Source organism: Strongylocentrotus purpuratus, unplaced genomic scaffold (genome assembly GCF_000002235.5).
Source record: "Strongylocentrotus purpuratus isolate Spur 01 unplaced genomic scaffold, Spur_5.0 spur5_contig_861, whole genome shotgun sequence".
Lineage (NCBI taxonomy): Eukaryota > Metazoa > Echinodermata > Echinoidea > Camarodonta > Strongylocentrotidae > Strongylocentrotus > Strongylocentrotus purpuratus.
In genome coordinates, this window is record NW_022145570.1 from 3660467 (window position 1) to 3732555 (window position 72089).

At 40.4% G+C, this 72089-nt stretch overlaps 2 protein-coding genes and 1 long non-coding RNA gene across 3 annotated transcripts in view; 2 read left to right on the top strand and 1 right to left on the bottom strand.

The window, feature by feature from the left end:
- Positions 1 to 9135: 9135 nt before the first annotated feature.
- Positions 9136 to 11596, bottom strand: LOC115929964. Its single transcript, XR_004066767.1, has 2 exons — positions 11508 to 11596; positions 9136 to 9195 (listed from the first exon to the last, which is right to left on the bottom strand). It is a non-coding gene; the product is annotated as an uncharacterized LOC115929964 (long non-coding RNA).
- Positions 11597 to 25980: 14384 nt separating this feature from the next.
- LOC105438282 (BAI1-associated protein 3-like) lies at positions 25981 to 55709 on the top strand. The gene is made up of 12 exons (XM_031000115.1): positions 25981 to 26094; positions 33792 to 33878; positions 34729 to 34836; positions 38648 to 38707; positions 44354 to 44420; positions 47259 to 47448; positions 48424 to 48468; positions 49198 to 49278; positions 49882 to 49966; positions 50661 to 50762; positions 54838 to 55034; positions 55685 to 55709. The coding sequence occupies exons 1-12, from the start codon at positions 25981 to 25983 to the stop codon at positions 55707 to 55709; spliced, it is 1161 nt and encodes a 386-aa protein (XP_030855975.1).
- A 4810-nt stretch (positions 55710 to 60519) lies between these two features.
- The window catches only part of LOC115929950 (protein unc-13 homolog 4B-like), a 20999-nt gene continuing 9429 nt past the window's right edge, over positions 60520 to 72089 (top strand). Inside the window, exon 1 of the mRNA XM_031000124.1 lies at positions 60520 to 60606. Coding sequence (XP_030855984.1) covers positions 60520 to 60606 — 87 coding nt within the window. The remainder of the gene's footprint in view (positions 60607 to 72089) is intronic.

Sequence of the window (72089 nt, forward strand, 5' to 3'; positions counted from 1 at the left end):
TCAAACACACGCACCCGCCCATACTCACACACACGCACACACGCACACGCGGACACTGACACACACACGCGCTCTCTCTTTTCATCCTTTCTTCCTAGCCTGTATCCCTCTAGTACAGTGTGAATGCAATAAATAAATCAGCTCCCTCCTAGCCCTTACCATTCTCTTTTATTTCGATTCTGTATCACTTATTTTCCCGCTTCCCTCTCTGTCTATACAACTCATTTTGCTCTCTCGTTTACACGCGCACCCACACGCAACTACACAGTTCATATTTATCCACTCCACTTTACAGTTAAGCCCGTCACACACTACACATTGTCCTGCGATCCGATTTGTGTAGAAAGTGTGGTTAGATATGATGGAAATCTAAACAACCATGCACTATCCTCCTGATTTAGGGTCTAAATAAAAGAATAGTAACAGTCGGAATCTTGGTGCATTTCACTCTTCTAGTCACAATATAAGCCGAATCGGCTTCATAAATCGTTAATTTCAGAAAATTTGATTTTTTATCAAATGACTAAGTGAAGATTTCACATGTTTAAATGTTAATATAAAACGATATCATGATTCTTTTCAAAATCGAATCGTAGTCAGATCTTGTATTGTGCGCCGGGCTTTTATACTTAAATTATAACCATGATTCGAATTGACAACGATTGACACTTTGAGAGAGAAATTGGAAATAGACATAAATATCTCAACTTTGGATTCTTCTTCATTGAGGACCCGAAATGACATTTTAATAGTAATTTCAAATTTGCTGAAAAACCCAATTAGCTGCAAATCGCGAGTTACGTCACAACATTCGCAAGATAAGCAATATGATAATTTTTAACATTTACTTATTTATTCATACTTGCACAGCTGTCATAAAGTGCAGTCCTGTAACATAAAACTTATAAAAACTCATAAAAATTTATAAAGAAATATATTACACTTATGTGAACATCATCCCAAAAATAGATGCACTTTGATTTTGTAACTTAACTTGCTATAACGATATAAAAAACGTATGAATGTGAAAACTTTTACAGCATCGTTCTATTTTGTTCGTACTTCTACTATATCGTACTTACCCACAACTGCTTTATTGTACAACCAGGCGCGTACGCAGACGGGGGGGGGGGGGGAGGGGGGGGGGGGGGATTACTCCCCTCAATTAAAAAAAAATGTGTGGGTATCGCAGGATATAACCCATAACTCCTCACTTTTTCAAGTGTAAAAAAAGAAAAAAAAAGAAAAAAAAAATTGTGCTTAAGGATGAGAAAAAAAAACTGACCTCGACCCCCCGGCCCCCCCCCCCCCCCCACTGAACGAAATATCGATCGGCATAATTTTCCAATTTTCGGGACAAAAAAATATGTGCTCTTAAGACCCCTCCCGCTTATTCAACGGCCGGCAGAGTCGTTGCGAAATTTTTGGTCAAAAACTGGACTCCAAAAAAAAAAAAGTGCTCTTACCCCCCCCCCCCCCCGCTTATTCAGCGGCCGGCTGAGTCTTTGCGAAACTTTCGGCGCGATTTTCAAATTTTAACCCCCCCCCCCCTTTGAAAAAAAAATCCTGCGTACGCTACTGTGTACAACCCATGCTAGATATAAGCTGTAAAATAAGTAATTTTTAAAAGAGTCGTTTGAAAAATTGTAAGAAATAAATAGGAAATAGGTCTTCTTCTAGTTTCTAATATGTTTATACACTTCTGAAGTATACAATAATATTAAACTTAAATATGATGATATCAGTGATTAAATACGTACCGGAACATCTGATTTAAAACACGATTGCAGCTACTTTTGAAAAACTAACTCAGGGGCGATTTCAATGGCTTGTTGTATTAACGTCAGAAGTAAACAATTAAGAAATAAATATTTCAGAGGCAAACATTCAAAGGAAAATATGTTAGAAGAAAAATTGTCAGCGGAAAATTGTCAGAGGTAAAAATGTCAGATGTAAAAGTGTCAGAGTTAAAAACTTCAGAGGTTATAATGTCAGAGGTAAAAATATAAAAACAAAAGCATGTTACAGGTTAAATATTGGTAATGGTTGTATGTTAGGCTTATTGAGAAAGAATAACGGAGGATTCTCTACAGTAATTATTTCAGCGCTGCTTTAATTTTGTCTTTTTTTAACTTTTACATATAGCTCCGTTTAGTCTCATTTGACAACGCCCCCTATCGTCAGAGCCAGCAGCCTGATACGTTAGCCAATGGACTTTTACAACAAAAAATTCGTTAAAAATTCATTTTTTGTTTAAACGAAAAGCACATCCACCCCGACGTACGTTATCACTAGCTCTTTCATTGGAACCCTCATGTCTCATTGACTTTTGAAAGTTCACCGACCGTAATTTCGCAAGCTCGCCATTGCCTATATAACACATGTACAACAAGTCGAACTTTGGACTCAATTTACCACGCGATTGTAAGGTTATAAGTCAAGCACACGAAGGATAAGAAGCATGAATTACCATAGATCAGTTCTGATTTGTTCATTATGTCCATTTCATCCATCCCCCACCTTAATTTTTCCATTTAGTAGAGGCAAGCATTTTGCCGAGGTAAGCAAAAACATGAATATTCATGAACGGTCAGACAATACAGCCTTTTAGTACGTAACGTATAGTGGGCCGTATCGCTCTTGGAAGTGTAAAATGGCCGCCGCGCGTGCGAGCCCACTTCAAGCGTTATCACGGGCGGGAATAGGCGATGATCCGTAAAGGAGGTAGAGGTCAGTGGTTTGTGCTAGCAATGTTCCAGCGAGCGAAAATGAGACAACCGGAGCAATATGATTTACCTTTCGGCCCAAAATTAAGATTTTTTTGCCCGATTATTGCCGAGGGGAGACGGGGGCTACTTCCGTAAAGTCCGTATTAAAAGCCTCTTACACGCACAAACAAAAAAATAGTTATCGGCCCAAAACTCCTCCTCCGCATCACTTGGGGAGGAGGAGGGGCACGTTTCTCTGGTGCCCCCTGAATCCACCACTGGCATTTCTGATCGATTTGGATTACCAAATTTGAGTTTAAATAAACCTATTTTGTTGACAGATTTTACTCTTATTTAAGATATCACGACTTTGACAGATTGTCATTTCTTGAGCAATAAGCTAAATGTAATTAGTACCAACATTGTAAAACCCAACGGTGAGAGTTATGTATTAAACATTCATTCATGCACCTATGGCAACATAATTGTATGGAACACTGTTGGAATTATTCTTCACAAGACAGCAAACAAACGGTATACATGAATTAAATCTATTAATTTGGCGATGATTTTTCCAAAATGCACGAAGCGGGACTACTCCATTGGTATAAGATCTGTGGATATTTGGGGTCATTATTACCATTACGAACTGGTCTGTTTTGCGGAGTTGGTTAGAATTAAATACATCTTTTTCCCTCAAAGAAATACATAACACAGAAACCATGAAGTTCCCTGTTTAAGAATTAATTATACAATTATTCTGTAAAAGTCATCTGGTGGGCATCACAATCTGTCGGGTTTTCGATTTTTTTCCGACGACGCAAGTACACAACGGCCAGGACGATGATTACGACAACAACGAGAACGATCGTCGATATCACCAGCGGTATCCACACATCAGGCTTGACAGGAGATTCTATAGAAAGAGAGTAAAGAATTAACATATATTGTTAAAAGATATAGCACAAGTTTGAATAAATAGCTGCATTAAGTATTTAATTCAACGCCTGGGTGGAGAGTGACAAATATAGACCAATTTCTTGCCAAAGGACATTAGTGACGTGGCGGGACTCGAACCGCGGACCTTGTGATCGACAGTCCGGCGACGTATCCACTCATCCACAATCACAATCACACGGTGAACATTTATTCGATTTCCATTCTTCACCATGAGAGTAGACATTTCCAACATTATTACAAGGCAGCAGTGAGTTCGAATTAGAGGGACCCATGTACGAGATTGGTGGTCCAGATATGTATTTACAAAACAAATCATTTTACGCAGTGGCAGGTTATTTGTCTGTTTTTCTTTTGAAGAGGGAGAGTGGAGCACAAGCGCTCCGTGCCAAGTATTACAAACAGTCTGACATACGTTAAGTCTCACATCAAAAAGTGTGTCACCCCCTTGTAATGTTCTTGAGCACATTCATGTACCAGGTCTCAGAAGACACTTCAAAATGTGGTTATTAAGGGGGGGGGGGTGGGGTTGTCAGTTATATTCCTAATTGCGCCCTCAGGTGACCTGCCTGTGCTGATTTTACGTACCATCAGGTTTGTCTACGGTACTGCACTTCTCTTCAGAGATCGTGGTAGACGTGCAACCGATGAGTGATGAGTTATCAGGAAGTCCTGAGAGTTCAAAGCCACGATCATGCTCCGTTTGGTAGTCGCTGTCCATGTCGAATCTAACACAGATATAGAAGGCACTGCCACAAGCAACAGCAGGGTCTGCACTGCCGAAATCAACAGCGAACGCCGGTATCTCGCCTTTCACGTACTGCTGTGACCTCTGCGTATCATCTAGAATCTGTTCTTTATAGTCATATCTGAGGAGTATATATATTTTACTAAACCTGGGTGGAAAGAGGCAAATGTAGAGTAACAATGTCTTACCAACTAACATTTGTTCCGCGGCGTGATTTTAAACGCGAACAGTCTGGTGACGTATTAACTATATAATGTCTTGTATTCGCTTTTCACATTTCAAGGAACTAAGTTCTTGAGAACTTTTCGAATTTGTTGAGGTTCTATATTTTATAAAAAAACCTTTTCCGTCATTCTTGGTCGCTGCCGGGTAAGTTTGATGATTTTAGGCATACAGTTAACTCTCATTGGGCATTGCTATCTCATATGAGTTTAATTTTTCCAATAACAGACAAACTTTGAAGTATTAATGTTGTCGGCATATCTTACCTCTTGCCAGTGTTAGTCTCATCAAGGGCTACCCAGGCACTAAGTTTCCACAGATTTATCCCTGTAAATTTGTAGTGTGCTGGCTTTCATGGATGGTGATCAAGACTCGAAGGTGGAATTGGTCTCCACGTGCCATGACAAACGGTGACACTCTCCTCACCCTTACATCTTGGATAAATAGGATGGAAGATGAGAGAGAAAGAGAGAGAGAGAGAGAGAGAGGAATAATGACGAAGTGATTTAAGGAGGTTATGCGATACTTGGCTATCAAAAGAATAGGCAAGTAAAAAGTGCACTGCGTGCCGTTTTCCAAAAATAAACCATTCGGAATTGGAAATAAAATAGGCCTACATGTTAATATCATATAATTATGTATGTTAATTATACGTAAATATAAGCATGGTATATGTAGAAGGGGAATGCAAGAACCTCCAATTTCCCAAAGCCCCCTCCCCCCCCCCCCCAAAAAAAACTTCTGGAACCGCTCTTGATATTTTTGTTTAAAGGTACAAGTTTTATCGTGTCACATAACAAAATAGGAAAACCATTACGCCACCCGTCAATTCTTATTCGGGAGGCGATGTAGTATTTATTTTATATACCTTACTTAAGAAATCCAGCCATCTGCTTGGTCGAAATTGGAGTCGTGATTTTAGCCATTCCCGTAAAGATAAGAAAAATGCCAAAACCGATTAATAGTCCCAGAGTGAGATCCCTCAAACTTCCAGTTACAAAAAAAAAAAATTTTTTTGCTGCGATCCCCATTGATTTACGTGTTAAAATGTTTTATGAGCGAGCGCAGACACCATAAAGTGCTTTTTGTCTGCGATTCCCAACTGATCGAAAATTTCAGTCCTTTTTCCGGCAAAGATAAACAGACAGTGTCTCGGATTTTCCGAGATGTTTTAACCAATCTTTACTCAATAAAAGGATAAGGTAAGAATTCTTCGTAGATTTTTGTTTCAATTTGGCATATATAAGACATATCGACTGCTTTAATATTCGAGGTCTGGCTGATTTTATATGCTCTCGGGAACTCACGCAGACCCTGCCATGACCCATCGGCGTCGGCGCAACAAAAACTGGAAGTTCACATTCGGGCGATAAACTTACGCCCCCCCCCCACCCACTGTCAACATTAATATACATCTCTAGTTTAGAGTCAGGAGGCGAAATATTTCATTCCCTCATAATAATGTGTTACTTTGCCTAGATTACATTTGCCCCGGGCGCCGTTCGACAAATTGGTCTTTGAATTTTCGTGCGATATTTTGGGCATCGTAGGACCAGGGAGACATGCCCTGGTAGGACGCTACCGGCTACGATGTTTGTGTTTACATTATCTACGAGCATCGTGCCACTTTTCGTATTAGCCCTCGGAGGCAGGCCGGGGCAAACTCGTACAGAGGCTGCATGCTCGGAGAATGTAGGGAAGTCGTGAAAGTTCAGTGCAGTTACCGTGCAGTCTCCGCAGCCTCCGCACGGAAATCGTAAGGAGCCCGTGCAGAAGTTGCGGGGATAAGGCGCGGTGACCGCGCAGCCGCCCTGCCGTTTTGAACCCTTTTTTGCCCCCATGTTCACCGAAAATCGTGCGTTTGCTTAACGATCAGCGCCAGGCCTCCGCGCGATGCCCGTGCGGGATTATGCATTCCAGCTACGACATGTCTACGGGCTACGAAATAACGAATCAAAATTGTAGAGGTCGCGGAGCCGTGAATCCGTGAGAAAATCTCACGGTCGCCTCCTGCCTCCACACGGAGGCCGCAAGGGAAAAGGGTTACGGGCAGGATACTCAGTAGTCTAATCGCAGGCCAAATGTAAACTAGGCTTAAAAACTTCAGGATATATCTTACGATATGGGCAGGATAGACAGCATTCGCCTTCAAGTCTCACAGGCCTGTTGCAATCAGGATCGGGGCATTCCTTTGTAGTACACGCAGCTGTTCCGTTGTTACAAGTACATTGTGTGCACGGATCTCGTTGCCAGACATCTTCGTGCAAATGTTTTCCTCCCGTATCCACACAAGGATATATGTGTCGGCCTAAAACAGAGTATAATGACATCGTTAGCTATTTCCTACCGGGTCAATAAACTATAGTTTTTGAGAGAGAGAGAGAGAGAGAGAGGGGGGGGGGGGGATCCAGACCGGAAGTTAAGGACAGAACTCAGAAAGCAAGGACGAGGGTTGATCGGAGTACAGTCTAGACTGATTCCGATGCATATTTCAGGAGAGCCTTTTTTTAAATCGAATCTAATCTTCTGAAGGTGAAAACAAATCGACATATTTTATAAATGATAATGGTAAAACACAAACATGGAAGATTATATATAAAAACAATGGTATATTGGGATATCATACAAGCCAGATAAAAGGTCTCATTGCGAATGAACCCTTGTTGCGCTCATTAACAATGTATGGCGTAACTCCGGGGTGACATACCCACCAATCATATGGGGGGGGGGGGGGGGGAGAAAAAAACGGGGAGGGGATGTGGAAATATGAGAAGGGGATGTTAGAACACATTGAACTAGAAGCGGCTCTAGGGAGCGGGGTGAGCCTTTGGGGCTTAAGCCCCCTCCCCCAAAAGTGTAGAAAATAAGTGCAAGAATCTCATGCCTCCACCACAGTAGGCTATCCCCTCCCCCAAATTATGAGGTCGAACGGCTAATGCCCATACATAATCATTGATTGTATATAACTAATTAAATATCTAAAAACATTGGTGTTCTTTGTAAATTACGTATATTTCTGCCTGAAAAAGTATTGTTGATGTTGTATAATTGTTTAATTTTGCCTTACTTACATTACTGTAATATCACCTTGGTCGGTGTGGGAACAACTAAATTAGAACCTCTCTATAAACTTCAAAAGAAAGCTTTAAGAATATGTACAAATTCCTATTATCAAACTCATTCACGTCCCCTGTTTTTTCGCCTAAGAACACTCGATATTTATGATATACATACAATTAAAAGTACCATTATGATGTATGATGTTTATAATAATTATGTACCTAAAAGAGTTTGTCAAATGTTTATCCTTAATAAATCAGTTCATTCATATAATACTCGTTCCTGTATCAAATATCATTATAATAAAGGTCTCTACCCAGTTAATGCTTTACTCTTTTAGACATAATGGTCCCCGTATTTGGAACGATTTAACTGATAAGCCAACAGTATGCACAACTATATCATCCTTTAAAGTTCTATTGAAGAGACAGTAATGGTCTCTTCTTATTTCCCTTAACTCTTTCTTTTAACTCGTTCTACCTTGCAATGTACCATGCTTGTGTGTGTGTGTGTATGGTGTGTGTGTTCATCGGTGTGTATCTATAATGTGTAGTATCTTATTTATATATCGTTATTGTCGTAGTAACGTGTACAACCATGTAATCTCGTTATTTATTATTTATGTCAGGGGACTATTATACTTACAAGTTTTTCAAACTTCCTTTTTAGTGTCCAGTTTCTTAACTCAAAAATTGTCAGATTATGATTGTTTCATGTTACTTGTGTATATATATTATGTTAAGGTTTTATGATTGAAATAAATGAACTGAACTGAACTGAACTAATCAATGTTAACATTGTTAGGTCCGACCATTTTACCCATCCGATAAACCTTGTGTCCCCCACCCCTTCCCTGTAAGTCGCCCTTTACCCGGGCCCCCATAGTTTGGCCTACTTCCTACCATTACATAATGAAGTGCAGCCAATCATCGGTGCAGAGCTGGCTGGGTTACTGCTTATATAAAGATATAAAGATAGACGAGTAGGAATGAAGATGTTAGACAAGAGCGCCAGGGAAATAAGGATTTTGTTGTGCCAATCCCCTCCCGATAAACTTGGAAACCCCAAATTTGTTACAAAGTAATAGTTGAAGAGTCCCGGAATCAGGCAAAATATAGCAGATTTAAGTGAATTTAATACTGCTTCCGGGGCTATTCAGCCCACCAAATAATCTGTGTATCCCCCTCCCCGTCGTTCCCTGCCAGTCGCCCCTTCAACTTTAGCCCCCATAGCTAGGCCTACTTCTTACCAGTACATAGTGAAGTGCAGCCAATCAACGGTGTAGACCTTATGGGGAAACTTCTAAAATGGAAAGGAAGACCATCGTATGTTACTGCATTTCTTCCACGTTTCAGCTCAACACAGACGTTGGCCTCGCCGCAGTTTAAAGACGGAGCAACGAAGGTATACACGACGTCCAGGAAGATGAGTTTTTTATTTTTTTTTATGTACCTCTGCGATGCCTGATCAACATTGAGAACTTGCTCGGTGAAACCTATCCTGGTGTGACTGAGAATGACCAAAGTGAATGCAAAATGAACAATTCACATACTGACTAGTATTACTGGTATATGACCTGGTTGTATGCATCCACTGGCTTGATTTGAGCGGGGATCACAGTGATTAACTTTGAATTTCCCATCCCAGGCTCAGGTAACGCCGAACCATCCGACAATTAACAAATAATCAAATAAATAAACGAATAATAATTAATATGTAAATGAATAGATAGATAAATAGATGAATAAATAGATGAATTAACTAATGATTTAATCAATAATGAAAGTTATTAACGAATTCAATAAATAAACTAACTAAAAAATACACTTCTCTAGCAAATGCAATGATAATAACGCGACAAGAATGGCCTTCATTCCCGAGTTTCTGTACTGACAACGCGATTCAAATCGGGTTTTATTAATACAAATAAAACTAGACATATAATATTTGTTTGGAACAAGTATAGGTGGGCTGGTCAACTAAAATTCGAGACAAAATAGAGCATAAATTAGCGAGATACTGCTTTAAAATTCTTAAAAAACAATACTATGTAGATTCATGACGTGAACGAAATTCACCTTCTATAGGCATAACACGCAATTTAAAAACTTTCTTATATGTGCCCTTTAATCGAAATTTTCACTCTGATGACGTCATCAAAATGAAAAATGGTGATTGTTGAGCTTGTAGAAATTTATCTTAACTACAACATATCGAAATTTGGAAGAAAATTGATCAATATTTACAGAGGTACAATCAATTTCCCATAAATATGCTGATGTCATAATATGCAAATTCCTATTTTTAGGTCGAAGGCCATTATGATGATGTCTAAATATTTTTAATAGCCAAATAAGACATTAAATCATATTTCCGACTCATTCTCTATCAAAATATGAAAAAAGATTGGGGGTCCAGTTCCATCCCAAAGAGCTATAATAGAATTTCTATAGGCATGTTTTTGCCCATATATGCTATGTATTACAAGAGCTCGCGCGCACGGACATTTATCTTGAATGGACGCTCATCTTGTTATGAATGGTCATAAAGAGATAAACATTATATCAAATTGTTCGAAAGAATATGAGAAATATCATAATAGAAAAAAATTGCGATTCTTTGTTGTGTAATGGTGTTACGCGCGTAAACGCGCCCGCATGCGCGTGTGCGCGATTTTTTATAAAATGCTTAAAATGACCTGAAACGTATGCAAAATAAATTTGAGACGATTTTGAGCATTTACAAATTTTGCGCGCGCACTGACGCACGGACATACGCGCACGCGCGCGTTTTTTGACCTGAAATTGACCGGACTGATATTGACCTTGATCATGATAAATATGATTGAAAAATCACTTTTGGTTATGATATGATCAAGAGTTTATTTTCAGAAAACTTCACAAAATGGCGCCTAGATCACGTCATCAGTCAAGGTCAAGGTTGAAAACTTTGCTGTGCTTTGTTCATATGCCTATACATATTATGTGTGACAAATTTTAAGACATTTGATTTTGCCATTTTCAAATTATTTTGAACACAAAAAAGTGGGTCGAAATAAGAAAAATAAATAAATAATAATAAATAAAGGCGATTTTAACAAAAATATAAGGTGGTCTGTATTAGATACAGCCCACCTGAAAAGTATGATACATGATTGTAGTCCAAAGAGTAAAGATAACATGTTTACAATATAGAATGATGAATAACATATATAAATAAACGTAAATATTAAACATCTACAAAACAGATCGTAGAATAAAGGCCTACGTACAAAACTGGGAAATATCGAATACGAATATTAATAGAAATACAAATAATAATAATAATAATAATAATAATAATAATAATAATAATAATAATAATAATAATAATAATAATAATAATAATAATAATAATAATAATAATAACAATGATAATAATAATAATAATTAAAAATAAATAAAAATAATAATAATAATAATACTAGACATTTGTAATGCGCCTTGTCTGTCAAAATTAATACTCCTGGTGCAGTTGTGAGAAAATTGCATGATTGAAGGGCATACGTCTATTAATTAATTCAAGAAGGTAGGCAAGATACACATAAGTTTAAGTTTAACGTACTTCGGGACTAAATTTTGCAATAATATAATAAAAAATTGATTTGAATATGTAAGATAACATACGCTTAAGTTATGAATTGAAACACATGGGAGATACTGTTGTAAAAAGCAAAACAAAAAGTACATTACGGTAATAAAAGAAACGTTTTTTTTTAGCGCAGGTTATGACTCTTCATCTATGTTTTTTATAAGGAGATCGTATTCACATACCTGTGAGTAGTGTTTACAGGAGCAATCCAGGCAGACAACTCCCAGAGAGATTCACCTCTCAGTCCTGACGTGTCTTGGGCATTTATAAATTTGACTTCTACCGCAAGAACTATTGTTGCGTCAGCGTTATTCGTCACATTGCGTTGACTTTGAATGGTAGGGCTGACATTAAGCACTGCCAGGTCTGATATGAATCAAGATTTAAGAAATAGACTTGATGACTAGTCATAATATCATAATACAAAAAAAAGAGGGGGAAAGAAGGGGGGGGGGGGTGAATAAACGTTGGATGCTGAAACATTTGATTTCTCGTGTCTGATATAACATATACGCAGCACTTCGGGAAAAAAAGATGACGTAATCTTGAAAAAGAGAGGCCAACAAAGTTAAGAGAAGATAGCAGAAAATTAGGGGAGAAAGGGGGGTTAGAGAGTATCACAAAGGGAAATAGCGATAATTTCGTATCCCCCCCCCCCGGATCAACCTGGAAACCCCAAATTTGTAAGACAGTAAAAGTTGAATAGGCCGGTTTCAGGCAAACTAGCAAATTTAAATCAATTAAAAATCCTGCTGCCATTTTGGAGTTTGTTGTATGTATTGTAGTAGTGAATTTACGACACAGTCCTACAAAGGTGTGGTCATATGAGAGGGCGGGTGGGAGTGGGGGGGGGGGGACTCTCAGAAGACTTACTGTGCGGACAGGTAAAGCAGCATCTTCCTGGCAGTTTAAGGGGTTCAACGCAGAATGCCGGTTGACAAGGTTCAATTACGCATGTTGTAGTGCTGTTATCACACGAACAGGTTGTGCATTCGTCAACGTGCCACACTTCGGAGTGACGACACTCCACGATAAAAACAAGGTAAAGGGGGATCGCCGGATGAGAGGCTGACTGAAAATGCTGATGGAAAATAAAATATGAATTGAAATAGATCCATCGAAATGTATCAAAATCATGGGAAAAGTCTTATTATGGTAATCATGGGGAGGGTTATTTTTTAAGCTGACCAAGTTTTAACGGTCTAATCTATATAAATTGATCAAATTTTTCAATGATTGGAGTACTCTCCAAGTACTCTACCACAAAAATGTTCATTCATTGAAATGTAAGAAAATAACAAGAAAAACGAGAGGAAAGTTGTGTACACAGATGCTCTTTAGCAATACGAAGTTTCTAATGTCCGAAATAAAAAATGAAGGAATCAATAATAGAGCAAAGTATTGTTACCTTTTCTTTTTCCAAAACAGAATAATTCGGTAAAAGTGTTCAATTCAAATCAATTAAATACTGGTATTATGTTGACAATTACCCACCCCCCCCCGAAATTTACCGACACCCTTTTCATTAAAGGGGAAGTCTACGCTTAATTATCTTCGGGGTAATTGTCCTAGGGGGTAATTTTTCGGGGGTAATTGTTCTTGGGGGTGGGGGGGGGGGGGTCATTGTCCCGCTGGTAATTGTCAGGGGGTAATTATCCGAGAACCAATTGAACTTATTACAAAGGTTGGATTACCTATTAAGATTGGTGAAACCAAGTAATGGATAATTAAATGGACCGCCTACATTATACTCAATAGGGTCATCTTTGTGTCACTACACCCCCCCCCCCCTCATCATGATAAATCGATTAAACTGCATTTTGGCCATTGATTTGGGGGAGTTGTTGGCATTTTGGAAAGAAAAACAAATTGCTTGAGAGTTGAGTATTCATTTTCGTTCAAACGGAGTGAATAACGCAAAAGCTTTGATTTACCCGATTGATCGGTCATGCAGTCGAGGAATTGTTTGTCCAACTATTTCTAGAGTGTTAGCGTTACATAGCTACTACAGCAATGTAAAAATGTACGCTCTTTGTACTAAAATCTCACTATTATGATGGCTGCAAACGGTTTTCTTATAGTTTGTTAATATCCCATTGATTCAACAACCAAAAGTTGTGGTAATGATTTTTTTTTTTTTTTGTCTGTTTGTTTGTTATGGTGTGTGTTTACCTGACTGCTAAGAAAACATTTTTTTGCTTGTAAGTAAGTAATTGGGACCGACGGCGTCAAGTCCCATTAGGCCTCTCTACGTGACTTGCTAATGCTTTACCAAAGGGAACTTGCTCATTGACTTGGCTTCGGACCTCGGACCTCCCGGTTACGAGACCACTGCTCTACCACTTAGTCATCACACCTCCACGAGGTGAGATATTGAAGATAACAAGTAGATATTGATAAACGATGAATTAAATAGCACTGTGATATAATAACAATGACAAGTATACTAGCTGTATAATATAGTTAAGAAAGACTTACATTGGGAAGAGGCATGGTGCACCACGAGCATCAGACTTCCAAATACAAGACAGGCAAGGTACCAAGAACGATTCATCATCATTTGGAGTGTTGTGACAACAATTGATTTAAGCCCAGAGAGACTGAAGGTTTATATAGACATACCGCCTGCTTACATATTTATGAAATTCCCTTGATAAAATTTCTCCTTCAAAATACTCTCAGAACACTAGAATTTGAAATTCTGGTTATTATGACGTGTGGCTTATAAGCGGTGGATAACAATGACCGGAAATGAATGTGGTAGTTTAAAGGCATAATCCAGACCCTTACAATTAAGGTACAAATCATGATTAAGATTAGAAAAAAATCCGCTAAAGATGGTCACTTTTATTGATTGTGAACGATGGCAGCACTTCACAATAATCAAAGGCACGGGCACATTGACAACCCTACCCCCCCCCCCTCCGATGGAATGGAATCAAATTGAAAGGAGAAAAAGGAGAGAAAATGAAAGGCTATGTGTGGGTGTGTGGGTCGGAGGACGATAAAAGAAGATGATAGAACCCCTTTTACAACCTCCCCTTAGCGGTTGTGTGAGTGAGACCGATGCACCCCCTTGATATTAGTGTCCCCTCTATACTAACATTGACATGAAAACAAACACTGCTCATTTGACGTTAACTCGAACATATGGACATTAATATTTTTAAAAATCTTATAGCAAGTTGGAAATGGCATGCTGTAGGGGAAAGGTCTGAGAGACATGATCGCTAAGACTTCCAAGAAATCAGCTTTAAGGTTTAATACGGGCAATTTCACTACCCTATCGTATCGTTTATAGAAACCAGTTTATGATTATGTAATGATGTCATTGTCATGTTTAAACATTCCAATATTTGGCACAGGCTATTGAAATTGCCAGAGTTTGATTTTTGAAAGTTTTTGCGATCGTTTTAAGTTTTACATGTTTATTCACTAGTAAGTATCCCGTTGTTGTTGTCGTTGTTTTATACTCCATGAGCGTAGCTTTTGAAGTTACATGTATATGTATTACATTATCTTACAATGCCGATGCAGTATGTGTATATTTCCAGCGGACGATAAATGGCGCTAAATGTACAATAGTTGCAAACGAAAATACCTTTAACATTATTCTGTCATAAGGAGACCAATCTTGAATCCAAGGAAATGAGTATCTCGTTGTCCGGATATTCCTTGTGAATTTTGGAGCAGCTTGCTTCGATATATAACGAAATGTTATTTTCTCATGCTTCTTTCCTTTTATTGTCGATTTAGCCTGAACTATTACTCATTTCCATAAATGACAAAATTGCTCTTCATCTTTCTTTTTATATCTTATCCACTCTTCTTCGATTTTTCTCTTCATTCTCTTTCCAACTCTTTTCATCTGTTATCACTAATTCTTTATTGCAACCAAAACCTAAGGTTGAATTCTAAATACAAATCTTAAATCTAAGATCTAAGATCTTTTGAGGTCATATTTCGCTTCCTTTCTGACTCCCTATCTCTTTCTACTTTATTAAGCACCAGTCTTTTCCCCTCTCTTCTGCTCACTAAATTTTCTCCTCTCCCTACGAGTCAAACAAAAACTCTTAATCTCTTGCGAAATCTCTGTCAATAACCTCATCTCTCTGTCATTTTATTCAGATATATCATAATGCTTTACATCGATACAAAACGTAATTTTGATTAAATAAATTTATCTTGGTTGAAATGAAGGCGATACTGGTATAGAGGATATAATAATACAATCATGTTAAAAAACATACTTCACACTTTAATAGATATCATGTCTAGAATCAAAATTGTAATTTTGTTGAAATATATGCAAAAGATTAAAATAACAATACATTCAAACTCCAAGCTCTACGATGGAATATCGTGCAATCCGCATACCTCCCTAGTTTATATCGTGAAATATCAAAACAAAAGAATATGGTTCAAACAACAAATCCCCAAACTGAATGAATCTATTCATTAAGAGGACACTTTTTTTTTGGTCTCGAAATTTTAAAATTTGACATTTTGCTCCTTTGGGGGGGGGGGGGGGGTGAGGGGGGGGGGGTAAGATCATCTTTTTTAAGTCAGCCATTGGCATAAAAAAAGGGGGGGGGGGTTGCTCCAAAATACACATAAAAACAAAACTGAAGGGGGGGGGGGGGTTAACCTGTACAGTAAGCAAATATTAACCGACTACGAAGGTAATGGTATAGAGATATCGACTGCTACTCGGGGTGATGGCAGCGGAATCAACTTCCCCTTGAGCGTATAAAAACAGCCAGTCCTCTCGTAGCAGTCGATATCTCTATACCATTACCTCCGTAGTCGGTTAATATTTGCTTACTGTACAGAAGTACTATCACACCCCTAGCTCACAGCTCAAGTGATGGTAAATCTATCATTGATCATGTGACCTCGTTTAGACCAATCAGATTGCAAGATTCTTAGTATGCGGGATATAATAAAGAATAATAATAAGAAGAAAACTTATAATAAAAAGTGACCATTTCTAATGCGCAATTTGGTCAAAATGGCACATACGTCTATCAAGTAATTCAAGAAGCAAAGCAAAATACACAAAAGTTTATTTTTAACATACTTCATGACATAATTTTGCAATAATATAATTGAAACATCACCTTTAACATTAAAGCAAGTTAACATACGCTTAATACATATACAAGTATATTGTTGTTTATAGCCAATACAATGTATATTATAGTAATAAAAGAAACTTTTTTTAAGAGTAGGTTTTATGACTATCTGTTTCTGTAAGGATGTCGCAAGCACATAACTGTGATACAGGAGCAATCCAGGCAGAAAACTCCCAGAGAGATTCGCCTCTCACTCCTGTCGTACTTTGGGGATCTCTAAATGTGACTTCTACCTAAAGAACTAGTGTTGCGTCACCGTAAGTTGTCACATTGCGTTTACTTTGTATGGCGGGTTTGACTTAATGTCACGTCTGATATTAATCAGGATTTAAGAACTAGGTTTGATGACTAGTTCATAATTATCATGATACGAAAAAAGAGGGGGGGGGGGTGAATACACGTTGGATGCTGAAACATTTGAGTTGGGCATTTGTGATATGAATGAGTCACAGTATTCAGTTTTATATGCCTGTTGCACAAGAGGCGTCATTAGTGACGTAATACTGCGTCAGGGCGCTATTGCGCAGTCTTTGGCGGAACATTGTTGAGAGTGACAACATAAACATTGCACCCATGGCATTTAATAAATGGTCTTTGGCTATTAAATTGCTTTCATCAGTTTGATTAATCCCAGTATTAACGCAGTCGAAATGACGACGTGTGTGCAACTTGGAAACACCAAATTTGTTTGTTTATGTATTTTAGTAGTGATTTCGCGACACAGTCCAACATAGGTTAGGTCCTATGAGAGGGAGGGTGGTAGTGGGGGGGGGGGGGGGGGGGGCTATCGGAAGACTTACCGTACGGACAGGAAACGGTGTTGTTCTTGTTCTTGTTGTTGTTGTTGTTGGGTTTTAAGGCTGTCCGATCTGAACACAAATTATTTCCGCCTGCATGCTACACTGTTCTTCGAGTTATTCATCTGTGATTATTAGATGGCGCTGTCTACAACTTAAGGGAAATACGGGTCCTTTCAAGCAAGGCAACAGAGTACCACTTCTTGTTAGCCTCATCGTACGCCTCCCATCCATCGATCTTCATCCTCCTGCCACCTGCCGAACTTCGCTGCTCAAAACCACCCTCTTCACATTATCCAGTGTGACTGAACACGATGAGTGCATATTCTAGAAAAGAAAACAAAAATGTATATGATTTAAATCATTTTAGAAAATATATCCTGGAAGAAAGGCATGCATGAACGAGATACTATTGATCTCAAAGATGAATGTGATAACTGATATGACATACATATCATTATCAATGATATAAAAATATAATAAAAATCATTTGGTATTATGTTTTACTTATCATTGATTAAATTTTTGTGATATTTAGTTACATGGAATTTAGATGTTTTCAGATGATTTTTTACTTTAGTATTTGTGTCAAGTTTGAATTTGAGAAGTGAAATCTAAATTTTATGAAAGAATGAGAACTTTAAAAAATGACCTCTGTGACCTTTGACCACAAAATCTAATTAGATCGTCACTTGCATACGCATACAAGAGCCAAGTTTTAAATTGATCTGTCAAATGGTTCCCAAGTTATTGCAAGAACCATTCTATTCCAATGTGTACAATGACCTTGTGACCTCAAATCTAATCAGACCATCGTCACTTCCATGATATAAATACATACATGAGCCAGGTTTGAATTTGATCCGTCAATCATCGCAACAATGAAAACACGACGGACGGACAGACATGCATGCAGCAACCCGAAACAAAATGGACCGAATAATTCACAAAGACACACAAGGAGGTTCGATTTTAACCCATGGTTTAAATATTTACATGACACATGGTCTAAATTTAGCCCAAAATAAGCGTGACACAGTCAGAGGTCCATTTATTAGACGCACGCAAGTCTACGCTTAATTTGCGATAATTTTAAACCATGGATTATGTAAATGAGGGTTTAAACCATGGGTTAAATTTAAACATTCTTTGTGAATTTGGGCCATTATTGCCTCCGGCACCCACCTTTTGTAGGCAGTTCAAGTCACGTCAAGGCACAACATCAAAGTCAAATCAAGTCGAATCAAGTCAAGTCAGATTTTAGGTGGCACAAAGTTTGTCTTAGCTGCCATAGTATGCCATCACTGCTATTCACTGCCATGGGTGATGGTTGTACACAACGTCTGTGTAGTTAGGAAGCTAGAATATTATGCTCAAACAGTCGGCTTGGTATTAGGCCGCTCAAACTCACTTACATAATCCAATTTGAGGAACAATGTCTTACATGAAAACTTGGGACAGTGAATAAACCAACTCTGGAATCTGAACTTGTTAAGTTTGTGTTACTAACTTTCAAAATGTGTTTGGTAACAATTACGATGTTTAATTCATTGTTAGCTACTCCATGACCACCACAATGGAATTGGACTTTTTATACCACAAATGAAAAAAACTAAATGATATGCATTCTATTTTTATAATCCTCCTAACTTATTTTTGCTCCTACATGTATATCAGCCAATATATATCCGATTGCCACGAAATATTCAGATCATTCTTCAGATGTTGGTAATTTAGCTAATATTTAATGGAGCAATACATATTGAAGTTTTACATACGCCAACAGAGTAAGTACTCCAAGTCACCTTTACTCTTCATATTTTTGCAAGGATAAAGTTTTCAACGTACAACACCTTTCAGTAAAGTATGAATCTGTGATGGTTTAATATTTGCTATTAAATAATTATCAAGGAAATATGTTTCTTTTTCAAAAAAATGACAGGAATTAATTTTTAACAAATGCAGTACTGTTCAATGGATACTGAACTGGCATCCATTTAAAAATACTAGCTTCACGCGCACACGCGCGTACAGTACCGGTCATGATGATGCAAGCACACGTTTGACTCATGTAGGGTCGGGGCCTTGCACGCAGCACAATCATGCTTGTTAAGCTATCCACACATGGGTACTGTATTTATTGGCTTAGGTTATGACTTGAGTCGATAAGGCATGAATTGAGCTAGTCGCTATTATATGGCTCAAAATTGTGAAAGTCAAAGATAAGTCAAGTCATGTCACAGAAAAGGGCGAATCAAATTGACTCGACCCAGAGTCGTTTACTTGATTTGCTACAACACTGGTTCTTCATGAGGGCCCTGCAATTATTATTACCAAGCCATTGCCAGTTACTCAAATACACTTGGGTGGAGAATGTCACTGTAGATTTATGTCTTGCCAAAGGAAACAAGTGCCGGACTGGGATTTCAAACCGCCAACCTAGTATATTTTTAGTCAAGTGAGTGAACCACTATATCATGACACTTCCACTTTGTTTTATAGGATCTTTCCTCTATTATCATTGTGTACAAGGGAATTGATTTTACATAATTCCTATCCTTACCGCACATATATTCATCATTGCTATTCATGCAATCTGCTACACCATCGCATTGGGTTGGTCTTAAGTAGACTTCTGTCATTGGTTCGCTGTCACAATACATATAGTCTGTATGAAAAAATAAAGTATAAATAATGAAAGTAACGAGGTACAACCATTTTCCAACTCCTTGATCCCTTTACAGCTATAAAAGCACTCTTTGTACATGTAAGTAATCTAGTGGAATCCTTTGGCAACTAAATATCTTTCATATATTTTATTCAAAATCAGAAAGATTTGTTTACACTACAGAAATAGAGGCTAGCACAACAAGCACAAGGCAGCTGAGATCTGTAATTTCAATGACATCGTAGACAAAATGTCATTTAAAGAAGAAAACAATTATTGCATAGAACTTTTTTCTTAATATTTCCAAGATCATCAGTTTTGATTAGGCCATATTGATTCTGGAGCTTTTTTTTAGTGGCAGAGTTGTTTTCAAAATAACCATAATCGTGCTAGATGCAGTGACAAATTTCTACCTGACGGCTTCCCATAGAATCACAACATTACATACGAATGCCCGTTTCATTCATATTATTTTTGTATGCAAAGTGAGAGCAGTGATGCATTAAAAAGTATGTTGAATATTAATTTAAATTATTTGTATGCACCTTGAGCATCTCAAAAGATGGATATGTTGCGCTTTATAAATATTGTTATCATTATTATTATTTAGCAGCTGATTGTATGGGATCCCATTATGCACAATTCTTGCTGCTTCAAGCATGATTACTGTTGCAAAGGTAGCAAATTTGAAAACAACTTTGCCTCACCAAAATAGCGCAAGAATCAAAATATCTAAACCAAAATTTATTATCTTGGTTTCATTTTACAAGAATTTTCTACTTGATAATATAAAACACAATGACATTTTGTGAATGATTTCGTTGGAATTACAGATCCCAGTTGTTGAAATCTTTTTGGGCTACCATATATAATAAGGAATATTGAATCTAATGCACTGATACCAACCTCTTGCTTCTACGGCAGTTATTTGAAACTCAAAGTAGTCGTAGGCATAAGTTGAGTACTGATATTCAATGAACATATCTGAACTGTTGAGGAGGTGTTTCTCGTGAGCCCCAGAAGGGAAGCCATAGTAATAACCTTCCCTGTATGTTACATTCCATGTCCTGCTGCTACTGGTGTTTGGGTCATGTCCATAACCAAAGACCAGATGGGAGCCATCATAAAAATAAGAGTACAATGGTTCGATCAGAAAGGCCAAATTTGGTGCATCAGCAAGAGTGAGCTTCCAAAGGATGTAGCCGCCCCCAGAATGATAGGTCGATGACACATTCACTGATTCACCTTGTGTGAAGACTCTCTCTACAATATAAAAAAAAAACACTGGAAATAATTGTAATGGTAATTATGATTATAATAATAACGATAAATATATAATATTGACTGGCTTAACTTTCGGGAGATACCAATTATATTGCCCAAACTAGACTCATATTGCCCCGAGTCATAGACGAGGGCAATATGGGTCTTGTGAGGGCAATATATGTGGTATCTCCCGAAAGTTAAGCCAGTCAATATTTTTTTATTGTTTTCCAAATCAGACATCTAGAGCAAATACATAAATCAACCATGACAATCTAAAAGAACTGAACAAACTTTGTCAACCAGCAGTGCTTGACAAAATTTTCGATACACTGCAAACAGTGTGCCTTAATCGGTGTGATTATTTACGTCACAATAGAGTGCGCGCAAAGTGTGCAAGTTTAATAGATGCGCAATGAAAATGACAAAATACGGCGTGGTCAATACAAGAATATATTTTCACTCGTCTCTACACGCAAAGTCTATACAAGCAGGGAGACCAAGGAAAATACAAAGGCCCGTATTCTGAAGTCGTGTCTAACTAAGCCATGTCTAAAGTTAAACAACTGTTTAGTTAGACACGACTTAGACGCGAGGTCGTGTCTAAGTCCTGTCTAACTTAATTTCGTATTCTGAAGTCGTGTCTAAGTCTCGTCTAACTAAACAACTGTTTAAGTCCTGTCTAAGTCGTGTTTAACTAAACAACTGTTTAAGTTCTGCGCAAGCCGTGTTTAACTTTTAGTCACGACTTCTGCGCATGCCCAGTAGGTGTTAATTCTGACGATAAACCCAATGCGCATGTGTGCGCGCACTGGATAAATAAATTAACGCGTACAGCTAGCTGTGCGCGTGCTGGTACCATGGTGATGTGATCGTGACGTAATGACTAGACTGCATGTATGTACGTAACGTGTACAACGTACGTACAGTGCCTCAGTGCTCGACCGAACCAGAACAGAAACTTCTCCAACAGAATGGTTAGCTTATTATAGATTACAGAATTTCCAAGATGTCACCAGTAGATAGGAATAGTTAATATTATCGAGGAAAAAAATTATGCTACACAAGAACAAATCCTGCAAAACGTATTTTGAATTTTAGAGGATGCACGTACCATCGTTCTCCCCCGCAAGTTCGGAGTCAGATAGTAGAGTGTACCTTCGACATTGAAAAGCAGCAGAATCGCGCCCTTAAACAGGACTTAAACAACCCCTCGCAGTTGTCTAAAGTTAAACAGGACTTAGACAGGACTTCATGTTTAACTTTATTTAAACACGACTTCAGAATACCAAAAAAGTTAGACACGACTTCGTGACTAAAGTTAGACGGGACTTAGACAGGACTTAGACAACTGTTTAGTTAAACAGGAGTTAGACACGACTTTAGAATACGGGCCAAAGAATATACCCTTCCGTTTCCACTGCTAATGAAAACTAGGGCAATACGGTTTTGTAAATGACCAGCTCAGATGTCTGATACTGGTAATAATAAGTATTATTAACCGTATCAGACATCTGAGCAGGGCAATTTTTAAATGTTATTGCCTTCAAGGTAAGCCAATAAAACTACAGGCGAAAAAATATTATTGACCGCTCAGAAAAGTAAATGGGATTTTGTGTGTAATTTGCCGGTCAATAGGGTTATACAGTACCGGTAAACCAATGAACAATTATTATTGCCCGATCTGAAAACTCGATGGGATCTTGTGTGTAAGTTGCCGATCAATACGGTTATACAGTAAACCAATGAACAAATATTATTGCCCGATCTGAAAAGTCAACAGTTATATATGTTTTGAGATTGAAATTAAATGGCGTACTAATCACCTCCCGGAAGTACAGGCCAGGTTTCAAAAGAAACAGTTGCACCGTTGGTTTTAGGTAAAATGTTAGCATTAATTATGGTCACATTGAGTACTTTTTGAAATGTTTTACAGAATTTTCTAATGAGGTATTTTGTGTAAACGATCAAGTCGATCATTGTGTTTGCAAAACAGCATACTACCATACTGTTATTTCAAAATTTTCCCTGAGCAATACACTCCTCTCTACTGATCATTTTACTGGTGCAAATAATCCTAATATTTCATTGGTAATGAAAAAAAGAGAAGAAACCTGTGTCATCAATATATTGAAGATTGTAGAGGTATGCGTGTGGATGGATGTCTGGTCAAATGATGTATTTGTTGCACACTTTCACCACTAAAGTTGAAAAGGATTAAACTTATTTAGTCTGGCGGGACGCTTGCCGTGAAGCATACTCTCGACAGTCACTGTTATGAATTTGTTAGGTAACTTTATTTCAAATTGCTAGCAGCATAGTGAAGGCTCGTCAATAGTTCTGCTTCTGTAATTCTGTTGAGTGTTGACACTGCAGCCTCTTCTATCGTACCATCCCTTTTGGGCAGACTGCCCTTCTGTCTTTACACAATTGAGAAATAATTGTTGTCAACCAGCATGTTACTTTAAAACAAAAATGAGAGTAATGTAACAAGAGTTTTCTATTACCTTTTAGCTTGGTGAAAGGAAATTTATGTGATTATCATATGTTTTTCCATGTTAGTGATGTCACATAATCACTAATGATTCAATGTTGTATACATACTCGCATTTTTAGTAAACATTGTGAATTGGTGATTGCATAATGTACATTAATTGATATTTTGAAAATTCATATTATCACAAGGAAGGATGACTAGGGCTGGCAGTAGGGGCAATGTTTAGGATTCTTTCAACTCTGTGGCTAAATCAGGATTCTCACCCTGTAACGACTATAAAGTAGTTTTACTAAAAGTAACGTATTCATAGTCGCTTATATTATAGTGGCAATAGAATTTTTGTTAAAGGTTCTTATATCTCTATTCTAAGTTCTTGCTCATTTTTATGTACAGTGCGTCCCAGAAAAAACGAAACCGAAAAGTATCGATGTTTTATCATAACTTAATCACAACCATAATCAATGAATGATACATATTTAGAAAGCTTAGAGTCTCCTCTTTCAGTTGATGCTACTCAAATGATGCATATTTTACGCATAAGTGATTAAAAGCAATTTGAAGGAAGGACACCAAAAAGACATTTGGCGGGCGATATCTGAATTTCGAAGAAAAATTCACATTTCTAGAAAGTTGAGTTTCTGCCCTTTCATATGACACCTCAATCAGGAAAAATGAGCCAGGAATAACAAAGTTCTGTTTGTTTAAAGTAGCCCTTACATTTTCATAATTTTAACAAACGAATTTGTTTTCACTGGGTGCCTGCCGTAGCAAAAAGCAGATTTGACAAAAGACTTACCGTAACTCCGTTTCGTTGACAATCAGTCATGCATGAAGACTCTCGTCGACGGCTGATTGTCAACGAAACGGAGTTAAGTCTTTTGTTAATTTCGTTTATTGATACGGCAGGCAGCCAGTGAAAACGAATTCGAAGCCCCCCTTCTCCATTTATCCAATATCCCTCAATTGGCCCTGTTAACATGTACATCAGAGGGAAATTAATATGGAGCTTTCATTGATTAAAGCTATTTATCCACCTGGATTAATGTGAAATATTATCTTTCATCATTTCTAAAAATGCGGTCTATTACAAGATATGTCCGGTGATCATTTACAAAAATTGTATGTGTGTATCTCTAGAGCGTTCACTTGGAATGAACACAGGAGCATGCCAGTACTGAATCAATCAGTTAATCGCTATTAAATTGAATGATGTGCATTTATCTTCAGACTTTTATTTTCTTGAATGTTCTCTCTCACAATGGGTAATATTTTGGATTATGTAGCAAGGAAATCATGTTTACTTTGTCCTGACATTTGTCCGTTTGGGTAAGATATCAATTCAATTCAATATATCCATTTGTCGCCTTGTCCCTTTAGGGTATTTAAACTATTTGATCTGCAGCAAAGATGTTTATCATTATGATGATCATGTGCATCAGATTTTCTATATTTTTTTCAGTATTTATATTTTGTAACTGTACATGCAAGTACTGTATGCAGATTTCTTTCTTTCTTTCTTTGGGTCAAATTTTTTATAGGAAAGTCATTTTTTAGTGTTTCTTATCCTTCAATGTTTAGAGTGAACAGACCATGGGATTGGTTAGAAGTTAATACAAGTAGTAAATTACTGCTAATACAAAATATTAAAAAAGAGGAAAAAACAAAACAAAACTATACCACGTCTGATTTTATTTTAGGCATGTAATACTCTTTTCACACTGGTTTTGCTTAACCCCGTACTTTGCTTAGCCCCGTACTATCCTTAACCCCGGACTATTTTTTTTTGGCTTTTCACACACGCTGTTTTTAGTCCCGTACTAGCGCCTATTCCGGAATAAGAAAAGTCACGCTGTTCTCACTGCAATTCGTTAGCCCCGGATATCGTGAATGTTATGATCTAACAGTGGGCTCCTTACTTCGCATCTGACCAGCTGCGATACGCTCCATTGCGTAGTACCGGACTATTTTTTGTTTCTGTTCTCATTCATTTGCTTGGCACCGCAATTGCGGGGTTAGCAGGAGTTAGCACCACAATTGCGGGGTTAGCCCTGCTATTTTACAGGGTTAGTTAACCCCGTACTATAGGTGGGGCTAAGACCCCCCCCCCCCGCCCCTTAACCCCACCCATAGTACGGGGTTAAGCAAAATTTTGCCAGTGTGAAAACAGTATTAAAGAATTGCAAGTGTAGGAAGGAATGATCCAATTGATATTTATACCTAAAACAGTTGCTGTATATAAAGTTGCTTTTGCTGTGTAAGTTTATTTCATGTGGGATTTGGCTTTTTGAATGTATAATGGAATGTTCCCCCTGCAGAGTCGCTGCTATGGATGGCAAGTTCTTTGAACAGTTCATTGCCTTGAGGTTTGCTGATGGAGAAGCGGGCCAAGATACATTCAAACCCATGCAGGTAAGTTACAGAGAGTTACAGTCAGACCTCTATAACAAGGTAACCCAAGGGAAATAGAAAAATAACCGGCCTTTCTATAGACAGGTTCTACAACACACATTTCTTCCTAGAAGGAGATATCATGTACATGTAGATGCCCATTACTATTAGGCCTTTAAAAAAAGATGTTGCATTGCCCTTTAGGTGCCAAAACATAGGTTGGTTTGTCGGAAATCCAATTTTTTTTTATTAAAAAAAAAAAATTCTTTTATATTTTTATCTCGCTAAAAAACAGTAATTTTTTTTTAAAGCCAGACGTAGATTTCAAGATTTTTTGGTAGGTCGCAAAGGGCAATACAACATCTTTTTTTCTTCAGGCCTTATTGATAGGGGATCTAAAAATGAGCAGGCCACTGAGACATGCTTGACTGTAACCAGCACATGTGCACAAAGTAAATGGATAAACTGACAATCACGTAGAATACCTGTGTCAGGTCGTCTGTACATATAATATGTTGACAACTGTATTTTAATGGCTAAGCAAGACACCCTCCCCCCTTCTTTCTGCTTAGGACAAATGGAGCTTAGTGGAACTTTTTAAAGTAGTTTTATTACTGTTTTCACTTTTGTCAATATGCGTTTATGAGTGGGTAAGTGGAGATTACATAATATATATAAATGTATTTCTAAGAATCATACAAACCTTGCCCACGTTTGCATGTTGTTAGTCTGGCCAAGGAATGTTCAAACCCTGTTGGATACTTGGATGAAAACAATCTTCTACAATGCCTTTTACTTTTATACTTGGCTAGTCCTCTTCAATATAATGAACCTTGAAATGATTTTCCATGAAACCCTTGCTGTGTCTGGGTTTTTCATGGTTCCAGATTTGAACAAAACATGAAGGATATAAATTGTATGTGTAGCATCTTTCCAGATCATTAGTATTAATTTTCTTTTCAGATCTAAACATTCTGCAGTTCATAAGTTTCTATTTCTTAAAAACAAAAACAGATCAGAAATCTGGTACAAAACTTACATTTTCTAAAAAATGTTAATACTTCCCTATATATTCATGATTTTTGTCTCGCCTGCGTAGCAAAAAGCGAGACATAGGCGCCGCTTTTCCGGTGACGGCGACGGGGGTTGTGGGGGCGGCCAAGTCGGTGGCCGAGGCAGCGGTGGCGGTGGCCTAGGCGGCGGCGACGGCGTCAACATCAAAAAGTTTTTTAATTTTTAGTATAATTTTGAAAGTATAAGTTCTCATTCAATGAAACTTAAACTAAAGGGTTATCAAGCATCCCCAATCCTATGAGTAGAATTTCAGGTCACTTAGTTAAGGTCAAAGGTCATTTCAGGTCAACAAACTTAGACTCTTTTTTGGCATCAACATCAAGATTTTGAATTTTTAGCATAATTTCAAAAGTGTTTGTTAAAATTCCATGAAACTTGTACTCAAGGGTTATGAAGTATCACAAATCTTATGACACAAATTCCAGGTCACAAAGTCAAGCTGAAAGGTCATTTTAAGTCAGTATGTGAGGATTAATGAATCAATTTTTGTTATTTGTTCATATTCCATGATAGTTATTAATCTTGGTTCAATTATAGTAAATAATTCTTCCGATGACTCTTGGTCAATATTCACTTCAAAATGCTGATTATATTCAGAGGATTTCATTGGGGGGGGGGGGGGGGCTGCTAATGGGCCACCCTGCCTATGAATAATGTCCCAACCTCAATTTTTCATCATATTGAATTGCGTAATGCAGGCGAGACCACCGAGAGCGTTTCCCTTGTTGTTTAAATATCTAGAAGGTTTGGTTCATGCTTGAGCATCAACAATTTGTGTGAATATATACCCCACTAATATGACTGGGATTATGAAAAACTGTCATTAAAAGATAAAGCATGCTAGCTGGAACCATTTGTTTGTAAACATGAAAAAGTGAAGAAAGACAAAAAAAGACTTTGGAGGTTGTGTCTGTTAAAAAGAAAATATCTCCAATCATTCATCACTACCTTTGCACAGGAAATCAAGTATGAATGTCAAACAGTGATTTGATCTGCTTTCAATCCCACTGTGTGCCTGTGAGAAATATGCCGCAGGTTTTCCAACCTTTTCCTGGATCATTTTCCTGCATTTTACTCTATATTTCCTCCTATACATGTATATACAATACCTCAGTTTGTATATCTTCAAAGAGCAGTAAGGCAGTAATCTCAGCTAACTGGCATTGAACAGTCCAACTCTCTCTGCATGTACATGAGGCCACATCGGGAGAAGCAAGTGAATGTTTAATAAATGCAAACACAATTCAAGAAAGAGAGAGAGATAGATGAGAACATTCATGTGGAAAATCAGGAGAGAGACACACTGTAAAGGAACAAATGAATGTAAGGCCAGTAAGGGAAACAAGAAACAAAGAACTAAGAAAGAAGGGAAACAAATATAAAAAGAGTGACAGATAAAGGAGAGAGAGGAGAGAAGAGAAGAGGAGAACAAGAAGAAGAACAAAAAAGGAGGAGGAAGAAAGAGAGAGAGAGAGAGAGAGAGAGATAAAGCCCCAGATAGGTACATTTGACACACTTTGGCCCAACATTTTAAAGTTAAATATTGGAACTCTTGTACATGTATGTACCTGTACTTCAAAACATATTTCTCTACTGGCACAATTCCAATACACCAATACAGGGGCAGAAACTGAAACCAATTAATGCTGCTGTATTGATCATACCCATCAATTGAAAGAATTCTATATCTTTTTCCTTTTTCAAAGATCATTTCCGTAAAGGAAAACACTTTAAGTGATTGCACTTGTACTCAGGAAATATAGAGGAAGCGGTTACAACTGTTTACATGGAAAGTGTTCCAATAATGGAAATAGCAATCGTTCTGCATGTACCTTTTTGTACAAATCTAAAAGAGACTATACAAAAATCGACTGTCAAATCTTTTGACCAGAAAATTGAAAAGTAAAGAAAGACATTTAAATTTCTTTTAAATTTTATTTCACCAACTGATAAAAGTGATGTTCACATCTCACATGTAAATTGTATGTTTTTTCATAAATTATGTGTATATATCTAAATTAATCCACTAGTGGCATTTAGTCTAGTCCCAGAATAAAAAGGATTAAGAAAAATTAAGAAAATGTAGCCGGGATTCTGAATTTCAAGTTCATCTAAGGTTCTCATTGGAACAATTCACATCTTTTATTTGTCCTTGTTTGCTTAAATTCTTGTGAAAGTGTAATACTGAGTGAAACTAAAATCAAAAGTGTTCACTTTGTAATGTGTACATGTTTGTATCCAGCTCTCGACACTAACATACATGTGTATAATAAACATACAAGTATAAGTTGTATGACACATAGACCCCTTAAATTGAACCATGCATGCACCTCCTGACGTTCTGAATGGTCCATGCATCGAGACCTTGGAAAAAATAAATTAGTATAGACTCTGTGGAGACCTAGTGATGTATTATGTGAAAGGTTATTTGTGATCCCCAGTATTTTCCTTCACAGTTAATGTATAATTCCAAACTTTTCACAATGAACCATGTCAATATTTGCCTTGATACCTACAGTGTACATGCACATTGTACACATAGTGCTCTTTCTCGAATCGATTTTTGTACTCCATGTGGTCTTTGTGTACATTCACAAAGGATCTTCTGCTCTATTTCAGTACAAACCATTTTGTTTGATCAGATAATTCTGTCAATACACTGCTACTCTTGATAAACACAACCCTTTCACATTAAAGTTATGCATTTATACGTATAAATATATATATGATGATAAATCACTCTTTATGAGAGATCATGCACAAACAACCAGGCCCGTCAACCCAGTGGGTTAAACGATAGGTTATAATATAGTATTAATGACTGCTTTGAGAGAAATAGTTGTTTTTATACGCTCAAGGGAAGGTTAGAATTGTGCTATTGCCTGAGGCGTGCCGAGGGCAATAGCCCAATTGTAACCTTCGCGAGAGCGTATAAAAACAACTATTTCTCGAATATTAAAGCAGTCATTAATACTTTTATATGCCGAAAAAATTATGACACCACCTTGGCCTTTCTCTAGTTTATCTGCAGGGTTGTTTTTTATGAGTGTTTCTTTGAGAGTAGACTAGATCTAGATTCTAGTCTAAGCAAGATATTTTTACAATTTTAGGGGTGGGCCGGCCCTGTGGGGAATATGGAGAAAAACCTGCGCTTTAATATGACACCTCACTTATTGAGTATCACCTTCAGGATCACGAGCAATATTAGTTTGAATCTCTGGTAATTAAAACATCGACCAATCTAGCGCTAGCTAGCATGATCGAGTGCGCAATGGCCAATGGAAATGCATAGGGATGTGTGTAATCTTTACGGGAAGGATCTGCATCTGTCCTTGTTTGTTTTATTTATTTCCGAAAATCATCATAAAAAAACAATAATACAATACAACAAAATCAAAGACTTATATAACAATGATAGAATGATAAAACGGTTGGATAGTCCATTTCAGAGCCATTAACCTAATGGCTCTGTTCTTCCATGGAGTCCAATATATATATATATAATGATACTATAATAAGCAATGATATAACAAAATAGTAAGTCGTAATTAAAAATATTAAAAAAACAACAACAACATTGTACTTGTACTTAACTTAACTAAATCAAATTAAATTAAATTAAACAAAAAACACTAACAAAAAGCATTAAAATCTATTCAAATATCCCCTACCATCCCTAATGTAACAAAATACGACCCCACCCTTATCACCCACCCTGCTAACTATTAACTTAATTAGTTTTAAAATATTCTACACATTATCTAATTTAGTCTGTTATTAAATTGGTTATGTTTATGGCAAAAGCCAATGGGATTGCGAAATTTAAATATCAAAATAATTGAAGTATTTTTGAACATGTATATTAAACAAATTTAGTGTGCCTAACTGACGAAGCTTAATAGGTAGTTCATTGTATAACACGGATCCCCGATATAAGAATGTACGTTTACACTGATTGGTTCTTGGTTTCGGAAGCATTAAATTGTTATTATATCTTAGCCCGTAACAGTTTTCGTTTAATACAAATTTATCAATCATATATTTAGGTGCTAGCTCATAAAATGTTTTAAACAGTAACGAACACATATGTCTCCGACGTCGAGATTTTAGGGTTTCTCAATTCAATGTATCGTGAATCTGCTGAATAGATATATGTTCACCAGGTTTAACCTGAAGAATAATTCTTCCTGCTCGATTCTGAAGTTTCTGAAGTTGATCAAAATGATTATTATTTGCAGTTTGCCAAACAGTATCTGCATAGTCAAAGTGAGGCATAATTACAGATGTATAAATTAGTTTCAGATTTGATTCATTAATAAAATACCTCAATCTCCTCAAGAAACCAATCATTTTCCCAATTTTTTTGTTCAATTGCTCTATATGAATATTCCACTTAAGTTCACAATCTACATTTACTCCAAGATATTTGAAACATTTTACTTGAATTAGCTTAGTGGCATTTATCTCTAAATTGAGATTATCATGCTTAGAAAGCATAAACTTTGTCCCTAAGAGCATGCATACTGTTTTACTGGAGTTCACAGAGAGTCTATTTGCATTCATCCAAGATTGTAGATGTCCTAGCTCTTCGTTTAAAACTGATTGAATCACATCTACATCTTTGTGGGAATAATACATAACCGTGTCGTCGGCATAAAAGTGCAAATTGCATTTCGTGAAAGACCTAGGCAGATCGTTTATAAAAATTAAAAATAGCAGTGGCCCCAGTATTGAGCCCTGAGGTACGCCGTAATCAAGGTATAATTCCTCTGACAATGTTTGTCCTATGGAAGTTCTAATACGTCTTTTCATTAGATAATCCTGAAACCATCTTAATGAGGTACCTTGTACTCCAATATCAGAAAGTTTTTTAATTAAAATTTGGTGATTGACAGTATCGAATGCCTTATGTAAATCGACAAAGACACACCCAGTATATTTCCCTTGATCAATTGCTTCAAGCCATTCATCAGTTACTTTTAATAAGTGAATTCCGTGACGTACAAATCACTACAATCACCAGCATCTGGTTGTCGCGTACTAGAATCTAGATCTAGAGTCTAGGCCTACTGTAAAAAAAATTATGGAAGATTTCACATACCCTTTTTGGTGTTCTTGCTGTCAGCGTGTCTCGCATTTGATCCTCATCCAGAAGTTGAAATCTTGGGAGAGTTTCTACAGCCATTTTTGCCTTGTTTGAATCGAGATATATTGCCGTACTAAAAATGCCGACCAATTCTTCGCACACGTACGGTATCCGCGATCGCTCAAACCATTTTTTAACATGTAAACCTATGGGTAACCATGGTTACTGGGATTTTAGAACTATTTTGTAGAACTATTTCCCGGTAACCATGGTAACTGGGATTTTAGAACTGTTTTTTGAACTATTACATGGGTTTGGAATTTTACCGGGAATTTGACAGGAATAGTTAAAGTTTATGAATGCATCTTCGACCAATCAGATGGCTGGATTCCTTAAGTGAGGTATATAATCAACAATATACCTGTAGTTTAAACATATTTGTGGCTTACACCCAGTAAATAAGATCGATTGATCGATATGTAATTGAAAAACAAGTCAGAAAATCTCCCAGGAAGCATTACATTTATAAAAAATATACCTGTAGTACGTACAATAACAATACTGATTACTAATAATATATGTGTTTTATAACAAGGAGCACCAGGATAGAGAGAAAGGGAAAGGAAAGAGGTGAAAATGTGAAAAGGAGAGAATAAACAGAGGTGGTATAGTACAGAACAGGATAAAAAAGAAGATTGTAACATTATGATGAGGAAGGAAAGATCCCCATACATGATACATGTACATTAATCAATAATGATATAATTAAATCGAAATACGGTAAATATTGTCAGTTTGTTACAAAATAGTTTCAAGTTTATTGATAAACATGCTGTATTCCGACCTCGGAATATCAGAAGTATAGATCGAAGAGAGAGAAAGGAAATTTGATAAATTACACTTTAAGGTATTGATCGAATTAACATGCTGGATCACGTCTTCCTTGAAATATTACATATGAACTGAACAGAACGGTCTTCAATTTTTGGTCCTAGCTGGGTACTGATTTTGAGTATTTCCTTTAGACACTATTTATTTTGTGGGGTTATAAGCCAACATGAACCAATTTCAATACACACTAGTTTGCTCTTCCACCCTGTTGCTGTTAAACATGTGTGAGGCTTGCGTATCTGTCTTGTTTTCGTTGATGTGCCTTGTCAATGTTTATTTCGAAGGGGACTGTGAGTGTTAATTCACAAGATTCACAAACCGTGAGATTATAGCCTTCTTAGAGAGTAATTGTAACACTCTGTGAAATTCTCTTTCTCCTTTTGTACATATCCCTCAAAGGCAGTGTAAATCCTTTTTAATACCGAAACTTACTGTTGAAACTTAACTTGTTTGCCTTATAAATACCACCTCTGTTCATACATGCCTTTTCCCTCAACACATTTCATGTCAGTATGCAATTGCAAACCTAATTTCCTGATACCATTTTGCCCTTCATCATTCTGTGACAAAAAATCAATACCTGCATGTACATGTACTTGCAGGTTCATTGTGTTTCTTTGTTCAAATAACATTGATCTTCTATTTATGTTTGTTTTGTTTTGTTTAGGATTCATCAGCAAACAACAACTCTGCCATTGATTTCACCCAGTGTAGGGGCATCTATAAAGACATTTCCCGTTCAACTCACAAAGAGGTTTTGTATACAGAAGGGAAACAAAATACCGGTAGTCACTTTGTATCCTTAAAAGTATTTTTTATCCTAGAAAATATTGCTCTTTATTTCTCGATCTACTTGATTTAGCAAGTAGTTGCATCCATGTAACCAAATGATGTACAACTTGATATTTATACCCACCCCCTCAAAAAAAAAAGTACAACAGTTACCCTCATACAGTACATGTATGTGAAGAAGATGATTTATTGGAGTTTGGGGATGAGGAAGTGATGGTTTTGTTTTTATGTCCATCCCATTTCCTAAGCTCCATTGTTTAATTTGAAAAAAGAAGGATGTTTATATAAAGTAGCAAACATGCTGAATTGGATAATCATTTAAAAATTATCTTATGACTCGTATCATGCAGTACAAGTCATACAGTAGTTCATATTGTATTACTTCCAAACCAATGTGAACAGGCTTAAGGTTTTTATACTGTGATACATACATGTACAGTTTGCCTGAAAAGATTTAGAAATCATGATCATTTTGAATCCATAGTGAAGCTTTCCGGGTTTTCACCTCCTTCTGTATCTGAATTATTTACTGTATACTCTACATGTATGTTGAAATAATTGTTACATACATGTATATCATTTATATATACATTGTGTTTCATATTGTACTGTTGAGAATGAAATAAATGTTAATAAAAACAAATACAAATACAATATAAGTAATTTATGGATCACTTCTATTTAAACTGCCAATGTCAATTATGTTGACATTTTTTCCCTCCAAATTTGCCAACCTAACTATTTTGAATGAATGAATGAATGAATGACTTATAAGACATTTTCTTTGAGAAGTTTCTGTATGGTCTTTGCAGGCCGAGTTCTTCTACAAATCTGCTCTCATCACAATCAACCAGAGACTTGGGGTGAACTATGAGATGAAAGACCTGCCCAATGCTCAGCTCTTTAAGTATGCACAAGAGGTGAGAAATACAGTCATACCTGCTTTAGTGACTACCTGTCTACAAAGACCACATCCCCCCCTTGAAAATGGTTTCTCATTGAAACATGTACTTAAGGAACCTGTCTACAATGGCCACTTTTTGTGTTTCCCTTGGGGGGTCGTTATAAACAGGTTTGACTCTTTATAAACAGAGTGTAACTCATAAAATCTATAAGTTGAATATCACAAGGTTGTCTTATGCACACAGGTTAATAGGCTAATTGATACTGCTAATGCTGAGGGATTTTGCAGTTTATATTAATTAGTAGTGCCTCACTATATTGTTATAGGAATGACTGGGTATAGGAGAAAGCCCCATTTACCAATTCATTTCAAGATTGGACAATGCTGTTGTAGTATTTTCCTCATTTCATCCTTTTTCATTTCTTAATGTCATTTGTTACTTTACAAACCCAATTTGGGAGGACATTGCCCTCTGACTAATGCCAGGCACTGCCCCTATATATTTATCAACAATTAAGGGCCAGCATAATGGCTTCAATGTCCCTGTACCTGGTAATCACCAGTGACTCACTCTCCCTTCCCAGAATTGGTATATATAGTACCCTCTTTGTTTTATCCTGCCTCCCAAGAAGGATGAAAACAACTTCATACTCTCTAACTTTCTTCACTACTACACTTCTCATAGTTCTTCGATGAAGTAACACGTCAATATGAGAATGTCACCTCTACTTCCACAATTTGCTTCATGCATACACAAGGAGCAAATCCATCTTCAATTCTAACCTCCTACATTTCATTTGGAGAATTCTCTTCCGTGCCTATCACCTCTTGTATGGCACATCATCTCTTTATCCTGCCGTCTTTAAAGGACTGGCAGTCTTGCAGTGGAACGCTTAAATCAGGAACTGACATGGCTCCTGATTCTCCGCTGGGAGCTGCTAGCTTCTTCGCTTCGGTAGCTCTTTTCACACACGAGCTCGATTCACTGTAGCTCGCCTGAACTTTCATCAATGAGTCCATCTCACTGCAACTCTGATGATTTCAATTCAAAGTCCGGCTCATCGATCCAGCATCGAGCGACTCACTGCTCTTCACGATCACCACTATACCGGCTTTGATGTCTACATTTCAACCTGGGCCTCCGACATCGAGCGACTCACTGCCTCGTCGTCGAGCGCCACATCTCTTCTCTTTTCTTCTCGCCCGAGCGCTACATTCATCATCATCATGAGCGTCGGCATCGACATCGCGTTCTTCTCGGCTCTTCAGCCACGTCAACGAAGTCGCGTTTCCATCATCAAGCCTCCGCACAATCATCGCGTGAGCCCCTTTCTTCGTTTCATCTCTCATCATCTTCATGGACTTTCGACGTCATTTCTACCATTGTCGTAAGCTCTATTTATTCATCGCATTTGATTTATTCATGTCCATCTCATACATGACCATTTAAACTCCGTGCAATACCCACGATCCTCATTCTGAATCATTTATTTGCTTGCATGACTACACTTTGCAAGTGTTGTGTCTGCAAATCAGTACCCAATAAAATAACGAAAAGGGAATACTTTTTATCATGTATTTTATTGCCAGTGCAACCTTGTTTCCTCGTAGTTAAATTAAAAAGAGAGTTATGTTGTGTGATCAGTGAACACGCCTTTACAATTTCCATTCACAATTCATCCACACACAAATAATTCCATACTGTATAATGATGAGAGACAATTTTCATGTATTAAATTCATTATTTACATTTGTAGAGTGGTTTGGAAACAGTCTATCTACTGGCATTTGAGTATTTTGTTGTCATCATTGGTGTGTGTGGTTGCCACCTTTTAATTCAGGATGAGGCAGACCGTACAGGAAGCCAGTTTGCAATGTCATTGTCTGGTTTCATGTTGCTTTTAAAATCATTTAGAGCATGGTGAAAATATGATATTTCGTAACGGTACATTTAGGTGTATGAATAATGGTTTAATAGTGCATTGTAACATTTGTGTGAGTCGGACTGCTTAGATTCTGTTGTGTGCAGGAAATGTCTAGTACGCCCACATGTACCTGAAAGAATTCCCTTGAGGATAACCTATGACTTACAGAGGGGCCTCTGTTGGGAGTCAGAGGGGGTCAAAACATGGAGCATGCTTGTAGATCTTTGGAAAAATGGAAGATTCTTTGTCTTTTTTAAAATGTGCACTTTTGTCTCATGTGTGTCATATGTTTTCATTTGTGTTCTTATTTGATCATGATGCTGATGATGAAGATAAAGATGCTGAATATATGATGCTAATAATAACAGTGATGATGATAATGATGTTGATGATGATGATGATGAGGATGATGATAGTGGTGATGATGATGATGAGGATGATGATAGTGGTGATGATGATGATGAGGAGGATGATAATGGTCATGATGATGATGAGGAGGATGAGGAAGACGATGATGATGATGTTAATAACAATGATGACGCTGATGATGATGATGGTGATGATGATGATAATGTTAATAACAACCAGGGGTGGCGATTTCTTTTCATGACCGGGGGGACGAAATGCGAGGGACGGGGGAGCAGTGTGGCGTATATTGAACAAAAACGTTGGGGGGGGGGGGGAGAGAAAAAAATCTGCATCCCCACTCTAACATTGTACATGTACATGCAGGCCTCGCGGAACGTTTTTCATAGAGGGGGAGGCTAAAGTATTTTATTAGGTAGAGCAAAGCGAGCATAGCAAGTGGAGTGTAAATTGGCATGTTGTCCATGAAGCTCAGGGGTTTAAGGCATTTAATAACGGTTACATGAGCATCCAGGGGCTCGTCTTAGAGCCCCTGGTGAGGTCCAGGGGGCAGACCCCCCGGAAGCTCAGGGTTTTACGCATTCAATCACGGTCAGATGAGCAAACAGGGGCCAGCCATAGGGCCCTTGGTGGGGTCCAGGGGGCAGAGCCCGCAGAAGCTCAGGGAAAAACCATGCCATTTCATCAACATTTGTAAATCACTGGTATCGAGTTAGAAATAAATCAAGTTTGAATTTTATTAGGGGGGCAACTGCCCCCAAGCCCCCCTCATCATTACGCCAAGGCGAGGGAGCAAAGTGAACAAGAGGGGTAGAGGTTACGGCAGTGACTATCCCCTCACATGTTTTTGAAGTTTTGTTGTATTAACAAATTACATACTTTAATTAGCAAAAGAATAGCATAAAAACAAGCAATATACCTTTTTCACAGTTCAGTTTTCTAGAATATTTACTGTACACTTCGAAGAATATTATGCGGGGGAGCGTAGCTCCGGAGCGAGAAGATTTTTGCATTTTTATTTGTCGAAACGCTGCACTCTAGGGCCCTCCAGAGCCTAAAAGTTTGTTGCAGTCTTTAGTCAGTATTTGCTATACACTTTTTTTTTCTTCACCTTTTCAATTTTTCAGGGGGGGGGGGACGATCCCCCCTAAAAGAATTGAGGGGGGACGTTTCCCCCCGTCCCCCCGGGATCGCCGCCCCTGATAACAACAGTGATGATGACAATGATGTTGATGATGACAGTGATGATAATGGTGATGATAATGATGAGGAAGATGATGATGATGATGATGATGATGTTATTTACAGCGATGGTGATGATGACATTGATGTTGATGATGATGAGGATGTTGATGTTGATGATGAGGATAATGAATTTGATGATGAAGGTGATGATTATAATGAAAACAGTGGTAATAAAATTGATGATTATGATGATGATAATGATTTGCAAATTATGTACCTTGGATCTTTAATTAAGGAACCATAATTCCTTTCCCGTCACCTTCTCTTTCCCCCTTTTCTTTTTTTCCACAGACCTTGAATGTAAATCCCCAAGAACATGAAGCACTATTACAGAGAGTATCAAATAGCCTGGTAAGTTAGTCATCGCTATACTTTCAAATCGATATATTTCAAATGGAAATAGATTAAGCCCTGAGAGTCCATGTACAGTTTCAGTCAATGGTGATGTATCCTGTATGTTCCCACAAAGCTACATACCGGTATGTATAAAGCTTTGTCTTGTTATAAGTTCTTTGTATTCTAAAGATGAACAAGATCACACTTTTCCTTATTTCATGTATTATTAATACAACTAGCTGAACCCGCGGAAATCCGCGGGATTCTAGAGCGCGCGGGTGGGTCAGGGGCGGATCCAACAGGCAGCGAGGGAGGGGGCCAAATTTGTGAGTAAATATCAAGCCGCAACTCGCTCTGGACGTCGACACGGAGGTGGACATCGGGCGGAGCATAGCCAATTTGATATAGAGTAGACTCTCCGGCGGCTGATGGCACGTGCACCGGTACCCCAAGGGGACGGTTTAGAAGGAGATTTCGGCTGCAGATGTCATTAAAAAACAGACACTATGAATATGACTGACAAAGAAAGCGGACAAAATAAACAGTTCCTCAGGTAGACAAAGGAACATCCCTTCACTGCTTTTATGTAAAAAGTGAATAGATAAGTTAACATTACATACTTAGATCCAACTATATTAATGGAAATGTAGTTCTAGTTTACTTAGAATAGTCTAGATTAATTATTGTGGAATCAATAGATTAATTAAAATAAAAGTAGATCTCTTCTTCTTTAACGTTAGAATTAGACTCGGAAGTTAAACTCATGAGAAGTTATGTTTCTATTAATAATCAGAGTTAACCAAATACCAAGGCCAAGGGCATTTTTTTTTGTATTCCTCTTCAGTTTCTAAATGCATACATTGTAGTCTGCAGACTGATGTAGATGCATATTAGATTTTGGTGGCAAAATTTGGCTTGCCCCGATATTTTGCCCTACCCGACCCTCATCTCTTTTTTTCGCTTTTGTCACGTTGATGATCTTATAATTACGTTATACAGTAACCCCAGGTCCCGCCCCCCCCCCCCCCCCCCCCCCCCCACTCAGTGTAGGGTACGCATATGCGTGTTCCAACCGACCCCCCCTTTTCAGCAAAAGTCCGGTGTGTAAAGTCAATACGGCTCGACCTTTTTCTTTTGTATACGAGCCTTTTTCAGCACCCCCCCCCCCTTTTCAGCAAAAGTCCGGTGTGTAAAGTCAATACGGGTCGACCTTTTTCTTTTGTTACGAAAAGGACATTTTGGCAACACGCATGCGGTCATTTCGAAACCTGAGTGGGGGGGGGGGGGCCGGGCCCCAGGTAGCTTCGCCGACCCTTGCGGCGGCAGAGCTCCTTGGAGTTAGTTATAACATGAATAGGTCTAGGTGCTGCATGAAATCTGAAATCTGTTATGTAATGTAATAAGACGATTTTACTTATTTAAATCAGCTGCAAGCGGGCGTTTGAAGCAGAAAATAAACTTGTGTTATCGAACAATTAATGAGTAGTCTAAGGTGCTTTTATTTAATCGAGAAGAGGTTCACCAAGTCGAGGTATAACTATTAGTACGTTGAACGAAAGAAGCTTTGTATATTTGATTGTTGGCGAAAGTCGCTATAGTACATGCACTATGCAATGTAGAACATGAACACACGTGCACACACGTTGAATACATACACGCGAAGATGAATAGCGCTTTTTGTGTGTCATGTTGAGCATTATCATGTACGTACCCCCGCACACACTTGTTATTAATTAGAACAATGTATGTACAGAACAGCCGAAGTCCATGCATGTATATAGAGATGGTATACGTACGTACCTACCTTTGATCGGTTGCCATTTCCATGCACTATTGAAACTTTGTTTGTTACTTTTTGCGTATATTCAATATAAATCTAATCAGGATTGTAAAAATATATTAACAACATTTTTTATTATCATATTATGTATTTGCTATAAAATCAAACACAAAATGTTTATTTCTGATTTTGGCAGACAATTCATAGATCGAGGTCGGACTGTGATGCTCAAAAGTAAAAGCGAGGTCCATGGACGTCCATGCTAGGTCGTTGCTTTTGCGTGATTGTATATCTCCGTTTTATCAAATTATTAATTGTTGACTGTATAAACAGAATAATAACACATTCGTAATTTGTTGAATATTTTTGGTTAGAATAATATCAAATTAGAATAAAAACAATTTTTTAGGGGCAATGGATTGAAACAGTTCGAGGCTCATGCATGCATGCAACAGGTCATGCATAATATTCATGAGCGTGTCACATCGTTTTTTTACGATTTCCCGGTCGATGGCGGGACAGAATGGGTAAAAAAAACCGGCCGAGTCCACGTAGAAAAGAATTCCTCGTCCCCCGGGTCAGGTCCCGTCCCCCCTCGACCCGTCGTCCGGGAGGAGATAGCTCTCCCGACGTCGAGCCCGGAGCCTCGTTAGGTGACGCAGATCGACGCGTTTCGACGCGATATGGCCAGAATAATCACAAAATAAGCTTTGATTTCATACCTCCACTCACGAAAACTATATAAAAATCCCGGCAATAATGATGGAAATAGGTCTCTAAGTTTGGACGTGGATGGGAAGACATCTGTTGCGCTGATTTTATTTATAGGCCTAGATCCAGATCTAATTGATTTCATCATGAAATAAGCTAATAAATATCAAATAAAGACTCAACTCATTTAAATTTTAAATAGTAGGTCTACATTTTAATTAAAATTAAAAAAATGGTAAAGATTACAAAATCTAAAATATATAAAACAAACACAGGGAAGAAAGAAAAAACTTGTGACGGAGGCGGGATCGAACCCGTGCGTGCAAAAAGTGCAAAAGCTGCCGGTGAATCGAACGCAACCAGCGCCTCAGACCGCTCGGCCATTTTTACTTCATGCTAAAGCATGCTAAAGCATGAAGTTCGTGACGGATAAGCAGGACGTGCGGACGCATCGACGATGTCGACGACGACCGGGACGTCGCAACGCGCTGGGACGTGGTCGAGCAGCTGGATTAAAATGCCCTCTGTCCGCGGGACCGCCCGGCGGCGCCAGGGGGCGGGCGGGAGGGGAGATTTGGGCGCTGTAAAATGGACCCCAGATACCCCCTCGACGCCTTAGCGTATTATTATATGGACTAGCAGGACCCGCGGAAATCCGCGGGATTCTAGAGGGGGGCGGGGGGTGTAAATAGATATATAGAGACTGTCTAAATTAAAACCACCAAGAACTTTATTTGCCATTCAGGCCATTAAAAAAATATACATGTTTAGCGTCCCCGCCCGCTTTTTTTAAAAATATTTTATTTTTTTATTTTTTTTATTTTTGAAAGAAAAAAACAGCGTTCCCGCCTGCTTCCTTTTTGGGGGCCGCCTCCTATTTTTTTTTTATTTATTTATTTATTTTTTTATTTATTTATTTTTTTTGAAAGAAAAAAAACATGAAAAGCACTGCTAAAATGTATTTCTGATTTTAAAAAAGAAAAAAAAAATTGTCGGCCGCCATCTTGAAAAATAGCTTGAATGTCAGGGAAAATGTACGGAGCGGCCATTTTGAAAGAAAAAAAAAAGAAAAAAAGGGCCTCCTTCCCATTTTTCGAAAAAACAGGACGCTAAACATGTTTTTTTTTTAACTTGGCCTTATATAAAAAAACAAAAACGATCCAACTATACCGGTAGTTATTCTTTAAGCCACTGGAACTGCGTAGAGTTCCGTAGTGTGGCGTACCGACTACGCAGACATTAGGCTGCGTATTAATGGGAAAATAGTCCCTGCTTAGGTTATGCGTAGGCTGGCGTACAGGTTTGCTTATGGTTGCTTACTGTGTGGAAAGCTTTTACTGCTTTGTCAATCTGGCGTAGGGTAGCGTACTGTTGCGTAGTCATGTAGCGTAGTGTTGCGTAAAAAGGCGTACTTTCTGCGTCAAGTTTCTACGCCGAAAGTACGCGAAAAAAATTAAACATGTTGAATTGTTTTCGTTCATCTTGCGTACCCCTTTCCGTCCCCCAGCATATAGTAATGTAGGTCAGCGTAGTTGGTACGCAACACTACGCAACTCTACGTATTGACCCCACGCCAAATAAAGTATTGAAAATATGCTCATCTGACCCTAATTAAACGCCTAAACCCCCCGAGCTTTCGGGGGTTTATGGCCCCTTGAAACCCGTGGACCCCACGCCTACACTCAACTCGCTTCGATCTACCTGATCCCCCTCGCCCCCCCACACTTTGAAAAATGTTTTGTGGGGTCTGCATGTAACATGTAAGATGCAGATTTTTTTTGTAATATGTAAGATGCAAAAAAAAATATTTTGCCCCCCCCCCCCCCCCCCTCTCCCCAACGATCTTATGGCACTTCGGCTTGCCCGCTGTTGTGTTCACGTTGTAGGCCTACTTCAATGAATGGATAGACATAAATAGTCGCATGGATGGATACATAATATAGCGTATAGTTGTCGAATATTGGCATGTTTGGCCCTTCATAGTCTCTTCGACTCTGAATAGCTCACTCACTCACTCAGTCGAGCAGCCAGCGCAGCTAGAGTGCACTGCACTACACACTGTATGCGTACGGCAGAGCTCTTGAAACTGAACGATGTTTTCCTAAGATTTTCTTGTGAAAACTTTCCTTTAATAAATGATAATCAAAACTGAGTAAACATGGCCAGAATAATCACAAAATAAGCTTTGATTTCATACCTCCACTCACGAAAACTATATAAAAATCCCGGCAATAATGATGGAAATAGGTCTCTAAGTTTGGACGTGGATGGGAAGACATCTGTTGCGCTGATCATGAAATAAGCTAATAAATATCAAATAAAGACTCGACTCATTTAAATTTTAAATATGAGGTCTACATTTTAATTAAAATTAAAAAAATGGTAAAGATTACAACATCTAAAATATACAAAACAAACACGGGGAAGAAAAAAAAAACTTGCGACGGAGGCGGGATCGAACCCGTGCGTGCAAAAAGTGCAAGAGCTGCCGGCGAATCGAACGCAACCGGCGCCTCAGACCGCTCGTCCACTTCCGCTTCATGCTAAAGCATGAAGTTCGCGACGGATAAGTAGGACGTGCGGACGCATCGACGACGTCGACGACGACCGGGACGTCGCACCGGGCCGGGACGTGGCCCAGTCGGTAGATTGAAACGCCGTCCGTCCGCAGGACCGCCCGGCGGCGCCCGGGGGCGGGCGGGAGGGGAGATTTGGGCGCTGTAAAATGGACCCCGGATACCCCCCTCGACGCCTTAGCGTATTATACTATGGATAGTGGATAGTGATAGTGATAACGTTAATACAATGTCTTGTCATCTAACCAGTGTTATCTTGTTTACATTCAGTGATTTGTCTTTTCTGAAAGTGCCCAATAAGAGCATTTAGACCTAATGCATATTACTAGGAATCTAAAAAAGCTGTTGAATATAGTTAAAAGCTTTTACAATCATGTCAATATAGCTGTTCATATTATGTTGCAAAATTGTGTAGATTTGATATTTAATTGAGCATTGATTTCCAATTAGTACTTGAACATCAATATATCTCTTTCCCCTCTCATTCCCTCCCCCTCTCTCTCTCCCCCTCTCTCATTCCTGTCTATTTCTGTGTTTAACTTTGTTTTACTAATACTCTATCTCTGTCTATCTTTCTTTTTGATCATTTGACAGCCCCCTCCTCTTATCATGGTTGTTGATGTAATATCAGCTAAAGGTTTGCTGGCAAAAGATTCAAATGGTAAGAAATAATTCAGTTCTAGGAACAATATTATAAGAAAAGATTATTATACATTTTAGACCTATTTAGTTAATGTTGTAAGAGTGACATGTTTCAAAATGGCATACCACACAACCTAATTGTCAGTTCTGGAATAAGAGTTCCAATACGAAGAATGTTTTGATGATTTTAATTTGCACCCTATAGTGCCTGATGTGTACTAATATTTGGTGAGACATGCATATTGATAAATTGTTATGTGGATGTCACTTTGATAGATTTGAAAATTTAGTTAAGATAATTGAGAACAAACAAATCAACACTTTAGTGTTTCCAATCCTATTTTGTACATTGTAGAGGATAAGTAGTGTCCTTTGTTGAGTAAACACCAAGTCTCGCCCTATCCAAATAGTATGATTTCCCTTTGATAAATGTGTGAGTGCATACAGTTGTACAGTGTGATAATTAATGTGCGTGGGCATGAAATGAATTGATATGATGGAATGGAGTAATAACTATTTTATGATGAACTTTGTTTACTTTTATCCCTGGCTGTAAGGCAATATGGGTGTTGTGTTTGCAGTGCACTCCTAAGCATGGTACGGGAAGGCGTTTTTATTTTATGCGTTAATTGCAAATTGGCTCTAGCATCCTATTGCTGCTCTGTTGTTAGGCAGAAATGTCACGGTCTCGATGTGCTAAACAGAGAGAAGGTGAAGGGGTATGGAAAAGAGAGAGAGGGAGAGAGAGAGAGGGACAGGGAGGAGAACAAGAGGAAGTGATAGAGGGATGGTAAGAATGAATGAAGAGAGTGAGAGAGAGAAAATGAAAAAGAGAAAATGAAAGAGAGAAAATAAAAGAGAGAGAGAGAGAGGGAGAAAAAGGAAAAAAAGGGGGGGGGGGGGGGCCGGGGTCAGAAGGAAAAACAGATAGAATGAGAAAAAAGTGGATTGTTATTGATATTATAGCAACTAACATTTTGACCCTCTTTGATACCTTTTTGGTCTAAAGGTATCACTTAACTTTTAGACCTGAATTTGGCATACATGTACAACTATGTACATGCTTCCTTTTCAAAATGGCACTCTATACCTCATACATTGATATATGAATATCACACTTTTTATGATTTTATTTGTTATTTTAAAATGTGTATTTCAAATAGATAATGGCTTTTATCTCATTCTTTTATCTTATTAACACTAAGAGTGTGTGTGCAAATACTGTGCATACTTAACCTTTGTAATAACCAAATTTGATCTCCTGCTGATGTTAATTGTGGGACTACTGTGTATGAGTACATATAATTTAGAAGTTCTCTGTAGGTTCCCTAGTTTGTGAGGAATCATGATTGAAACCTGTTCAGTATGGCTTCCATGTGGTGCTAATAAAAGCCTTCAATCCTGAATGTATGAGTTATATTGCACAAATTAATAGTAACATTGAATCTTACCGCTGTTGTTTATTTTGTGAAAATAACTTGATGTACATATCTTGAGAAAAACTAAGAAAGTATAGTCTTTTGAAGAAAAAAATCGCAAGCAATGATAAGGTGATGGCCTAAAGAAAATTAACTCTAATTAAAATCTAATTAAACTGATAAGACTGACATGCAAATGGGAATGATGACTGTCAACCCAAAGAATACACATTAAACCATAATTCTGGCGAGTAATGACAAAGCGAGCTGAGAATCGACCTTTGGTATCCTTGTGTTTGCATTTCATCTCTTCTTTGACATGTGCATGCAAGCGTCTTGTCTGATGTTTGTTTATTATTACGGTCATGTCTGTGTGCGTACTTGTAGCCAGATCTTTTGGACAGCTTAATTTAGTCTTCAATTCAATTCAATTCAATTCAATGAACGTTGACTGGCAGTCTTAGAGACTGAATTGTACATATGGTTTTACAGTGCAAGTAAAATATAATATTCACACAAATTGAAGAAAAAAAATGTTAAAGGTACATGTAAATACAAAGTTTTGGTATGGGGTCATAAATTTGGTTCAATGAAATGAACATATTGAAAGCATATGCGATCTTACATTATTCAGTGATCGTTGTCGCGGTTGAAATCGAGTCTAAATTAAGTTATACAATTTTAAATAATAAACTCTTTATGTTGTATACATGTAGCTCCCTCTCAAGGTCAAGATATTAATTAAGCTATTAAACAATGTTTCTTGACTAAAATCGACTGATTAGCTATTCCCCTTTGGAAATTATATATCACAAACTACATATTCTGAGATTTTCATGGTCGCAGCTACCATTGTACGGCCGTAGGTGCTATTTGAAATTTAGAAGTTAGATGTATGTCACATTTTCTTGGCTTTAATGACCTTTGACCCATCGATCCCTAGTGATTATTTATAGAGATTCTAGTCCAATGATATGACAGCTCAGATTGGTTCAGTTTTAGAGATGGATTCTTGGTGAAGCTGTTGAAGAATGCAGTGATCAGATAAAGACATTGAAATATTTGCTGATAGTGTATTTGAGAGAGATAGAATGAAAAGGAGAAAAGGAGAAATAAATAAACAAGAGAAACAGAGAGAGAAAGAGAGAGAGAGAGAGAGAGAGCGAGAGGGGGGTTGCAACAAAATATGTTTAGTCACCTGTTGAGCAAAATAGAGTATAAGATGATGATGAAAAATGAATAAATTACCTTGAGATTTATTAATGAGGGAGAATACCATTGACTCTTTTATAAACTGGATCAGATTTTAGTTTATCTTTGAAGAGGAACCCCTACTAGCTGTTCCATCTTATACACACCCACCCTTTCATATCATCTTTTCTTAATCCCTTAAATCCCGCTGTTTATTTGTTTTACTCCGTCCCATTGGTCTACTGCAGGTCTGAGCGATCCATTCTGTGTTCTGGGCATCGTCGCTCTGTGGAGGGAGAACACGTCGGAAGGTGAAAAGCACAAGATGTCGCACTCCAGGCACGATCCCCTGCTCGACCACGCAAGCAAGGACCCCCTCTGTGTCACGGAGGTCAAGGAGAAGACCCTGTGTCCGAGCTGGAGGGAACAGTTCAGATTGTAAGTCATCAGATCAGGCGGGTGTTTCACAAAGACTAAGATCGACTTTAAGTTAATTGGACTGAACATTGCAGGCTGCTGTCATGCCACTAGTTGCTCTCACCATTGGTCTCTCAATTATGATCTTTAGATAATATTTTTTCCTCAAATAATGAAATATCAACAAATGTAAATTTTGTAGAATTGTTACCACGCTTTTTACGTACCTTGAGAGATCAATGCCATGAAGTTTTAGAGAAACTAGTGGCATGAACAGCCTGTCATAGTTAAGTCCAACTTAAAGTCGATCTTAGTCTGTGTGAAACACCCCCCTGGAGTCATTTGTTTAGTCATGATCTCACTCATTACATGTACCTGTAGCATAGAACTTTGATAGAAGCCATCTTCAGGTGTGCTCTGCATACACACAAGATGTTTCATATGCTTCCCATACATGTTCATATAGCTTTCGGCCCTTCATCACCATGGATGTCCTCTTTCAGTGCCGCTAATTTTCAGGCTTGTACAACAACATCAACCTGTAAATGTCGCTTCTCAGGCTCTTTAAGTAAAAACAACCTTTCTCTTTTTTGTTGAGGAGTTGAATAGTTGGATAGTTGGTTGTTATGTTGGTAGACTATGTTGCATTATGCTGTGCAAACAGAACAGCTCTATTGTGTCACCAGGAGGCTATCTTTTGATCTAAGTATAAACTATGCTGTATATGGCAAGGAGAATCAAATGCATCCCCCTAAACGCTGTCCAATCCTAACTAAAAGAATGCAACAGTACATATACAATAGGAACAACAACAACAACAAGAACTGCAAAGTGAGCACACAGCAAACAACAAAAACAACAATAACATCAACAATTAACAACACCAATCATTTATTTTCTTCTTGTCATAAATTCTTAAAAGTAGCATTTTATCTGACAGGCACTTTACACATTCATGTACCGTATTCTTATCTCTGCATTAATCTTTCTCTGCAGTGATGTTGGTGATGTCAACAATGAACAGCTGCAGGTTGAAGTTTGGTAAGTTCTACTCATTCTTTCTCCCCCCTCCCCCTCCTCTCTCTCTCTCCCTCCTCTCTCTCTCCCTCCTCTCTCTCTCTCCCTCTCTCTCTCCTCTCTATCTCTTTCTCCCCCTCTCTCTCTCTTTCTCTCTCTCCCCTATCTCTCCTCTCTCTCCCCCCTCTCCCCCTCTATCTTCCCCCTCTCTCTCCTCCCCCCTCTCTCTCTCTCTCTCTCTGCAGAATATGTATGCCCCATTCATTTTCCCTTTGTACATGTACATGCTAAATGAACATGTTTGGTGTCGGGATCATAGTTTGTGCATGCTGACCTTACTTTGCAACAGTTCCATTTCTCGTAAAATCTGATATCAACAATGGAAAAAGGAAAGTACGTTTAACCTAGTGCCCACATTTACTTTTGGAATTGGGTGTAAAATTAGGAAGATTTGACAAAAGATCAGCAAATTTTGCAGTCTAATAAAAGAAAATTAGCTTACCGACAATGGTCTGGAAATCCTCATTTTGAGAGAATATGTTATCAAAATTGTAAATTAAAGGTGATACAAACGGATTGTAGATTTTGACTTGCAATTTATGCAATAACCTAACCTTTGATGGATAAACATGTGGTTCTCCTCAATTTACCACTTATTGACCCACAGCTTTTGTTTACAATGCTTGATCTTATTTCTTGACATCATTATTAACTTTTGAAATCTTTCATTTTTTGTTCCTATTTATATTGCAGGGATCATGATGAGAACTCATCAGTAGGGCAACTTATAAAGAAGAATGCAGGAGATGTTTCCAATCTGAAGGGTATGGGAAGGTATGTTTTTATTAATAGATTTGGTTCCTAAAACAAGAAATTGAGAAGAATGTTGTGCTGTGTTATGGCTTGTTCAGATATGACGCAGCCAAAACCACAGCGTTTCTTTTCTCCTTCATACCTTCATACGCTTTGCATTTCTGTTTTTTTTTGACACAAAGCTCAGTGAATACACAAAGCGGTAAACCACCGCTGATAAAACTGCCACATTTTTTAAGGTGTAAAATGAATGACAACTGCGCGCAACAAAGAACTTATAAGTTCTTTGTTGCGCGCAGTTGTCATTCATTTTACACCTTAAAAAATGTGGCAGTTTTATCAGCGGTGGTTTACCGCTTTATCTGAACAGGCCTTAAGTTGTACAATGCCATGAATTTGATGAACATGGAGACATGGGGCCCCATCATATAAAGAGTCCTCCAATCAATCGCAAATTTGCAGTCTCCTTTCTCAGGAATGATTTGAATCATGCAAATGGAAAAACCTGACCTCTATGTCTGACATAGAGCCTAAAAGCTACCCATTCCTCCTGGGAAGCATTACATTGACCCCTTAATAGGCATTACAATATATGTTAATGTCTTGTTTTCCTCTGCTTCGTAGATTCTTCAAGGAGATAGCTCAGTCAGCCAAGAAGGATGGAAAGAACCTGGATGACTTCCTAGGATGGGTTACCATACCACTCAATGTAAGTACCAGTACATGCTATGTGGAGCATCTTACCATTAAAGGGATTTGGTAACTTTACCTTAGATTCTGAAACGAAATCCTGGATTTAGCTCATGCTACAATGATAATTATAAACCTTTAGGTCAGTCAGGAACCTCATGACTTTTACAAGCCGATCGCGTGTCTGATTATAAAGGTATTTATGATTGGAAATAATATCAAACTTGCGTTTTCCTAACGGGTTTTCATGACACTATTGGGTGAAATGAGTATGGTAAAACTGGTCACTCAAAGATTTTTACTTTTTTTGAGGCACTTCATGATCATTTTGAAGCACAATTTTGTTAGGGCTTCAATATTACACCACATCATAGACGCTGATAATACGTTAAATAATTGTTAAACGATGCCTTTAAGATCTATACGCAGTAGAAGTAGTACAAGCTGTAATTGTATTTTTGACACCAGTAGGACATATCTTTTTCTATACAGTATGTTTAATGTTTGGCAACCATGTCAGACTTCAGGGAAACATAGATGAAAAAATAAGTCTTCAAATGCAACAGATTTGAGCTACATGTGTGGTTGTGTTGTTGCAGACATCCATGCAGTTATCATTTTGCTAGGTTAAAATTTATGATCACTTCATGTTATAAAGATGTTCTCTCCCGATAGAATGAAACTTTTTTTCTTCTGTTTGCATCCCTCTACAGACCATATCGAGTCAAGGTTTAGAATGTTCTTTTCCTCTGCAAAGCCGGGGAAAGCGTAAGGTGGAAGGAGAGCTCAAACTGAAATTACAACTTGCACTCAAGGTACAGTGTATGTAGTAAACATAGATCACAAACTATGTCATTGCTATTCATACTGAGCCTATCATTTGGTTTTTATACTTCATTAGAATTACTGGTACAAAAACCTTAGAGAGAAGGTTGAGTTCTGGGAAGAGATGAAAAATAATTTGTGAGCGTTAATTGTCATTGTTATTATGCAAGTGTGGAAGAACATCTGATAAAACATGTTCCCTGAAAAGCATGGCTTTTCAAATGGCTTCATATTCTAAATATGGTATATAACATCGTAAAAATCAGGACGGATTTTTACGGCTCGTGTTGGTGTAGTCCCATATACATCTTTCTGTGTACAATGCTTGAAATTTTACCAAGACTTGGCCAAATGTCTTGTCATTTTGATGATTCCAGAACCTTGCAATACACACGAATACTTATACAGTATGCTAGATGATAAACCTTTTCTGATTGATTCCACACCGTTTCTTTTACAAAGCAATCGCATGATCAGAACTCAACTTTTTTTTTATACCATTCATTACTCATCATTTTGAATAAGCATGTTTTTTTTTTTATTGTTAAAGCCAATTTATATAACAATGAAGCCTACTGCTATGTGTCAGTTTTTATGAAATTCCATACCAGTAGTTTAGCAGTTGTGTTGGTGGATGTCACTTCAGCATGTTATTTGTATCGTCCATCTATAACTTGTGACAGCACTAGCCTCTTTTTTTAAAATCTTGATATTTATTGACAATTTGCATGTCTCTTGTACACAGTGGCATATCTAGAGATTAAGGCGCCCAGGGCAAACAATGCAATTGTGCCCCCGCCCCCACTGGCCAAACTTATCTACAAAACTTTTACAAGCAAGAGAGATACCTAAGTGCCTGAGCAACAGGAGTTTGCCTTTTTTAATCCCTAAAACACATGTTGTCATTGATTTTTTGTATTTTAGACCATCAAACAAAAAAAAATTATTATGCAATTTATTCTCTGCCCCCCCCCCCTAGATAAGCCACTGATTTTACATGTATCCACCTTTATCAATCAGCTTTCTTACATTTGTGCAATACTTTGATGTGATATGAAGAAGTTTTGGATAACAAGCAAAATTGTTAAACTTCATGTCCCAATTTCTGTTCTAGCTTAGCATTATAGATTGGGAAACTCACTCTTGCATGAATACACTCTTTCGTTTGTTTTCAACCTTTTTATGCCTCCTTTACGAAGTAGCCGGAGGCATTATGTTTTTGGGTTGTCCGCCCGCCCGCCCGTCCGTACGTACGTCCTGTTCTTGTGATCGCGTTATCTCAAGAACCGACTGATGGATTCCTGCCAAACTTTGGTCATGTATGTAACTTGCAGAGCCAATGAATTGATTAGATTTTGGGGTTACTCTGTCGAAGGGCAAAGGTAACAGGGCTCATTATGTATGCACAAATAGCCTGTGATCACATTATCATTAGAACAGATGGACAGATTATCATGAAACTCAGGACATGTATGTATCTTGCTGATGCAATGAACTGATTAGATTTTGGGGTCATGAGGTCAAGGTTAAAGGTCATGGGGCTCATTATGTATGCAAAAATAGCATGTGATCGGATTATCATTAGAATGGATGGATCGATTACAATCAAACTGAGGACATGTATGTATCTTGCAGAGCGGATGAACTGAGTAGATTTTTGGGTCATGAGGTCAAAGATCAAAGAGAACCTGTTAATGGATTACAATTGAACTTGAATTGCTTCTGTTTTGGTTTGTAAAATTGCTCTATGATGGAGGCATCATTTTCGACTGCGCGCAGTCGAAGTTGCATCTAGTTATCTCTGTTTTCATCAATTCATTCTTGAGTTCATGTCCATGGTGTCTGTCCTTTATTCTTCTTCTATTTTTGCAATTCTTCTGCTTAGAATGAAGAAGTTCTTGATAATAAGCAAGAACCCAGAACTTCATTCGATCCTAAGAAGAGCAAAGAAGAAAGTCTAAAAAAAGTCAAGAAGAAAGGCTCCGATAAATTTTCTCAGTTTAAGAAGAGCAAAGTCCATGTAAGTTGAGAGTGTTTGAAAGAATTTTGGTGGAATGTTCTGTTTTTGTTCACAAGATTTGAATAACACCTTTTCTGTTTACCATATATTTGACTTTAGTTTTCATAGTGGTTCTCAGTTGATTAGCTTGTATTTGGTGGTAGTTTGAATGTCTTCTTATGCTCCTTGGGCGCCATTTTAATGAGATCAGTTCACATATATCAATGCATGTTTCTTCTCCAAAAGCTTCCATTCATCTGAATACAGTTGATTATTAGCTGCTGATATGTTGGCCAAGCCTCTGACAATCTTTCGAGACATCACTCGTAAATTTGTGTTTTTAGAGCCAGGCAAGACATATGACTACGTATGTGAACTGATCTTTTACAAATCAATGGATTCTGTGATTGATGTGATGATTGTATTGAGCATATTAGTCATGCAAGTTCATGTGCATGTGCATGTATGGTTGTTCAAATCAGTCGCAACTCTTTTTAGATGGGGCACTCTTCTATTTCAATAGCCTCTTGAGCTCCACTTGTGCAAAGTGAGTTTTATGTGTGTTTGTGTTTTCAACAATAAGTGTATCTTTCATGTGTAGATGTATAGAAAGTGTTAATTTCAGAAATGCATGAAGCATTTGTTGTAGACTAGACGTTGTGTAGTGAAATTGAAATACTGGTAGTTGCAAATCTGTAGGACAATGTTAGAGCTGGCATCCCTGTCATGTTCATTTACACTGTTTTGTATGATTTATAAAAGTGGATTTCACTACCGTCACATTCTGAGTCAATGTTTGAACTTTCAATTCTTTACTCACTCTGCTAAAACAAACTGTTTTAATTTTTTTTTCTTCACACCACATTCTTAATTGCCAGCTTTGCTATTGATTATCTATTTCTTTGTAGCTTTAATATATTGAATTTTTGTTTTCTTTGATTGGATTTAGTCACTTTTTATTTCTGTAGATGCGTGTAAGCTCATCAGCTTTCTGTATATGTCCTCATGATCATAGTGGGGTCTGTGCACTTTACTTTTGTGTCATTGCTTTGATTATTTGAAGTTAGACTTTGTGGGTAATTGTAAGTGTGACTTTGATGGTTTCATGTGTTTAGAAAACAGAGACGAAAAGTGTTCTTTTAAGTTGAAGTGATTAACATTGGCTAGTCTGATTAACATGTTTTAGTTTATAGTGAGGGGGAGATAACAAATGAAATGCTTGTCCAATTTGTTGAGAAAAGAATAAATCCAACAAGAGATGTGTTGAGGAAGAAAAGACTTGGTCATATGATGGACAGGATAAAGATGCCTCAGGTAATGCACTGAACATGTAGAGGGATAGAGGTCGGCGAGACCGATTAGCTAAAGATGGTGGGGAAAAGAAAAGGGTGAAAAGAACTATTTATTCTCTGTTTTCAATTTTTGTTGTTGCAGTATTTCAATTTCGCATTTTGCAACATGTTTTTTTTTTTTTTTTTTTTTTTTTCTGTAATACTATCTATACACAAAAAAATGATTTATATGGGATGTTAATAGTATATTAAACAAGAAAAGCTGCAGAAAGGACAGTCATATATTTTGTCTTTGGGTGAGAAGGCTAACACCCGCTGTAGGAGGAGTAGAATGACACCACCAAAATGACTTCAGACTGACTCCAACCCAACAGATTTTTGGCCATATATGTAATGTACTTTTTGTTGTTGGTCTATTGTCAATCTGGGGAGTGTTTCACAAAGACTAAGATCAACTTTAATTTGGACTTAACTATGGCAGGCCATTCATGCCACCGTTTTCTCTCACCATTTACTGGCATTGGTCTCTCGAGGGACTTACAAATCAAGGTCACAAATCTACAGAATTTACATTTTATGATAGTTCATTATTGAAGGAAAAAATATTATCTAAATATCATAATGGTGAGAGCAACCAGTGTCATGAATGGTCTGCCATAGTTAAGTCCAACTTAAAGTTGATCTTAGTCTTTGTGAAACACTTCCCTGGTGTCAATCCTGTCGGTGTGATTGAGGTACGATTGTTAAAAGCTTGCTTCATTTGTTCGTTTATAGAAGGATGCGCCCAAGGCCAGCACGGAGGCCATGGGGGCCGCCCACCAGTACCTCTGGTACAACTTCACCCATCATGAGGTATGTGATAACTCCATGACAGGGAAAAGATGGAGTGGTCAGCTTCCTCCAGCACCCAGGGCAGTCCTGCATCAACTCGCTCAACAACAGCAGCTACCAGAAATCTACCAGCTTGCCAGGTATTTAAATCAACTTCCTACACATTGTACTTCTCTTGAAAATATACATGTATTAAAACCTTACTGCACTACTTATAGCTACTTGTGCCCTCTATATAGCAAACAATGCCTAATCGGTGCCTGTTTGTCCCCCATGAGCCCCTTTTTCTTATGTTAATGGAGAGCTGATTTGATGAGATAACCACCTGTCAGTGACCTTGCACGGAGGTCTAATCCCCCTGGCCAAACCAGTACAGACAGGCTTTAATATATTAATAAAGTCAGAGGGTTCGCATATTGTGTAAATCTGCCTAAATAATAAGATGCCTGAGAAATTAAAAAGAGAACATCAACTCAACTTGAGTTTTGAGTAATTTGTGTGCTGAGAGAAAAAATTCTGTAAGAAATATAGGTTAAATTGTGTGTAATTATACAAAGATATAAGTGCTAAGAAATATCTACACATTATTTTTTCATGATGGTGAATAGCATACAGTCAACAGTGCGTCTTACCTATGTCTATTTGATGGTCATGTGTCGCTATTTTTCTTGAAACAGTCAGCAGTGTGTGTTGCCTATCTTACTTGCACAGAAGTCAAGTATATACACTTGTTCTTGAGTTTTCAATATCCCTATTAAATAATGCTATGTTACTCATTCTCTTGATACAGCCAGTCGATAGCATACAGTCAGTAGTGTGTTTTGCCTACTTGCACAGTAGTCAAGTATATACACTTGTTCTTGAGTTTTCAATATCCCTATTAAATAATGCTATTTTACTCATTCTCTTTATACAGCCAGTGGATAGCATACAGTCAGCAGTGTGTTTTGCCTACTTGCACAATAGTCCGATATACACTTGTTCTTGAGTTTTCAATATCCCTATTAAATAATGCTATGTTAATCATTCTCTTTATACAGCTAGTGGATAGCATACAGTCAGCAGTGTGTTTTGCCTACTTGCACAGTCGTCCGATATACACTTGTTCTTGAGTTTTCAATATCCCTATTAAATAATGCTATGTTACTCATTCTCTTTATACAGCCAGTGGATAGCATACAGTCAGCAGTGTGTTTTGCCTACTTGCACAGTAGTCCGATATACACTTGTTCTTGAGTTTTCAATATCCCTAATAAATAATGCTATGTTACTCATTCTCTTTATACAGCCAGTGGATAGCATACAGTCAGCAGTGTGTTTTGCCTACTTGCACAGTAGTCCGATATACACTTGTTCTTGATTTTTCAATACCGCCATTCAATAATGCTATGTTACTCATTCTCTTGATACAGCTAGTGGATAGTATACAGTCAGCAGTGTGTTTTGCCTACTTGCACAGTAGTCCGATATACACTTGTTCTTGAGTTTTCAATACCGCCATTCAATAATGCTATGTTACTCATTCTCTTGATACAGCTAGTGGATAGTATACAGTCAGCAGTGTGTTTTGCCTACTTGCACAGTAGTCAAGTATATACACTTGTTCTTGAGTTTTCAATATCCCTATTAAATAATGCTATGTTACTCATTCTCTTTATACAGCCAGTGGATAGCATACAGTCAGCAGTGTGTTTTGCCTACTTGCACAGTAGTCAGATATACACTTGTTCTTGAGTTTTCAATATCCCTATTAAATAATGCTATGTTACTCATTCTCTTTATACAGCCAGTGGAAAGCATACAGTTAGCAGTGTGTTTTGCCTACTTGCACAGTAGTCCGATATACACTTGTTCTTGAGTTTTCAATATCCCTATTAAATAATGCTATGTTACTCATTCTCTTTATACAGCCAGTGGATAGCATACAGTCAGCAGTGTGTTTTGCCTACTTGCACAGTAGTCAAGTATATATACTTGTTCTTGAGTTTTCAATACCGCCATTCAATAATGCTATGTTACTCATTCTCTTTTTACAGCCAGTGGATAGCATACAGTCAGCAGTGTGTTTTGCCTACTTGCACAGTAGTCAAGTATATATACTTGTTCTTGAGTTTTCAATACCGCCATTCAATAATCACTATGAACATGACTGACAAAGAAAGCGGACAAAATATATAGTTCCTCAGGTAGACAAAGGAACATCCCTTCACTGCTATTATATAAAAAAATGTGTAGAACAGGTGTCACATGCATATTCACCTTTTTACATAATAGCAGTGAAGGGATGTTCCTTTGTCTACCGGAGGAACTGTATATTTTGTCCGCTTTCTTTGTCCGTGGTGTTCATAGTAAGGATATATTGACTGCTTTGAGAGGCATAGTGGTTTCTATAGGGTCAAGGGAAACTCACAACCTGCTATGACCCCAAGGCGCTTGCGCCGCGGGGTCATAGCAGGTTGTGAGTTTCCCGAGACCCTATAGAAACAACTATGCCTCGAATATTAAAAGCAGTCAATATATATTTTATATACCGAAAAAAAGGAAAAAGGTCCGTGTTGACATTTCGCAAGAACTCTTCAAATATTTTAATGCCGTATTTTGCTGCATACTTCGTATTTTTGCTATCAGCAGAATCGATTAAGTCTTGCAGCTGAATGTCATCCATAAGTTGAAATCTTGGCATAGCTGTGTCCTCCATTTTGCCTCTTTATTGACAAAAAAATTGGAAACAAAAAACCCCAGTATTTTGCGATCGAGACTAGTACACAAAATGGCGATCGGTCGTCTGCGCTGCGTGGATTGGTAGATTCGTCGCCTGAATGCAGCGACCAAAATCGAATTGCACTCAAACACCGTTAACGGTATTGCGCATCGGTCATCGCACAAAAGAAACTTATACGGTAACACGTAAACCAAAATGGGGATCGCAGCAAAATGACGTCACGTTTCACAGCCATGGAAAAAGTGCTATGAAAAATGGATATAAACCGGTAGAGCCGGGAAAAATGACTATGAATTTCAATTAGCGGGCATGGTTAAGAACATGACTGCATTTTCAACCAATCAGAAGACAGGATTAGTAAAGAATCTTAAAATGAGGTATATAATGAATGCTATGTTACTCATTCTCTTGATACAGCCAGTGGATAGCATACAGTCAGCAGTGTGTTTTGCCTACTTGCACAGTAGTCAAGTATATACACTTGTTCTTGAGTTTTCAATACCGCCATTCAATAATGCTCTGTTCCTCATTCTCTTTTTACAGCCAGTGGATAGCATACAGTCAGCAGTGTGTTTTGCCTCGTCTAGACCTCAATGTTATGCTATCCATCATCACAGGCATAACTAACCTCTGGGATAAGGGCCCTCCAGATGAACAGATGGTAAGTAGGGGGTACTTAGATTTGGTTTGGACGGAGGTGTGCCGCTGAAGCCTCAAAACCCCTACCCATTTTTAAGGGTCATTTTGGGGGATTTTTCTCGAGGTAAAGCCCATTTTTCACAATTTTGGGGTGTTTGCCATGCAAACACACAATATTTTGAGATTTTGAAAATGTTTAAGGATTTTTTTGTGAAAAAGTGACCCATTAGAGCCACATATTATTATTTTATTATTATTATTTTTTGTTTTTATCTTTCTTTTTCTTCATGTTTGTATTTAGATTGTTCATGTGGTATTCTCCACTTTTCATGTATGCTTGCCATATTGTATAATATTGTATTTATGTTTAGCATAGGCTAGGTTTAGATCATTCCTATTTATCGTTATACTTTTATATTGTTGTTTTGTTATATTCTGTATTCTTTGTATTATTAAGCTAGGTTTGTATTCTTTATTATGTATCATTATCATGACATGTACATGTGTTGTACTCTCATACCCCAGAAGGGGGTCGAATGAGTCAATAAATTCTATACTACTTCTACTTCTATATTAAAGCTAAAAACCAGTTATGGTCATGCAATTGCATAGTGAAAGAAACGTTGTGAAATCGATCAGAAAAGGTTGATCATCTAGCATAGATGTACTGCAAGGTTCTGGAATCATCAAAATTATAAGAAATTTGGCCAAGTCTTCATCAAGTTAGAAGCACTGTACACAGAAAGATGTATATGGGACTACACACACGTGCGCGACACGTGCTTTTGTATCTCTCAACAGTATATAGATATACTAATTTACCAAATATATCAATTAGTAGGCGGTTTCCCGTCAACATTTTTATCGTCATGTAATATTCAAAACATATTCTTTCACATGATTGGTAATAAGAGCTTCCATTTCATTTTTTGAAATTGGGGCGTTTCCAATACTGGTCTTTACCTTTAACATATACATGTACAGTGCATATATTAGAGTGACCATTGTGTCAATACACTATTGACAATTTTTCTCTTTTTCTTCTAAACATTTGTTTGATGTATTTTCTCTATTTGTGTGTACATTTGCGTTCTTATAAATATGTAGATGTGGTAGAAAGTGACAGTGCAATATGTTTGAACATACACAGTATAAAGGGCAAACAGTGCTGGATATACTGTACCTTGTTTTGCAACTGTTTGAGAAGAAGAAAAAAGAGGGAAAGTAATAGTCTAAGGAGATTATATAAAATGGAAGAAAGAGAACTTTCTGTATTGATACTGCATTTTCGAGCAAGTTGTGTTTCTTTTATCTGTCCAGGTGACATATCTTCACAAGTCTTGCAGTGAGTTTGTAGAACATTCAATGAGGATGTTACAGAAGCAACATGAAGCTTTCCCATTCAGAGACACCGAGGCCGTCGAACAGCTTCATATTCTCCTCAAGTAATCTTTCAGTCTTTGAATTGTCTGTGATGCTACAACTTGATGATGATGATGATGATGGTGATGGTGGTGGCAATGATGATGATGATAATGCTGGTGGTGGTGGTGGTGGTGGTGATGATGATATTTTAGTGCCCCATCATGATACCTAAAAGCCCCACGTGATGTAAATATTTGAATTGCAATTGAACCCTTGTTTATTATGACGTCATTACTTGAAGCTTTACACTTTTAAAAAATCCTTTTGAAAACCTGTGTACACTTTGGATTGCAGAGTGTGATCTTCATTTCCATTTGTGCTATCAAATTTTGTACAGATTTATATATTTAGTGGAATACCATGGCTATCATTGAGGAGATTATCATTTCAGTCTTCAGAATTTGCAGTTCGCTATGAATCTTGTTGTGTACTTTGTGTCTCGTTTGCATAGATGCATTGTAATGATCAAACAGATGAGAGAGAACCTATTCTGAATTACTAATTGATGAGTAATTGGAGAAAAGCAGTGATAAAGATTTTTGTCTTGCAATAATAATAAGTAACTCCAATAATTGAAAGAATGAACAGAAAGCTGAAATCTGACAATTAATATAGAGCTGTCCACTTACTGTTCATTCTTGTGATTAACTTTGATGATTGAACGACGAAAGATACTATAGTAGGTCTTTTTACTGATATTCTCTGATTTTGTAGTACCAATCATCTCTTGATAACTAATTGCCCACTTGGACTATCTGTAAAGCAACATTCTGTTTTCACGGCTGTCCATTCTCTATGACTTTTCTTACTCTTACTTTACATCTCATTTGCATAGATGCATGGTTCTGATCAAGCAGCTGAGTGAGAAACTGTCCTGGGGTATCTTTGAGGAGAATATGAAAGACCTCATCACAGATGCTATTAAGGTGAGCACCTTCTCATCCACATTATCATCATCAATATTACCACAACTTTCATCATATTATTACGATTATTATGATAACTATGAAATTATTATCATCACATTCATCTTGGTAAAAATCATCACTACCACCATTTCTGTATATACCACCACACTTACCACCCCAACCACAACCACCATCACTATTACCATCACCCTCACCCTCACCATCGGCCCTCACCCTCACCCTTACCATCACCATCACCCTAACCCTCACCATCGGCCCTCACCCTCACCCTCACCATCACCCTCACCCTCACCCTCACCCTCACCATCACCCTCACCGTCACCATCGGCCCTCACCCTCACCCTCACCCTCACCATCACCCTCACCCTCACCCTCACCCTCACCATCACCATCACCCTCACCCTCACCCTCACCCTCACCATCACCCTCACCCTAACCATCACCCTCACCCTCACCATCACCCTCACCCTCACCATCACACTCACCCTCACCACCACCCTCGCCATCACCCTCACCCTCACCATCGGCCCTCACCCTCACCCTCACCCTCACCCTTACCATCACCATCGGCCCTCACCCTCAACATCGGCCCTTACCATTCCCCTCACCCTCACCATCACCCTCACCCTCACTCTCACCCTCACCCTCACCCTCACCACCACCACCACGATCACCCTCACCATCACCCTCACCCTCACTCTCACCCTTACCATCACTATCGGCCCTCACCCTCACCATCGGCCCTTTTTTTTTTAAAATTTTTTTTTAAACAATTTTGTTTTATTTCTCCAGATGTGTAACACAAACCATGACATACAATTGAATAAAATAAACGTGTTCAATATTGATGCTTTTACATAAACATAATTAAACACAAACTTATTTGCAGTATAATATAACTTAACAACAAAGTAAACGTATAAGTACCTAAACATAATATGTCAATTGTAAATGTTATTTACTTATATATTACAAAAAAAAACAAATCTGGAGATAATTTTACTGAAACAATCCTGCCCCCTCCCTGCCCCCTACATCACACAGACATACTCACCCTCTATCACACAAACATACTCACCCACTCACACACATACTCACCCACCCACCCACCCACCCCCCCCCCCACACACACACACAGTACTCACTCAGTGGATGTCTGCCAACATTCTCAACTTAAGAAAAATATACTAAATAAGTTATCCAGGCCGCAAAATCGAGTTACGCTTTTAACAAGCTCACGGTGGAGAAGAAAGCAAATCTTAATTAATCTTAAGCTGCTCCCACTTTAAAAAATGTGATCCTAGCTTTCCCATTTTAATTGCTATTTTCTTTTCCTCATCCCTATACTTAAAAATGCTTTTTTTCATCTTTTCTAAAGTTAGTACTCGCCCCCCCCGATCTTGACATAAATGTAACATACTTCACCATGAAAATGATAGTATTACACATTTTTATTCTATATGAACTACCTACCAACCCAACAAATATATCTCGCCATTCTAAATCTTTAATTTCATCTAACTCAAAAAGTTGTATTAAAGCCTGCCATAACCTTTGAACGCTCCCACAAGATAAAAATAAATGTTTGTATGTTTCTATTTCCTGCTTACAAAACGAACATAAATTATCACCAACAAAACCAAATCTATGAAGATGCTCATTAGTGTATATGGCTCCATGCAATAATTTAAATTGAAATTCACGTTGTTTTCTAATGAGTATAGTAATTCTTGGTCTCACAAATATTTCTTTTAATTCTTTATCTATAAAATCATAGTCATTTTGCCCATCCCTTACCTGCAAATCATACGTTCGCTGCAGTGCTTTGATGAAATAATCATAGATTGTTCTTGAACCCACATCCACAAACTGTATTTTTTTACTAGAAATATGGAAATAAGTATTAAAGCTTATCAAATCAACCTCGAGGAATTCTATTAACCCTGAATCATCCTTCCATAACCTGGGTATTGCATCATAAATATCAATAATCATAAGCAAATTATTACCTTTCATACCGAGGTTCATAAAATATTTAACAGGCTTAACATGACCTTTCTCAACCAAATGATTCAGTTGAACAATCCCTCTTTCAAACAAGTATCTATCAAATATACTTTTTCCATTTATACATATATTCTGATTATTAAAAATAATTGGATTAATATAACCCTCCAAATATCTTAAATTACTTGTCTCTTGCCATGCTTGCAACATTTCCATATAGTATGGTGGAATATCTAAAACGAGTTTAATCTTGTTTAAATCATAATCACATAAAAAAATAAATCTACCACCCACAAACTGTAAGCAATGATCAAAAAACAATTTCCATCCCAAACTTTTCTCTCCATATAAAAGACGTTTTATCCACATTATGCGCTGTATTTTAACGGACATTTCAAAATTAATCATTCTTAATCCTCCAAAGTCATAATCCTGATACATTATTGCCCGTTTAATTCTATCTTTCCCCCTCCATATGAATTCAAATGAAATTTTTGCAACTTCTTTATATACCCAATGAGGGACAATAACGAGAGATGAAATATAATTTAATTTTGAAAGCGCATAAGTTTTTAGCAAATGTATTTTACCCATAATAGTTAAATCTCTTTGTTTCCACCCTTACCCTCACCCTCACCATCACCCTCACCCTCACCACCACCACCACGATCACCCTCACCATCACACTCACCATCACCCTCACCCTCACCCTCACCCTTACCATCACCATCGGCCCTCACCCTCACCATCGGCCCTTACCCTCACCCTAACCTTCACCATCACCCTCACCCTAACCCTCACCCTCACCCTCACCCTCACCCTCACCAACACCAACACGATCACCCTCACCATCACACTCACCATCACCCTCCCCCTCACCCTCACCCTCACCCTCACCCTTACCATCACCATCGGCCCTTACCCTCACCATCACCCTCACCCTCACCCTAACCCTCACCCTCACCACCACCACCACGATCACCCTCACCATCACACACACCAACACCCTCACCCTCACCCTCACCACCACCACCACCACGATCACCCTCACCATCACCCTCACCATCACCCTCACCCTCACCCTCACCATTCCCCTCACCCTCACCATCACCATCACCCTCACCATCACCCTCACCCTCACCCTCAAATTCACCATCGTCCCTTACCTTCACCCTCACCATCACCCTCACCCTCACCCTTACCATCGCCATCGGACCTCACCCTCACCATCGGCCCTTACCCTCACCCTCACCCTCACCACCACCACCACGATCACCCTCACCATCACACTCACCCTCACCACCACTCTCACCATCACCCTCACCCTCACCATCGGCCCTCACCCTCACCCTCACCCTTACCATCACCATCGGCCCTCGCCCTCACCATCGGCCCTTACCCTCACCCTCACCCTCACCCTCACCCTCTCCCTCACCACCACCACCACGATCACCCTCACCATCACACTCACCATCACCCTCACCCTCACCCTCACCCTTACCATCACCATCGGCCCTCACCCTCACCATCGGCCCTTACCCTCACCCTCACCATCACCCCCACCCTCACCCTCACCACCACCACCACGATCACCCTCACCATCACACTCACCATCACACTCACCATCACCCTCACCCTCACCCTCACCCTTACCATCACCATCGGCCCTTACCCTCACCATCGGCCCTTACCCTCACCATCACCCTCACCCTCACCCTCACCCTCACCACCACCACCACGATCACCCTCACCATCACACACACCATCACCCTCACCCTCACCCTCACCCTCACCACCACCACCACCACGATCACCCTCACCATCACCCTCACCATCACCCTCACCCTCACCCTCACCATTCCCCTCACCCTCACCATCACCCTCACCATCACCCTCACCATCACCCTCACCATCACCCTCACCCTCACCCTCATCCTCACCATCACCCTCACCCTCACCATCACCCTCACCCTCACCACCACCATCACCCTCACCATCACCCTCACCCTCACCATCACCCTCACCATCACCCTCACCCTCACCATCACCCTCACCCTCACCCTCAAATTCACCATCGTCCCTTACCCTCACCCTCACCATCACCCTCACCCTCACCCTCACCCTCACACTTACCATCACCATCGGCCCTCACTCTCACCATCGGCCCTTACCCTCACCCTCACCATCACGATCACCCTCACCCTCACCCTCACCACCACCACCACGATCACCCTGACCATCACACTCACCATCACCCTCACCCTCACCCTCACCCTCACCCTTACCATCACCATCGGCCCTCACCCTCACCATCGGCCCCTACCCTCACCCTAACCTTTACCATCACCCTCACCCTAACCCTCACCCTCACTCTCACCCTCACCACCACCACCACGATCAATCTCACCATCACACTCACCATCACCCTCACCCTCACCATCGGCCCTTACCCTCACCATCGGCCCTTACCCTCACCCTCACCCTCACCCTCACCCTCACCACCACCACCACGATCACCCTCACCATCACACACACCATCACCCTCACCCTCACCCTCACCCTCACCACCACTACCACGATCACCCTCACCATCACCCTCACCATCACCCTCACCCTCACCCTCACCATTCCCCTCACCCTCACCATCACCCTCACCATCACCCTCACCATCACCCTCACCATCACCCTCACCCTCACCCTCACCATCACCCTCACCCTCACCATCACCCTCACCCTCACCACCACCATCACCCTCACCATCACCCTCACCCTCACCATCACCCTCACCCTCACCCTTAAATTCACCATCGTCCCTTACCCTCACCCTCACCATCATCCTCACCCTTACCCTCAAATTCACCATCGGCCCTTACCCTCACCCTCACTATCACCCTCACCCTCACCACCACCATCACCATCACCCTTACCATCACCCTCACCCTCACTATCACCCTCACCCTCAAATTCACCATCGCCCATTACCTTCACCCACACTCAACATCACCCTCACCCTCACCCTCACCATCGGCCCTTACCCTCACCATCACCATCACCCTCACCATCACCCTCACCCTCACCACCACCCTTACCCTCACCCTCACTATCACCCTCACGTTCACCACCACCCTCACCATCACCCTCACCATCACTCTCCCCATTACCCTCACCCTCACCCTTACCATCACCATCACCCTCACCACCGGCCCTCACCCTCACCCTTACCACCACCATCACCATCACCCTCACCCTTACCATCACCATCACCCTCACCCTAACCACCGGCCCTCACCCTCACCTTCACCACCACAATCACCCTCATCATCACCCTCAGCCTCACGATCACACTCACCCTCACCCTCACCACCACCATCACCCTCAGCTTCATCCTTACCCTCACCATCACCCTCACCTTAACCCTCACCCTCACCATCACCCTCACCCTCACCCTCACCCTCACCCTTACCTTCACCATCGGCCCTCACCCTCACCATCGGCCCTTACCCTCACCCTAACCTTCACCATCACCCTCACCCTTACCCTCACCCTCACCCTCACCCTCACCCTCACCAACACCACCACGATCACCCTCACCATCACACTCACCATCACCCTCCCCCTCACCCTCACCCTCACCCTTACCATCACCATCGGCCCTTACCCTCACCATCACCCTCACCCTCACCCTAACCCTCACCCTCACCACCACCACCACGATCACCCTCACCATCACACACACCAACACCCTCACCCTCACCCTCACCCCCACCACCACCACCACCACGATCACCCTCACCATCACCCTCACCATCACCCTCACCCTCACCCTCACCATTCCCCTCACCCTCACCATCACCCTCACCATCACCCTCACCATCACCCTCACCCTCACCCTCAAATTCACCATCGTCCCTTACCTTCACCCTCACCATCACCCTCACCCTCACCCTCACCCTTACCATCACCATCGGACCTCACCCTCACCATCGGCCCTTACCCTCACCCTCACCCTCACCACCACCACCACGATCACCCTCACCATCACACTCACCCTCACCACCACCCTCACCATCACCCTCACCCTCACCATCGGCCCTCACCCTCACCCTCACCCTTACCATCACCATCGGCCCTCGCCCTCACCATCGGCCCTTACCCTTACCCTCACCCTCACCCTCACCCTCACCCTCTCCCTCACCACCACCACCACGATCACCCTCACCATCACACTCACCATCACCCTCACCCTCACCCTCACCCTTACCATCACCATCGGCCCTCACCCTCACCATCGGCCCTTACCCTCACCCTCACCATCACCCCCACCCTCACCCTCACCACCACCACCACGATCACCCTCACCATCACACTCACCATCACACTCACCATCACCCTCACCCTGACCCTCACCCTTACCATCACCATCGGCCCTTACCCTCACCATCGGCCCTTACCCTCACCATCACCCTACCCTCACCCTCACCCTCACCCTCACCACCACCACCACGATCACCCTCACCATCACACACACCATCACCCTCACCCTCACCCTCACCCTCACCCTCACCACCACCACCACCACGATCACCCTCACCATCACCCTCACCATCACCCTCACCCTCACCCTCACCATTCCCCTCACCCTCACCATCACCCTCACCATCACCCTCACCATCACCCTCACCCTCACCCTCATCCTCACCATCACCCTCACCCTCACCATCACCCTCAACCTCACCACCACCATCACCCTCACCATCACCCTCACCCTCACCATCACCCTCACCATCACCCTCACCCTCACCATCACCCTCACCCTCACCCTCAAATTCACCATCGTCCCTTACCCTCACCCTCACCATCACCATCACCCTCACCCTCACCCTCACCCTCACACTTACCATCACCATCGGCCCTCACTCTCACCATCGGCCCTTACCCTCACCCTCACCATCACGATCACCCTCAACCTCACCCTCACCACCACCACCACGATCACCCTCACCATCACACTCACCATCACCCTCACCCTCACCCTCACCCTTACCATCACCATCGGCCCTCACCCTCACCATCGGCCCTTACCCTCACCCTAACCTTTACCATCACCCTCACCCTAACCCTCACCCTCACTCTCACCCTCACCACCACCACCACGATCACCCTCACCATCACACTCACCATCACCCTCACCCTCACCCTCACCATCGGCCCTTACCCTCACCATCGGCCCTTACCCTCACCCTCACCATCACCCTCACCTTCACCCTCACCCTCACCCTCACCACCACCACCACGATCACCCTCACCATCACACACACCATCACCCTCACCCTCACCCTCACCACCACTACCACGATCACCCTGACCATCACCCTCACCATCACCCTCACCCTCACCCTCACGATTCCCCTCACCCTCACCATCACCCTCACCATCACCCTCACCATCACCCTCACCATCACCCTCACCATCACCCTCACCCTCACCCTCACCATCACCCTCACCCTCACCATCACCCTCACCCTCACCACCACCATCACCCTCACCATCACCCTCACCCTCACCATCACCCTCACCCTCACCCTTAAATTCACCATCGTCCCTTACCCTCACCCTCACCATCATCCTCACCCTTACCCTCAAATTCACCATCGGCCCTTACCCTCACCCTCACTATCACCCTCACCCTCACCACCACCATCACCACCACCCTTACCATCACCCTCACTATCACCCTCACCCTCAAATTCACCATCGCCCATTACCTTCACCCACACTCAACATCACCCTCACCCTCACCCTCACCATCGGCCCTTACCCTCACCATCACCATCACCATCACCCTCACCATCACCCTCACCCTCACCACCACCCTTACCCTCACCCTCACTATCACCCTCACGTTCACCACCACCCTCACCATCACCCTCACCATCACTCTCCCCATTACCCTCACCCTCACCCTTACCATCACCATCACCCTCACCACCGGCCCTCACCCTCACCCTCAGCACCACCATCACCATCACCCTCACCCTCACCCTTACCATCACCATCACCCTCACCCTTACCACCGGCCCTCACCCTCACCTTCACCACCACAATCACCCTCATCATCACCCTCACCCTCACCATCACACTCACCCTCACCCTCACCACCACCATCACCCTCAGCTTCATCCTTACCCTCACCATCACCCTCACCTTAACCCTCACCCTCACCATCACCCTCACCCTCACCCTCCCCATCACCCTCACCCTCACCACCACCATCACCCTCACCCTCACCACCACCACCACGATCACCCTCACCATCACACACACCATCACCCTCACCCTCACCCTCACCACCACTACCACGATCACCCTCACGATCACCCTCACCATCACCCTCACCCTCACCCTCACCATTCCCCTCACCCTCACCATCACCCTCACCATCACCCTCACCATCACCCTCACCATCACCCTCACCCTCACCCTCACCATCACCCTCACCCTCACCATCACCCTCACCCTCACCACCACCATCACCCTCACCATCACCCTCACCCTCACCATCACCCTCACCCTCACCCTTAAATTCACCATCGTCCCTTACCCTCACCCTCACCATCATCCTCACCCTTACCCTCAAATTCACCATCGGCCCTTACCCTCACCCTCACTATCACCCTCACCCTCACCACCACCATCACCATCACCCTTACCATCACCCTCACCCTCACTATCACCCTCACCCTCAAATTCACCATCGCCCATTACCTTCACCCACACTCAACATCACCCTCACCCTCACCCTCACCATCGGCCCTTACCCTCACCATCACCATCACCATCACCCTCACCATCACCCTCACCCTCACCACCACCCTTACCCTCACCCTCACTATCATCCTCACGTTCACCACCACCCTCACCATCACCCTCACCATCACTCTCCCCATTACCCTCACCCTCACCACCACCATCACCCTCACCCTCACCCTTACCATCACCATCACCCTCACCACCGGCCCTCACCCTCACCCTCAGCACCACCATCACCATCACCCTCACCCTCACCCTTACCATCACCATCACCCTCACCCTTACCACCGGCCCTCACCCTCACCTTTACCACCACAATCACCCTCATCATCACCCTCACCATCACCATCACACTCACCCTCACCCTCACCACCACCATCACCCTCAGCTTCATCCTTACCCTCACCATCACCCCACCTTAACCCTCACCCTCACCATCACCCTCACCCTCACCCTCACCCTCACCACCACCACCACGATCACCCTCACCATCACACACACCATCACCCTCACCCTCACCCTCACCACCACCACCACGATCACCCTCACCATCACCCTCACCATCACCCTCACCCTCACCCTCACCCTCACCATTCCCCTCACCCTCACCCTCACCCTCACCATCACCCTCACCATCACCCTCACCATCACCCTCACCCTCACCATCACCCTCACCCTCACCCTCACCATCACCCTCACCCTCACCACCACCATCACCCTTACCATCACCCTCACCCTCACCATCACCCTCACCCTCAAATTCACCATCGTCCCTTACCCTCACCCTCACCATCATCCTCACCCTCACCCTCAAATTCACCATCGGCCCTTACCCTCACCCTCACTATCACCCTCACTATCACCCTCACCCTCACCACCACCATCACCATCACCCTTACCATCACCCTCACCACCACCCTCGCCATCACCCTCACCCTCACCATCGGCCCTCACCCTCACCCTCACCCTTACCATCACCATCGGCCCTCACCCTCAACATCGGCCCTTACCATTCCCCTCACCCTCACCATCACCCTCACCCTCACCACCACCCTTACCCTCACCCTCACTATCACCCTCACCCTCACCACCACCATCACCATCACCCTCACCATCACTCTCCCCATCACCCTCACCATTACCCTCACCCTCACCCTTACCATCACCATCACCCTCACCACCGGCCCTCACCCTCACCCTCACCACCACCATCACCATCACCCTCACCCTCACCCTCACCCTTACCATCACCATCACCCTCACCCTTACCACCGGCCCTCACCCTCACCACCACCATCACCCTCATCATCACCCTCACCCTCACCATCACACTCACCCTCACCCTCACCACCACCATCACCCTCACCACCACCATCACCCTCAGCTTCATCCTTACCCTTACCATCACCCTCACCTTAACCCTCACCCTCACCATCACCCTCACCCTCACCATCACCCTCACCCTCACCACCACCATCACCCTCACTATCACCCTCACCCTCACCCTCACCCTCACCCTCAAATTCACCATCGTCCCTTACCCTCACCCTCACCATCATCCTCACCCTCACCCTCAAATTCACCATCGGCCCTTACCCTCACCCTCACTATCACCCTCACCCTCACCACCACCATCACCCTTACCATCACCCTCACCCTCACCTTCACTATCACCTTCACCCTCACCATCACTCTCACCCTCACCCTCACCCTCATTACCTTCAGGATGATCATCACATTATCATCACCCTCACCCTCACCATTATCATCACCATTATCATGAACATCACATTACCACCCCCACCCTCACCATCACCCTCACCCTCACCCTCCAATTCACCATCGCCCCTTACCCTCACCCACATCCACACCATCACCCTCACGTTCACCCTCACCCTCACCATCGACCCTTACCCTCACCATCACCATCACCCTCACCATCACCCTCACCCTCACCACCACCCTTACCCTCACCCTCACTATCACCCTCACCCTCACCACCACCCTCACCATCACCCTCACCATCACCCTCCCCATCACCCTCACCATTACCCTCACCCTCACCCTTACCATCACCATCACCCTCACCACCGGCCCTCACCCTCACCCTCACCACCACCATCACCATCACCCTCACCCTCGCCCTTACCACCGGCCCTCACCCTCACCCTCACCACCACCATCACCCTCATCATCACCCTCACCCTCACCATCACACTCACCCTCACCCTCACCACCACCATCACCCTCACCACCACCATCACCCTCAGCTTCATCCTTACCCTCACCATCACCCTCACCTTAACCCTCACCCTCACCATCACCATTTCCTTCACCATCATCATCACTCTCACCCTAACTGTCACCCTCACCCTCACCATCGTTCTCACCCTCACCCTCACCACCACCCTCACCCTCACCCTCACCATCACCCGAAACCCTCACCCTCACCATCACCCTCACCCTAACCATCACCCTCACCCTCACCATCACCCTCACCCTCACCACCACCATCACCCTTACCATCACCCTCACCCTCACCATCACCCTCACCCTCAAATTCACCATCGTCCCTTACCCTCACCCTCACCATCATCCTCACCCTCACCCTCAAATTCACCATCGGCCCTTACCCTCACCCTCACTATCACCCTCACTATCAC

Bases quoted from the DNA above. Each gene is read 5' to 3' on its own strand.
- LOC105438282 (XM_031000115.1), top strand. From the start codon at position 25,981: ATGGAATGTTCCCCCTGCAGAGTCGCTGCTATGGATGGCAAGTTCTTT. The intron at 49,967-50,660 runs GTAAGTACCAGT...ATCCCTCTACAG, and splicing joins GGGTTACCATACCACTCAAT to ACCATATCGAGTCAAGGTTT. The intron at 55,035-55,684 runs GTATTTAAATCA...CTCTTGATACAG, and splicing joins GAAATCTACCAGCTTGCCAG to CCAGTCGATAGCATACAGTC.